Here is a 60948-nt window from a genome sequence, read left to right on the forward strand (position 1 = left end):
GAGAGAGAGAGAGAGAGAGAGAGAGAGAGAGAGAGAGAGAGAGAGAGAGAGAGAGAGAGAGAGAGAGAGAGCGAGCATGGAGCAGGTAGAGAGAGAGAGAGAGCGAGCATGGAGCAGGTAGAGAGAGAGGGGGGGGGCAGAGAGGGCATGGGGCAGGTAGAGAGACAGAGAGAGGGCATGGAGCAGGTAGAGAGACAGACAGACAGAGCATGGAACAGGTAGAGAGACACAGACAGACACTGTGGGAGTGAAATTGTGGAGACAGGGACACAGCTCCCCTTAGTGGACACATGTAGAACTGCCTATACAAATACAGTAGCACTATAATGATCAAACCAGTGATTTTCAATCTCCACCTGTGGGCCAGCGCTCACTTTTCTTTGTCATGAATGTTCTTTTCTTTTTTTCTTTTTTTTTTTGTATGCGCATGCATAAAGTGAGTGGCAAAGTGTGTTTAGCGTCGTTTAATGCAATCAGACCAGACTTTTCTGTAACTTTGAATGTATGGGCTGTCAAGGCCAGAAAGTAGTTTGACACTTTTGCCCAAACCAAACAAGATAAACAAATAACCAAACAATAGCAGGTATTACCTACGCAAACACACAGTCAATACAGTAAACACAAACGATACGAGAGGGGGGAAAGGAGGGAGGCTATGCTACACATGCAATAGAACCACCTGTGAACAAGCAAGATATACAGTACAGTATACTAGTGATGCACAATTGGTAGAGAGACAGACATCTCTCCATCACTAGCACTTTGATGTTGTCTGTTTAAAGCCACAGTACTTGGTACCACATTTTGAATGTATAGTAATGTTCAGCAAGTAAGTATAAACTAATAAAGACAATAAATATTTCCATGGGGGAAAAAATGAGAATCGTGATCTCAATTCTTGTGGAGGAAATCGAGATTCACATTTGGGCGAGAATCGTGCAGCACCAGTGTTGTTTTTCATTTTTTGTCGACTTAGGGCCGATTCATACTCCTATTTTACCGCTGTTTCGGCGCTGTAGTGCCGAAATGATTTCGGCTCGTCAGACATTTTCAGTAGCACCGAAGAGCCGACTTTAGAACGGTACCCGCCCGCCCGAACCTCAAATGACGTCAAATTGTAGGCTTTACAGCGCCGAACCGACTTTTATTCGGCTCTAAAATAGGAGTATGAATCGGCCCTAAATTAAGACGAACATTTTTTGTCGACTACCTACGAAAACTAAATGGAAACTACATGAAAACTAAGCTATGATGTCTAAGACTAAATATACTGACAATTTTGTCAACAAATAAAAACAAGACTAAAATGTTAGGAAGGGACTAGTGGACAAGAGATCCAGTATAAGTCATTTTACAATTGGTTGCATGCTGAAAATAGCAGATCTACAAGCCCACAATGTGTCGCAGCGCAATGCATTGTGAGCTTGTAGATCGGCTATTTTCAGCAAGTGAAAAAAACAGTCATTACGACGGCATCAAGGCCCGCCAAAATACATTTTATTCGACTAAATCAACTGGAGATTTAGTCTACTAAAATCTTATATTTAGTCGACTAAAACTAGACTAACACCAACACATGGTGCAGGTGAAGAAAATGATTAATTCTTGTACAAGCAAGCCAAGCCAGTAGTCTGTCATTACAAGCCATTCATATAGTGAAGAAATTATATATATCATTCCCTTCATATAGAGAAGGATACACGTTCATATAATGCTGTCCTAATAAGTAAGTTATGCCAATCTATGATTGATGGCATGTACATCTGCTGACTTAGACAGTTGGACTAGCAGTCTCCTACACAGAATTATAATGCTGTTTGGACCCAATCCACTTAATGTAGAAACTTAAGACTAAGAGTTATATCTTTCAGAATGGAGGGATCTCCCAATATGAATAAGCAGATATCAAAAGGATAAAATAAATGTTACACAACTCAGCATCTAATAAGAGCTTGATCTCAATGTCCAATCTATAGATATATAAGTTGTGCTGTGTGTGTCCACAGGCTGTCTGCTTGCGTGCTCGTTGTAACAGACAGTAAAAACAAACTAACAAAGTAACAGAAAGCTTGATTTACTTTACCATTTATGTATTAATATTTGATCCTCGTATAGGGCTGGTACTGTTCAGTATTGTTTGTCTTTCAATGGTCTGTATACAGTACATACGGTGTATTGCATTGCAACAGAACTGCTGATTGGATTACAGTGAATGAAAAATAAAAAACAGAGCTTTGGTTTGCGTAGCGCGTGGCCCCTGAGATGCCTTTATTTAGTCTGGAAAATAACTGGTTTTTATTACATTATACCCATTCTGTTTTATATTCTTTGTTTTGCTTTCCTCCTTCATATGGTCTTAACCCTCTAAGACCCAGCGTTACTTTTTAGCAACAATTTTATTTAATTTAATTACTAAAAAGAGAGAGAGAGAGAGAGAGAGAGAGAGAGGCAGAGAGAGAGAGAGGCAGAGAGAGAGAGAGGCAGAGAGGGCATGGATTTTTTTTTTCTGTTCTTTTTTCACCTAAACGTCATCAGTGATGTTCATTGCAATGCCATTTCAATGCCATTGGTCATGATATTTGCATATAAATACCCCCCACAGAGGCTGAAATTCACACAAATAAAAAATGTCTGGTTGAAATCAATTTTTTGCAAGTAGAAATTAATGCGGGTGTTAGAGGGTCTCCTACGCTACATACTAGGCCTACATTAAAAGTATATTATATAGACCTATCCAACATACATGGTGTTTTGGGTATCAGTCTTTCAAAGAAAACGCTATAAAGGATATTATAGATAATTATTTTTGACAGATTTGGCACTTACAGCTTTGTGCCACATTGCTGCTATGGGTGTAAAAAGCACTGTATCGGAAATGTATCCGCCTAAAAGGCCAAGTTATGAAATTTGCTATATCTATTTGAAACATTTAAACGAATTAATGGCTGCCTGCCACTGACCCAGCTCGCTTCCCCTTATTACTTGCGCAAGCAGAGCGCGCAAGTAATGTTTTCGCCCGGTCTCTTCCGCCGTGACAGTTGTCCCGCCATTCGATGTTTATGCAGAAAAACATCAAATCTGTGCCTGTTTTGCTGGGACCAAATGACCACAAATGACCATATTTCTTACGTCATCATTTAGAGCTAGTCATACGTATACTATATACATAATCAGTAAAAAATAAAATAGCAAATTGTGCCTGATCTGCTGGGACCAGAGTACGTGGTGTGTATATGTATGACTAGCTCTTAATGATGACGTAAGAAATATGGTCATTTGTGGTCATTTGGTCCCAGCAAACCAGGCACAGATTTGCTGTTTTCTTGCATAAACATCAAATGGCGGGACAGCTGTCACGGGTTTTTGGCACAAAGTAACCACAGTATACCGCTAATCAACTTACAACTACACACTTTATACAGTATAGAGTATAGAGTATATATGTATACGTATATAGTATATGCCTATATAATATATATATACAATATATATTTCTTACGTCATCATTTAGAGCTACGTGTAGTCATACGTATACTATATACATAATCAGTAAAAATTAAATAGCAAATTGTGCCTGATCTGCTGGGACCAGAGTACGTGGTGTGTATATGTATGACTAGCTCTTAATGATGACGTAAGAAAGATTGGTCATTTGTGGTCGTTTGGTCCCAGCAAACCAGGCACAGATTTGCTGTTTTCTTGCATAAACATCAAATGGCGGGACAGCTGTCACAGTTTTTGGCGCAAAGTAACCACAGTATACCACTAATCAACTTACAACTACACACTCTATATAGTATATATGTATACGTATATAGTATATGCCTATATACTATATATAGTATATGCCTATATAGTATATGCCTGCTTTGCTGGGACCAAACGACCACAAATGACCATATCTCTTACGTCATCATTTAGAGCTAGTCATACGTATACTACTGTATATACATAATCAGTAAAAAATAAAATAGCAAGTTGTGCCTGATCTGCTGGGACCAGAGTACGTGGTGTGTATATGTATGACTAGCTCTTCACCCAAACTTATATAGATAGAAACTTGAATCATACTTAATAATACTAGGTGTTTATATGCATAAAGTAGGTAGGTAGCAAATAGTTACATCTAAAAATTATACATTTCAAACGTTCCTTCACAGAGATACTGAGATTTGACAGTTTACAGCGGTCGAAAGGACTTGCGCGCTCTGCTTGCGCACTAGTTGGCCATTTATGGCCTACTAGTGTGCAACAAGCAAGTATGCACTCGACAGAGTGCAGTTCTAGTTTTAAATATATTTAATGATAGAAAAAAACATAATACACTTGATATGGTGGGATTTGTTTTGGATGATCAGTCATGATGAGTAATATTTCACTTTCAAAAAAAGTTGCTTGATTCAGTAGATATTTGATATTCATTCTAGCTGCACCGCAGCTACCCCCCCAGACAGTTTATATATAAACTAACTGTCTGGGGTGTTCACAAAAGCCTGAGTAGACGATAAAATGACCAAAAGTCAGTGCTTAACCCGTCCCATGTGTAATTTGGCTACCGTGTATTGTGTGATGTCTGCGTATAGTTCAGTCATTAAAGCACCACCAGTTCCTAGGTTCAGTTCAGGGCACGTGCCAACTCAGCCTAGCATAATACCTTGTTCTCTGATCTACTTGAATGATTGAAACCAGCTCAGTGGCCGTGTGTGTTTAGAGTGGTTACCCTGAGACTGGCCGAGCCTCACAAACGACTATAAAATGGCACCCAATTCCTCCCTACTTGGCACTCATCACCAAGGGTTGGATTGGGGCTTGAAAGAAATTCTCAAATTAGTGTACACAGAAACTACAGGGCTCAACATGCTCTGGTGAAGAAAAGGCCAGGGCTCTGCCCATCACAGCAAGCTATGCTGTAGACACAGACTGAGTGAAGATGGTACCATCGCTGACTGTTAACAGTGAGGACGACGGACACACAAAGGCTCCACATCAACCAGTTTCTGATCAGTCAAATTTAGAACCCACAGACCATGCCAAAGACTTACCAGAGGAACTATAGCCGAAGCCTCAGATATACTGTATGCTTTCCACCACAACATTGAGCCACTGCAAATGCATCATGTGAAATATTCCACTTCAGAGCCCAGCATTTGGATGCAGAAAAGACAACCATGGTCGATGATGAGTGACCAGCAGCACTTCAGCTGGAGATGGTCGATCTAGTCTGTCCTTGGCTTACACAGACATGATGATGTATGTCAAAAGATCATTGAGCATAAACCTCCAGAAAAATCATCAAATAAAAAGGCAATGCATTGCTCAAAAAAAGGGGGGAAAAAGGATTTACCTCACCCAACCTTCAAGTGCAGGAGGCCACAGCAGTTGCCCGTTGTCCAGATTAAGAGCTAATACTGTAGCTAAACCCCTCAGAAATGTTCCCTGACCAAACTTTGCTTCTTTCAGATCTCAAAGGTTTTCCGGCCCCACTACTCTGTGGTTTATCTATGTCTGATTCTGGTTTATTATTGGCCTTAAAAGAGTCTCTTTGACAAACCACCACCTCTTCTTGATACCTAAAATGCATCACGTCCTGTACTTTTATAGCTGTTCCTGTTACCTCACTTCCTGGAACTGGAATTGCTAACATGCTTTTCCACACAGCTCCCCCTATGAGCAAACCTTGTCAACAGAAAGTGAATGACCATATATATACAACTACACAAAACAACATATTTTCCGTATACTACATTTCAGGTTTAAATATTCAACCAAATATATTCCATTTATATCACCCAGTATGTTAAAAAAATCACACCTGTGTGAAGTGAGTGGTGCAACTCCGTGTGGGGGTCCCCGGAACATCCAGACCACCAATAATTATGATTTGGTGACAGACAGACAGACAGACAGACAGTTTTCCTCTCTCTTATCTTGATTTTGCTACTTCAACTCAACAATTTGCTCAAAATACATGTATTTTAAGCATAATTATATGTTTTGCATAATTATTGCTCATTACACTTAAATCACATGCTTTGTAAACAAATCAGAATCAGAATCAAAATCATTTTATTTGTCATTTTCCTATGTACTTGCATACAAAAGAACATGAAATATCGTTTCCCCTCAGTTATTGGCAGTGCAACATAAAACATAGAGCCTATTTAAAAACACAAGCTAAAAACTAAAACCAAACATGGACAAACATTTAAAAAGAGCCCCAGTATGTATGATGACGTGCAATTCATATGGACAAGTTAAAAGTTACCAACACCACGCACAACTATAAATAAATAAAGTGGCATGGTGCTATCCTTAAAAACGAAACGTTACCAGCACTGTTTTTTTTGTATGGAACTGTGGTATGGTGTTTCCAGCTATCAATTTGTATTTATTTGTTTGTATGAATTAGCACATATTATGATAGCACAATCTCTGATGACTATAAAATCGATCTAAAATTATATATAGCAGTGCAACCAATTTACTTCAGACTTGGCATGTGTATCGATAAGGACAAGGGAGTGATGAAGCCGATCTATAAATCCTGTCTGTCTGTCTGTGTGGTACTATGTCATAGTACGTACTGACATCATAGAAGTGTAAAGGACACTGCACTATAAGCACACTGACAAGGAGTAATAGGTTCTCCGACAACGGGTACAACAGGTATAACCGGAGGGGGCCGAGGGGCATGCATTCGCAACAGGTTACAGTTATAGTTGATATATACAATTATTGGATTATAATATTTGTCTTAAAATATTTCTTCTATGACAGATTTGACAATAGAATCCTAACGGAGCACCTGAGTGGCCATGGTATCTCGTCCGACCCTTATAATTACATCCTCATACATTTGCACTTAAACCCTCTACTTACTTATAAAGGAACGTGGTTAGAAATAAACTCATAGTGATGATTCATAAACACATGATCCTATTCCTCACACTGCTGTGGAAGACTGCATGTTTAATATCAGCGAAGGCATGACATGAAAATAAATCAATGCAATTTATTTAGCTGATGATCGATTACCAACACATTTTGAGTGCTATTGACTTAATGCAAATAAGAATTGCCTGTGGTGAAACTGTAGCAAATTATCCTGATTTTATGTTGCCAACACCATTTTGTAAGTGTGCCTCCTGTTGACTCTTTCATCACTTAAGCCCTAATTTAGCTTTTAAATTATTATACGGGTACTTAAAATAAATGTGCGATCGGTGAGGGGTTGATCCACACCAGTGGTTTTCAACCCTTTTCAATTAAAGTCCATGATCCTGCATTTGAGCCACGGACCACCATTTGATGAGATTTAGCCTCTCAAACCCAAAACTTCTAATATATTATTGTCGTTGGATAAGATTTTGTCTACAATTTCATTCCATGCTGTATTGATGTTGGTACCAGTAGGAGACGTAACAGGCAAACGTGATCAAAATGACAATTCTTCTCACATCTCCACAAGCAAATGCTTTGGCATTTGCATCCCTATTAGCCCGTAGAAATATAATTTGTAGTTATTTGTACATGACTATTGATGTTTGTCTGCAACACTATTGAAAGCAAATTATTGCATTGTGTGTTTGAGCTGACAGGCTCTTTTTGATGTCAATCAAGTCACCTTAATTCAAGTTGCAGATGGCAAAAAATAAATAAATAAATAAAATAACTTTATATATGGTCTACCTGCAAAGCCTTTGTGATCTACTGGTAGATCGCGATCTACCTTCTGGGCACCCCTGCCGTAGACTAATCCTCCTTAATTGGAAGTCGGATAAGGCACCTTCCTTTCAACAATGGCTAAAATAAGTTCTATCATTCCTGCCTCTTGAAAAACTCAGGTATAGAGTGGACAGAGCCCAAAAAAACCTTTGTCCTGGCTTGGAGTGCCTTTGTGGAGTTTGTTGAGGACTTTTCATTTCAGTGAACTGTAATCCGGACTGTGTCCGACTATGTCCCTGTCTTGACTCTCTTTTTGATCTATGATTGTCCGCTGCTTTGTCCCACCACTTAGTTTTTTTTGTTTTGTTTTTAGTTTTAGCCTAGGTGTGTTTTCTTGCGTACATGTAGTGTCATGTGAAGAAATGTAAAACAAAAAAAGAAAAGAAAAGACGATTCTTCTACATTCTCTATTTTTGTAAATAATTTACAATAAAGTTGCTTAATTATTAAACAATGCACTGAATACAGATGTTTAACAACAAATCTTTACTCTTGAGAGCGTCAAATGGACCCATACGGGTCCATTTGGTTTCATTTCACGCTCTCAAGAGTTCAAGATCTATAAAAGGTCAATTTGGTTATACCAACTTTCATTTAGCTGAGGACCACCTGGAACCTCCTCAATTAAGGACCACTGGTGGTCCCCAGACCACTGGTTGAAAACCACTGATCTACATTGTAGCGTCCAACCTTACAGACACCACGGCTGTACAGTATGCCCATTTTTTACCCTGGGGAAATGCTGCAGTCATATCGGAGTATGTATGGCCTTGTGTTTTCACCTCGTTCCAATGATCGACACACACCGGAGTGATGTTGGCAGAAATGAACTCTGTCATGTGTGAGGCATTGTCCTTTGCAACACCTATCATCATTGAATGAGGAGGGCGCCCGATGTAACAGTAGTTTATCATCACTGTCGTTATTGCTACACCAAACTGGAGACCAGAAGGACGTCGGTGGTCTCCTAGCCTAGTCGGTAGTACCCAGGCTTTTGTTTTCGTTCGCATCGGCTCAAAAAAATGAAAGCCTGGGGGGAACAAGATTCATTTCCTGGTCTAGGAGTTGGAGTGGACTATACAGTGCAGAGGAGGCATCGCTCAAAATAATGGCGACGTCAGTTTTCTCTGCTGTTTTCTACCAGGCAGGGGAGGGGCGGAGGCGGGCAGGGGCAGGCGATCGTTGAACCAATATTCTCCAGCGCTTGGTCCATGTGCGCCCACACCCCTCTAGACCAGAAAGCAAACTGGCTGGGCCAGGCTAATTGGTCTCCTAATAGAGCGTATGCGCATGCATAAAGTGAGTGGCAATAAATCGAGTGACAAAGTGAGGTTAATGTCGTTTAACGTCGTTTAATGTAATCAGAGAGGAGTTTTCTGCTTGGATGTATGGGCTATCAATGCCAGAAAGTAGTGTTTTGCGAGTTAGTAGGCGTCCCCAGTCCCACATATACTAAAGGGTATGATGATGATGATGATGTCACACGCATACCCTCTTAGCTATGTCTTTTTATCACTATACATTTTGAAAACCTGATAAACTTGAAAGCTAAAAAACTGAAAGCTTTTCCCATGCTCCGCAAATGCATGATTCCCATGCCCCATTCCAGTGGGTCAGGGGTAGCCACTTGGCAAGTGCATGAAACCTGAATAATGTGCAAGTCTGTGCACATCACGTCAAAGTCCTCAAACATACAAAGTCTTTGGCAATTCCGATAATGTCACTGATAAAACAAATGCATCTGCAGCAGCGTCTCACAGGTTTGGATTGCTGGGGGGACCAAGGGGCCGTGAGCAATAAGGAAAATATTAAGGGTCTCGCTTAGTCGCATCACTGCCAAAAAAGGAATGGCCACGCAGATTAGACACACCAACGGACCGACTAAGTAAGAAAGTAGCCTTGCCGAGCCATGAGGCCCATAGGCCAGGAGCCTATCTCCTGTTTCTGTAGCGCCGTGAGGCAGCTTGATGTACAAGTACACCCCCTGGATATGACGCTAGTATGTCGCAGGGACTTACCCCCAATCCAACCGTTGATGCTGAGTGTCAAGCAGGGAGGCGCTGGGTCCCATTTTTAGAGTCTTTGGTATGACCCGGCCGGGGATTGAACCCCGACCTCCCAGTCTCAGGTCAGACACTTTAACCACAAGTAAGACGCGCAAACACGGGAAGCGAATGCAGCTCGTAAATTGCAATAACAACAATTATAATAAATTACGTACTTTTTTTTTCTTTTTAGTCAGTAATTCTTTTTAAGTTTTCTACTGTGTGTGTGTGTGTGTGTGTGTGTGTGTGTGTGTGTGTGTGTGTGCTACAGCTGCGCCCTCTGGTGGCGGGCGGGTGGTGTCACAGCGGGACAGACACACACACAGACAGACATGATCTGCAGGGTCTCATAGTTAGTGCTCACTGCGTTCGCAACAAGGCCACTAAGCCTGTACGTACCCCCAAAAAATGTAAGTTGCTTTCTTTCTTCCTTGCTATCTTGCTATGTAATCAGACACTGATGTGCAGATGTGAGGCAGCTCTCTCATGGTAGACTTGGCTGTCGGCTGAAAAGCAGCAGCTAGGCCCGCGAGGACGGCACACCAGTTAGTGATGAATGCCGCTCGGAGCTCGTATAATCTGACAGGTTTTTGTTTTGGAAAATCACACTCCACAGCCTCTCCGGCTTGGGGTCATTACAAATGCAAATCCCAGACGCAGCGGTGTTTTACGACACCTGTTCTTGTTTTCCAGGCCGCTCCCCGGCGGGTGCCCCCGTCGAGGGCTCACAAATCAGGCGTAAAGCGAGAGAGGGGTGGACAGGTAGACCCACTCAGCCGTCAACGCGGTCCCCCTCCCCCCCCCCCCGTCGCCTCCCTCTCCCCTCCTGCCTCCATCACAGCTCCGCCATTTGTTCTGTCATCAGTCATTTTCATAGCGCCATCCCTCTCTCTCTCCCATCTCCATCTATCACTTCCTTATTCTTCACTCCCTGTTTCCATACGCCCCCTCCGTCTCCTTATCTCTTCATCTCTCTCTCTCTCTCTCTCTCTCTCTCTCTCTGTGAGATAAGGACACTCAATCCCGCCCCAATCTGTTAATTCCGTGTCTGCCTCCCTCTGTTTCTTGTCAATCCAAAGAGTGCGATTGGAGGAGTGGAGTGTGAATTGGGTCAAAGAGCTTCCCCATTAACGTCTCCAGGTTAATGCACAGGGAATAGAAAAACCTACAGTAAGTAGGCTATACAGTCATACAGTATTGCTGTCAGAACAGTGCAGAAATATAGGATTTTCATAATAAGTGTGTTCTTATCTAGTTTTTTTTTTTAATTATTATTACATTGTGTGTTTATTTTAATTAATATAGGCTACTGTAGGCAGCTAATTGGACCATTTAATGGAATGTGCCATCTAATGTTCTCTTTTTAAATTGAATATTTAAATAGTTGACAGAACTTTTGTACAAGGTTAATTATACAAGGTAAACTATTATGTTAGAGATTGTATGTCAATACACACATTTTAAAGAGCTCTTCCAGTGAGCTCTTCCACTGAAATGTGTGAGCTTGTCTGCCAACAGTCCATTTCCAAAGGTATGATTATCCTCACCACTCACAATGCCAACCAAAATGTACTTAACAGGAGATCATTGCAGAGCAGGGATACACACACACACAGCTGTGCCTGTTTCATTGCTTTTCTTTTGAATGCAATGATGAAGACTTAGAGATTTAGAGACTGCTTGTGGGCCAGCGATAGATAGGATCACATGGGGGTCATCATTCCAGACGTGGAAATCCAAGAATCGTATGCAAACAATGACTGAAACTTGTTGTTGTTGGTCTGTGTGTGTGTGTGTGTGTGTGTGTGTGTGTGTGTGTGTGTGTGTGTGTGTGTGTGTGTGTGCGTGTGTGCGTGTGTGTCTGTCTGTGTGCGTGCGTGCGTGCATGCGTGTGTTAAGTGCCAAATTATGCTATCTGCCAATAGAGGGTATACGCGTGACATCATCATCATACCCGGAAGTTATGCGGGAGTGTCAAAAAACTGCTTTCTGGCCTTGACAGCCCATACATCCAAACAGAAAAGTCCTATTTGATTGCATTAAACGAGATTAAACTCACTTTACCACTCGATCTGCCATGTGCATATACCCTCTATAGGCGAACTTAGGACCTCCACACTGAGATCACCCCCACATTATGTGGGGAAAAGAGTCGCGATGACTGCCATTATCGTTGTATGTCATTGATATAATGATACAGCCATCATCATCATCCTATAAGTGCATGTACCTTTTTATTGTCATTGTGCCTACAGCACAATGCCTCGCTACAAATCTGATCATGCAAGCAAAGCACAGAAAGTAAAACAAAAGGCTTGCATGGCAGAAACACGTCTCTCCGTATTGACGTCGACATTATCAATATGATGTCAGAGATCCACGGCGTTATTAGCCACAGTCTTATTATGATTATTACCAGTAAGACGCCTGAGGGCCCTAAAGGGCGAGGTCGCGTGCACACATCCGTCTGGGTGACAGCAGACTGCTGGGCGAGCGCTGGCGCTTTGGAATGGGGGTTCAGATCAACATATCTGCCTGGGTGACAGCAGACTGCTGGGCGAGCGCTGGCGCTTTGGAATGGGGGGTAAGATCTTAATTTCCGGGCATGTTAAGAAGTATAGTCTAGAGTTTAAATGGACAGGTCAAAAGTGAGACATCGAAGAGGAAGGATGGACGGGGATTGGGGAAGGGTCAACATATGGAATGTCAGAACAGGTCAGCCCCCTGTTATATGGAGATCTAAGGGTTTGAGGTCAGATGTAGAGTTACTGGCCAACATGGATGACATCAGGGATCTCCATATATGGGCTATCCCTGTTGATGTCACGTGATGTCACGTGCTCCATCCCTGATGATGTCACTTGATGCCACAAGCTCTCTCAATATATGGTGCCCGACACACCAACTGACAGGAAATGCCCGATTCCATAGTTAATTTTAATTCCATTGCAATTATTATTATTATTACTACTACTTTGTAGATTTGGATTATTATTACAAATCAGCCCTCCATTTCGGCAATTAAAAAATAGCCGATCTACAAGCTCACAGTGCGTCACATCGTGACGCAAGATAGTATACACTCTTTCCACCACTGCACTTTGGAGACTGTCACTTAATTGTCCCACACAACAACACACTGAGAGAACACATCTCTGTCAACCGTGGGCTTCCTGCAGCACAGCCCAACGTGTGTGGGCTTGTACAGCCTCTAGGGTATGTCAGGTACAACATAAAAAGGGGAAGCCTTTTCAGGATATAATATGATCCAGCTAAGGGTGCCGTTGAACTGGTTTGTCACTGTTGAAGTCTAGCATTTGGGAATACAAGTCTTTTTTCTTTTTGGCAAAATAAAACCGATGTAAGTATCTCCTAAGTTACGTTCTTTTACATTTCTGTCTGAGACGTGTGATTATGTGTTGGACTTTTTTTTTTCATTTCCCAGGGCTTGTTCAACCAGAATGCATATGGATATATGTAAAAATATAAAATGCTTGTTTCTGGGACGATTCTCTTGCCTGTATAACTCTTGTTTCTGCATGGCTATCTGCAGTAGCGTCCTTGTTTGTATTGTAAATTGTTCCCTGTGTGTGTCTATGTTTTCTGCCCACTCGCTGTGTCTCTCCGTTGCCCTCTGTCCCACTCACCCACCCTTGAGAGCAAAAAGTCTGATGATGAGTTTGAGTTAGAATTGTTGGAGCTTCATTTATTCCTACTTTATATGCCGCGATACAAAAAGCACGTATGCAGGCACCAGCCCTTTGCTCTATTGAGTTGTATAACTTCTAATCGACTTTCTTCCTTTTTTTTTGTCATACCCCTTAAATGTAATAGTGCACTTAGTTATCAGAACTTTCTTAGAAGGTTTTAGTACAATCTTTTCACAGAGTTTCTTTTAATGAGCGTACTTTTCACTGCAGAAATGCAGTTGTGTTAGTGAGGAACTCTAGGCTACTATTAGGAGGAGCAATACATTTACGTTGTAAATCCCAATCTAATGTATCTTCGCTTAACATTGGCACCTTCAAGTAACAAAGCAACCAATGAGAGAGCACCCTCATGGTATCAGAATATGTGGAGAGAGAGTAACACACGGACAGATGTGATTTTTACATGCCCCTGAATTTACAGTAACACCATGCTGCATTTATAGTCACAGTACAGGAGTAGACCACCGACTAGACTGGTACTAAATATCAGCTTAATGTTGGTTCTTTTGCAGGACTTCCACTGATCAACTTGTGGCGTGGGGAGAGTCACTTGACAACCTTCTGGAGTGTGAAAGTAAGGCAATTGTTATAACGTTGGCGCTCCATTCTCTGTCTTCTTTCCTGGCCCTTTCAGTCAACGGTCGTCTCCATGCACTACAGCTACAGTCGGACTGCCTTCAGGCTGGTGTCAGAGCTATAGTTGGCATTACCAAGTTACTTTTAGTGAGCAGAGACAAAATAGCAGTTTCATGTGTTTGGTAATAACAACATTTGTTGAACGTTATTTATTTGCGCCGTTAAAGCTGCCTATGAGTATGTCCATATGTCATGTGATGCCTCTTAGTACTATAGCTTGTTAATTTGAGGCCCAATTGTTTCCTCCTGTTTCCTCCATGATGGAATGCAGAAAAACCTAACTTTATCTAGCGCAACTTGAGGCGTCCTTCTGTTATGAGCAAGTCTGCACCTTTGTATAAGTCAATAAAGTCAATGTACTATAGCACGGAAAAGTCACTGTTTACAAGCTCCATCACCTGGGCACTCTAGCAAGGTGATTAGTCGGCGTGTCTCTCTAGCCCCACTACACGGCTCGGGGCTGCAAGAGACAAATGTTTAGAGCACATATATCCTTCCCTCAAGTTTATCAATTCATTTCAGAGATAGGAGGACAAAGTACTGTTGATGTTGTTGTCTAAACTAAGCTGCCAGAGTTGATAGGATAACTTCAGACTTATTCCACCGTGCGAGAGTTATCATATAAACAGGCTGTAAACATAAGTCATGAAATCATAGATCTGGCATATTTTAATGATTGCCCGGGATACTTATCCCAAAATGAATGGTCATGTGATATGCATATGAACAGCAAAGACATAGATGGAAGCAAATACGACCTGTTACATCACGAATCATATTCGATCATATCAGTCCGTTGTTCGGGGCGCCCCTGGAAGCTGGACAGAAGGCTCGTCTATCCTGGAGAATTCCGACGTCTCTCTACTTTTTCAGACACTATATAGAAATCTTTCTGTCTCTCTGACCTTGCTTGAGCACAGCTAGGGTGCACACTCTTATAAGTAATGGTAACTGCTTAAAAGGTCTACTTTATCCCAACACTACCCATAACAATTTATTTTTATTTTGAGTAGCAAAACCCCCATTTTTCTACCCAATTTAGTCGTTATGCCAATTAATTCCTCCCATCACACATTACATTGTTGTCACTGCCGTTGTATCCTACTGACTCACCTGCCAGTGAGGAGCCCCTACCGTGAGGATGTTGTCCTACAACCTCCCGCCCAACACTCCCTGTTGACAGGTGCCGCCACCCGGCAGTATGTGCAGTATTAATTATCGCCCTCCCCGTCCGTCTTTCTTCCCCCGGACACGGGCCAATTGTGTATGCCTGACAAAGCCAGATGCACAACGTGGATTCGAACCCACAACCTCCATGCTGGTGGGCAGGGACTTTACCACTGCACCACCCGAATGCATGTGCTAACTAACACTTTCTAATGACTTCCATCTAAAAATAGATGGGGCGGCAGTGGCTCAGGGGTAGAGTGGCCAGTTCCATCCCAGGCTCCCCCTCAGTTATAGAGGGTATGCGCGTGTCATCATCATCATACCTGGAAGTTTTGCAGGAACGCCTACTGAGTGGCAAAAAAACTACTTTTCTGGCCTTGAAAGGCCATACATGATACTTCCAAACAGAAAAGTCCTATCTGATTGCATTAAACGATGTTAAACAACATTAAACTCACTTTGCCAAGTCACTTTGCTCACTCAATTTCCCATTATTCACTTTATGCATGCGCATACCCTCTATTGTGTAAAGTGTCCTTGAGCAAGAAACTTCTGTACCCCGGCCCTAATTGCTCTAGCAGGTCGGTGCCTTGAATGCATGCATGGTTTCCTCCGCCATCGGTGTATGAATGTATGAATGTGTGTGAATGGGTGAATGTAATGCACAATCTCTGTAAAGAGCCTTGGATAAAAGGCGCTACTGTATATAAATGCACCATTTACCATTTTATCTAAACAGGTTCCACATACTGTACTCTACCTGAATCTCTCTCTCTCTCTCTCTCTCTCTCTCTCTCTCTCTCTCTCTCTCTCTCTCTCTCTCTCTCTCTCTCTCTCTCTCTCTCTCTCTCTCTCTCTCTCTCTCTCTCTCTCTCTCTCTCTCTCTCTCTCTCCCCCCCTCCCTCTCTCTCTCCCTCCCTCTCTCTATCTCTCTGCTCACTCATGCCTTTCATCTCATTACTTCATGGAAATGGGTTCAGCTGAGCAGTAATACTGCCCTTTGTCTCCCGTTCCTCACGAAGTCTCATGGAAGCTGAATATTGTTTTGCATTACATCCAGTATAACGTTTCCCATTACAGAAACATTACGTGTGACAAATAGCAAATGTATGGAGGTGAAAGAAAAACATACCGGTCGGTATACCTTCACATCTTTAGACTGCAGATATACACTATGCCAGTGGTTTTCAAGTGGTCCTTGAGGGGATTCCAGGTGGTCCTCAGCTAAATGATGAAGAGTCGGTAACCAAATGAACCCTTATAGATCCTTAACTCTCTAGAGCGTGAAATTAAAACAAATGGACCTGTACGGGTCCATTTGGTTTCATTCTACACTCTCAAGAGTTACATTATTGTTAAATACGTGCATTACTTAATTTACAAGAAGTCTACACAATCAGAGAATGTAGAATTATTGATATTTTGATCAACGTTTGCCAACAGCAATGAATTTTGAACAAAATCTTGGCCAACAATTACAAAATATTCTTCAGTTTTGGGTCTGCAAGGCTAAATCTCATCATGGTGGCCCATGGCTTAAATGCAGAATAAACTAGAAAAAGTTCCCTTCTGGGCACAGGTCTCACCAGGAGGATAGGAGTGTGTGTGATGTTTGGCAGACAAAGCTTTATGCAGATGCAGATGTAAAGATGTGACTTGAGGCTGATTTGAAAAATGTCAAGTGGCCTTGCTTCCTCGGCCTAGTGGGAATATGCGTGCAGTTTCACTGCACTCGTGCATTGCATTCATGATTTGCAGCATTTTGTACAAAACGGGCCACTCCTGAAAACTTTGGAAGGCAATCTTAGACAATCAGTGTAGAATCATGGGAAATCCAACAGACTTGTCTTGATCACATGACTACAGAGATCATGTGCACCGATTTGCGTGAGATTTGGATGAAATCTGTGCGACTAATATAAACAATGTGTTTCGCAGAAATCGGCCTCATGGTGGCGCTATAACCGGCAGATGTGGATGTCGTCCTCGGCCTAGTGTACAATTTCACGGAAATTGCACACTGTGTTTGTGATTTGTGGAATTTTGTTCGAAATGGACCAATCATGTGGCTCTGGAAGCCAATCTTAGCCAATCAGGATGGAATATGGGAAATGTGCAGATCACATGACCATGGAGATAGTGTATACCGAATTGTGTGATGTACAGTATGGATAAAATGTGTACGAGTAATCTACAGAAATGTGTTTTGCCAAAATCTGCCTCATGGTGGCGCTATAACAGATTGTTGTGGAATATTTGGGGCAGAGGTTCATCGTTGGCATCCAGGGAGTGTGTGTGCACAGTTTGACACACAAACACACACACACACACGGAGTGCAAAACATACCTTCGGCCTGGTGGAGACAATAACGGGCCTTGATATGAAAAAGGTTGAAAACCACTGCACCATACCATTGCTATCATGGGTTTTCATTCTCTAAACAGAATTGTGTAAGTGGTGGAGATACAGTCATGGGTCAACACTCATTTGGAGAAGAAAATGCTGCCAGTGGACACAATCTGTTTCCTGTCAATTACTGTCAGCTCAGCTGCTGTAATTTATTTAAAGCAATTTGTGTGAATAAAGCTGGACATTGCAATTACAGGAGAGCTGTTTGTATGTGCTCCCAAAAGACTTCCAGAGTATTTCACACCTGCGTAAGAATTACTGTTGCATGAATAGACTGGTAAATAGGCTGAGTTTGAGTGCAGATAGTTTACAGTGCATGTGTGTGTGTGTGTGTGTGTGTGTGTGTGTGTGTGTGTGTGTGTGTGTGTGTGTGTGTGTGTGTGTGTGTGTGTGTGTGTGTGTGTGTGTGTGCGCGTGTGCATGCGTGCGTGCATGTGTGTGAGGGGGGCAGAAGTGAAAGTTATTTTATGGGTGCGCTAGACTGCTAGAGCAATTCCAGCATGACTGATGAAGACCTTCTAGGTCGAAACGTTAGTCGTTTGTATACTAGCACCTAAATAAAAGGCTTAAAATGTCTGTGCAAACAATACCGTTTCAGTTAGTCTTTCATATTTTGTAAAGCCTTGTTTTCCTTTTTATTTCAGTTAACTAAAATGTTTTGTTCATCGTTTTTTTGTCACTGTTGCAAAGCCTAAAGTGGTCAGGAGGTGCACGCACATCAGTACAGTACAGTACAGTACAGTACAGTACAGTACAGTACAGTACAGTACAGTACAGTACAGTACAGTACAGTACAGTACAGTACAGTACAGTACAGTACAGTACAGTACAGTACAGTACTTCAAAGTGCCCTGTTCTCCATCCAGCAGGCAGGCTGGTGTTTGAAGACTTCTTGAGGACACAGTACAGTGAGGAAAACATTCTCTTTTGGCTGGCCTGTGAGGACTACAAGAAAATAGCCAGTGAACCAGAGAGGACGTCTGCTGCCAACAGAATCTATGCTGAGTTTGTCCAAGTCGATGCTCCCAGACAGGTATTTGGAAGAGCTGTATGTTCATATCAAGCTCGACCCGTGTTTATTTTACAGGGATTCGGCCGATTAGTGGCAAAAATGAATAATTGGTATATTCGGTTCGGTTGATTTTAGAGCCGAAACTGAATAGTCAAAGAACCGGGGTTACCTTTCGTAACTACTGTTTTGTTGCGTATTCATGTCTTTTGCCATTATCAGGTAGCTTAACAAAGGTACGGCCATGACAGCACAATGGTACAAAAACTGGTATAAAAAAGAAAGAAAAGGAAAATATATATAATAATAATAATCATATCCGGGTATTCGGTTTTCCGGGTAAACTGTTTCCTGTTATTCGGTATTTGGTTTTGGCCAAGAATTTCCCATTCGGTGCATGCCTATAGTTTATTTGTCTTTCCTATAACAGTAACTTTTCTCTTAATTTTCACTCGTTTTCTCATCCTAATTTCTTTATCAGTTCAGCAATTCTTGATCGTGGTCGTAAAAGTTATGAAACATCTAATTTCAATAATATTTATTGTTTTTTTCCCCCTCCAAATGCAGATTAACATCGACTGGGGTACCAGGGAAGACATCAGCGAGAACATCTCTCAGCCTAGCTTAAACTTCTTTGACAGAGCACAGAAACTAATATACGGTCTGATGGAAAATGACTGCTATCCTCGATTCTTAAAATCTGAAATCTACCAAGCTCTTCCAGGAATATCTGAACAGCAATAAAGTCATATGAGGTATAAAGTCCACCTAAATCCTTAAAGCAGTGCTTTTCACCCTTTTCATATCATGGTCCATAATTTATTGGGCATTTGAGCCACGGACCACCGTTTGATGAGATTTAGCCTCCCAGACCCAATACTTAGAATATTTTGTCCACAATCCTATGCTGTATTGTATGTTGTATCATAGGAGAGATAACAGGCAGACGATCAAAATAACAATTATTATATAGGGGAAAAAAAGAGAAAAAATAGGAACTAAACTGCAGGTGCTCATGCAATGGAGATAGCAAAATATGATAATGATGAAAAGGTGCTCACACGGATCAAGACATAGATAAAAAGAGAAGAATCCGGGCACACAAAGTAAAAACATGTGGAACGCCTTTATTAAATTAAAAAGGTAACTGCCAAGTCCTAATGTTTTGTACTTTCTGTGCCCGGATCCTTCTCTTTCTCTCTCTTTAACAATTATTATATATTCTTTCTTCTAATTGTGTAGACTTCTTGTAAATTAAGTAATGCAGATGTTTAACAACAATTTAACTCTTGAGAGCGTGAAATGAAACCAAATGGATCAAATGGGAGGGTCCATTTGGTTTAATTTTACGCTCTCAAGAGTTAAAGATTACAGTATAAGGGTCCATTTGGTTACCAACTCTCCATCATTTAGCTGGGGACCACCTGAAACCCCCTCAAGGACCACCACGGACCACTGGTTGAAAACCACTGCCTTAAATTATTATATATTATTGATTTGGCACATGCACACTCCTGCATGCAAGCTATCATGACTATCTCATGCCCATTTGTACGGGGACTGACCCCCATGGGGACCCCTGTACTCATATTTTCTACTTAAAAGTATGTCTATACCAATACTGCACTGTAGAAATACTCTGTTACAAGTAAAAGTCTGGGATTCAAAATGTACTCGTTTCAAGTTTTCAAATGTATAAAAAACATCTTTTGAAAACAGCACATCTACAAGCTCACAGTGCGCATTGTGAGCTTGTATTTTTAAATACGAAATACAGTATGTATACTAGGGTAATCAAAATCTACGTTCAAAGTAACTAAAGGTTTAAAATAATTGTAGTCAAGTTATAATATTTGGATCGAGATGTAGAGAAGTAAAAGTATTGGCAAGGAGTAAAGTAGGAATACCTAAAAATGTTACAGTACAGTACAATTAAGTATAGTGCTTAAGTAGGCTAAATGTACTTCAATAGTTACTTTCCACCACTGCTGTGCTGAGTAGCAACACCATGTGGGTATATAAGCAACACACATGCGTGGCCACTCCGATCCTTGATTTCCACGATCTTTCTTGGCATTTGAGTGTTTAGCCGCGATGTGGTTTGACAGCAGCATTGTCCAGTGACGTGCACACATGGGGGCTTCAGCCCCTGCCCTTTACCCGTTTGTAAAACAACTACCCACTCCAGACCACGAATGCAGCATTTATTACATGGTGAAAGAAATGCAAAATGCCACTCTTTTCCATGCCCTTAGTCTCCTGAACTTGAACGCAGCATTTTGCGTTAAACAACCTTTTGTTTTCCGAAATTCATGTCATAGGCCTATACACCGCATCTCCACTAGCTAAAGAGTGCTGGGTTGCGCCCCGGAAATAGCTGATCTACAAGCTCTCAACGTGTCGCAGTGCGACGCGTTGTGGGCCAGCCCCTGCCTCTCTGACACTCCCTGCACGTCCTTGGCATTGTTTGCTCAGCGTGTTGAGAAGGAGAGCTGTTCTACGGGGCTCCTCTCCGGATCGCTCTACATTCTGATAGTGATCATTGCAACAGAGTGTTTGTTCAGCAACGCCCGGGCTCTCCCTATCTATCCAGCTCTTTAGTAAACATAAAATGCATTTGGTTGGAGGACACATTATGTGATGGAGAAAACTCATACAGCATACAGGATGAATAACCTTCAACGATATAAAATATTATAGAAGTATGCTCTTTAGATTTATAAAACAAAAATGAAAGGTCGGTGGGCGATATGGTAAGCAAGCGGCACTAAGATGAAGAGAAGGGGCGCGGTAATGCGTAAAACCCTATGAATAAAAAGAAACTGAAATAACGAGAGTTGTATGTGGTCAAAGGTGAAGGAAGCAAACGAAAGCAGCGGCATGAGCCAAAATACGATATGGAAGTCATGACAATGGGTACAACCGTACAACGGCAACAGGTTAATCAGATCACAATATAGACCATATGCAGACGGCGGCCATCTTGCCATTAAGTTAGTGGCAAGGTGCACGGCAACAAGCCACAATTTGCCATTAACAGCTCATACATCCAAGCAGAAAAGTCCTTATCTGATTGTATTAAACTACGTCAAAGTCACCAACAAAAAAACGTATTATCTTGAATTATCAAAGTGTTTGTTTCATAAAAATCCACCGTAGATATGTCATGAGCTACTTCCTGTTGGAGTTTGGAAGCGCTCGCTTTCAGTAAAGCAACCTCCTGCTGTCAAAACAGGTGGAGTGATATCCAACGAGCACTTCCAAACTCCAACAATTTCAGGAAATGTAAATGTAAAGTGCCATTTGTATAGAAAGTAGCCAGAAGAACCAACACCCACTGTTGGAAATCCCTTATATTCAGTTTCAAATTTCTGTAGACATTAAGAGCTGCTCTGCATGTTTACAGTTAAGTGAGGGTTAAAGCTGTGAACTCAGCTTCCTCTCGTTCGGCGTCACTGAAACTACCTATGCTCAATTCACAGGCAATTTATTTCCTGGTTTCGTTCATGTCAAATAAATCACATTACATCTCTCTTTGTATTGTACATGAAAGTCATCCACAAGGTGAATAATAATATATCTGCGACTCAGAGACCAGGCCAGGATCTACCTAGCAATGTTTTGAGGAATAGGATACATCCTACGACACCAACAGAAAGACTTGTATCAAACTGTGATATTTGCATAATACCCCCTGAGAGGGGTGGTGTAGAGATTAAGACTTCTACAGCAATTTCCCCTTACGAAACATCTATTAATACATTGCTCTTTCCAGGTGGAGATAATGCAAATGTGCCTCCCCCCCCCCCCCCCACCCACCCCGCAAAGAAAATAAAAAAGCAAACACTTTTCCATATAGTCTCCTGGGAACAGAGTCCCCTGCTCTGAGAGAAAAGGGGGATTATGTTGCAAAGCAGGAAAGATACAGAGAAGGAAAACTTGGTCTTGTACAAAAGTTCTGAAGAATCCACAAACAGAAGTCACTTTATAAGAAACATTTCCCAAGTATACTACATTACGCTCGTGTGTGTGTGTGTGTGTGTGTGTGTGTGTGTGTGTGTGTGTGTGTGTGTGTGTGTGTGTGTGCGCGCGTGCGTGAGGTGGGGGGGCTTGACATCTGTGTAGGCTACATCTGTGTAGGCTATTCACATTTATGATTTTGTGTAATTTATGTTTGTGTACATTTGTTTTACTGTCATAATGTGGGTGGGGTAGTGTGTGAATGCTTTGAAGGGCGTAAAAGTGTTGCTCCCTGGAAGGAAAGAAACATGCGCAATAGGCTATATGCAGCCAACACTTCTGTGTTCAGCTTCCTTGGTCTCATTTGCGCATGTTTCTTTACCTCCAGGGAGCAACATGGAGTCCATCGTATGGTCTTCTGCATATGGTTCCTGGTTGTTGTTATGTGATGTTTGCTCCCACGGTGGCACCACCACCCCAGCACCACCGGTGGGCTCTGTTATTTCTGTTCCCCACAGGGGGTTGTTATTGTATATCCATCTCCCTGCTCTTAATGTTTAATGATGGTGTTTAATTGTGCCGAGCAGGGAGACAAATGTAGCAGAAGCCGAACACCAAGATAAAATATTGTATTCTCATTCTATAATAAATATTGGTTAAATCTATTTGTGAGTTATCTCACTGAACTGATATTATTTTTGTTCTCCTGGAGTAACCCTTAAACTCTGTATAGCATTGGTTCTCAAAGTGGGGTCCGGAATTGAAGCGGACTTGAAGCTCAGATGAGCTGATATGAGATGAAGCATGATTTTAGGACGTCAATAAAAGCAGATTAGCGTGTTTCATGCTAGTTTAGGACTGTTTAAACTAAAGCGACGGACCATGATGCGGCTAATACTTCCGGTTGAAGAGCCGCGTCAAAGGACCCGTGATTTGTAGTTGTTTTTTTGTAGTTTTGCCTGCCGCAGGTAAAAGGGTAGGGATGGCCCTATTTTCGACAAAGATTTTTTTTTTCCCTAAATTTCTTTGACTTTTTTGTTTTACTATTTTGAAAAGATTATAGGAAGGTGGAACAGCCAGGATCATGGGAATGGCTGTATAGTTTTCAGAGACGGAGTGAACAGACACAGGAAGCAGAAGGTAAATGTGATGGACGGACATCGAGGCCTGCAGGCCAGTCTGGATGGAGGAGGAGAGTGATAGAGATAGACGGAGGAAGGCCGGGAGGTTGGAAGGGAGGAAGAAGGGACTTAGGCAGAATACTAAAAGGAGAGAAAGGTAGAATGGATGGATAGAGAATGCAGGAGAGGCGGGGAGAGAGGGAGGGATGAGAGTTTGGTGTATTTTCGACAGGCCTACTGTGAGCAGCGGAGGCAGAGATAATGGCCCAGGACTTTGAGTCTGGAGTCCCACCAATAGGCAGTGCTCACAGCGGGTGTGAGATAAGGTAGCCTGGTGTAGACTCTGCTGACTGCCACAAACTATTCTGTCTCTGTCCCCGCGGGGCGAGGTGGAAAGTTTACTCTGTCTGATGCACGACCCAGGGAATATTTAACTCCCACAGGAAGACTTCTGTTGCTGTAATTCCCGGCTTTAACCCATTTAGACCTGCAGAGACGGGGGAAAAAGGCTTCTAAATCGGACAGTTTTCTGGAAAAAACAATGTTTCTATGTCAGTGGTGCTCAAACTATTCCATGTCAAGGACCCCAAAAACGATATGTATTTGGCCGCCGACATCTGACAATATGTTGTCCCAGGCCAGGGACACCCCCAGAAGCAAAGATTTGAGTTAAAAACGTTCGCTCTGAAAGAATATATATTAAAAGATTTGCGACACATTTTCATGATTTTTCAAAAATAAGGTTGTAGATCTGCTATCTTTCAATAGCTAAAGTATAACAAAATTCTTAAAACACCAAAAGGGGTTCCCACCCTGAATGCGTTAAAGATTTAGGATACTTTTCCTCTATGTCGACAACTGTTTCTGTGTGAAACGTACTACCCAAGCCTCACTCAGTATGCTGTGTGTGTCCGCACGTGTGGATGTATCCCGGTGTGAGGCTCTGGGCAAGCGGAACAAAGGGAAAGGGATATAAAGTGAGGCATGAGAGCCAACGCTTTTTCTGACAAATTGGCCCGAAATCAAATGGCAAGTGATTATCATTAAAATGACGACCACGGTGAATCAGCTGTGGCACTGATTCATATTGTATGTCAGAACACATCATGAGAACATTTAAATGAATGTGACGAGGCTAACATTATTTGTTCTTAATGTTTCCGTCGCTACAGCAAACCACACTGCCTCACCCACTACAGTAGGCTACCTTACGCTCACACAAGAATACACACATTATATATACATAACCTGTTTTTCTAGGCATTTCTCTATGCATAATTATATATATTTTCCCCATGTTGTATGTCTCTTATGTTATACCTTTATGTTCAATGGACGTCTGTCTAAAATAAAGTTATATAGGCCTTTTTTTCTAGCATGGTAGAAGTAAATCTTACACACACACACATACATGAATACTGTACTATCTTCAACGTATCAAATCTAAGCCAAGCCTAATTATGGCCACTAGGTGGAGGCAAATGTCTGTTTTTATTATGCTGCATAGTCTACCATACATTGGAAGACAATTATATCAATTATAATGATATGAGGAAACATCATCTGCAAGGACACATCATTCGAGTAATTATAGAGACATGTATGACTCGTTTAAAAATGAAGATGTAAAGTCTATACGGGGGCTATGACCTTTCTTAACGCCTTTATAGAAAACTAATATTCAGTCAAGCTGAGTGAAGTAAAGTAAAACTCATTGATTGATTGATTGATTGAAATATTTATTAACAGTTTGCACAATTACAGTACATTTTAAGCACAAACTCAATACAAAGACTGTTAACTGTGAGTGGACGACCCAATTAAGCATTACACTTGTTTACAAGAGGGTCCACCTTGTTCAATTCATCAAAACATTTAGAGACGTACAAATAGACACTTCTATATAGTCAAAGAACAGAACGGAAATTCATCATATTAAAGGGAGGTAAAAAGGGAAAAGAAACATATACAGTGAGGGGGAAAAGGGGTGTGCAGTGGGGGGGATTCAGATTTTACGGAGGCCAGTTTCGAATTGCAGTTTCGAGTTTCATAATGGAGGGTATGCGCGTGACATCACCATCAAACCAAGGAAGCTCTGAGAAGGAAGTGAAGTGGTCACATGACTGGGCTGCGCCATGACACTTTCATGGACACTTTCATGGGAGCCAAACTCACACAGGAAGTGCAATGAATACATGGCAGTGAATGGAGCCGGCTGGACCAGCTCATAACAAACATTATTCATGAACAATTGAGACTTTTTTGTAAAGTAATCACTTCTGGAAAATAACAGAAGACATATCACAGGTTGTTTTCTAATCACTTACTTTTCGATGTGCACCTAGTGCACAGTATTTAATTTTATCTGAGGATCTAAACAGCAGCAGGTATCGTTTCTGGCTCCGAAGTATCGCAATATTTGGCTGCCAGACAGGAAACGGTGGGAAGTCTCGCGATACTTGGTGCGTTCAGAAATGTACTTTGTACCAGAGGTGGGGACTTGGACTCGAGACTCGACTTGGACTCGAGTCCCGATTTTGATGACTTTAGACTTGCTTGATCAAATCAAAAATAGACTTGGACTTGCTTGGGACTTGAAGAAATGGGGAGAGAGATGGGGGAGTGACCCCCCATCTCTCTCCCCATTTCCTGTCAGCCTATACTGTCTATCTCCTCCATAAAGAATATAAAATAAAGGTGAAAGCCGCAACAAAACATAAAAAAAAACAGAATAAAGAGAAGAAAAAAAGTCACCGCAACCGCGAGTTGAATTCTCCGTTGTATTCGATCAATGCCCAGAAACGCAATTAACACTCTTAATGTGTGTATTATGGGCCGGCATGTCATAAGCTGACTGGCTCACATTCACACATTCAGTTGAATGAAACAAAATTGGATTTTTGGAGGTGTGAATAAGTTTTCCTTATGTTTTTGAGACCACTGCTACCGTAGTTAAGTTTGAAGAAAAAAAGGACGAAGAAAGGCGCAACAGTTTTCTCAGTGCTGGAGGTGTGAATAATGAATATTTTGTCAAAGTGAAAGAGCTATACAAACCCGGTTTGTATATCTTGGTAATTGGTTGTTTCTAGGTGAGGGGCGCAGCAATTTTATTTTCGTGTGCATGAGACTGGACCATGGTCTTGTTCAAAAAATATTTGTGGACCTTCAGCATTTCTAGTTGAGGACCCCTGCCTTACAGCAAGACCAAATAATATTAAAATGTTTAAAAAGTGTAACGTTCTGGAGAAAAAAAATGCTTGTTTTTGTCTCCATTGACGGTAACACAACAACAACGAGACAGGAGGACAGCACATAAATCGCCTTGTAATTCGTATTGATTCCCCGACATTAAAGTATCAGTATCAGTTCAAAACAGGACACATCTTTTAATTTCTGTTAATTTAAACTGGTAACCTTAATCATGTAGTATCGTGTACTAGTTGTGTTCCACGTGTTGCACAAACAAACACATACCGGCTTCACTCCTGCCGTCGTTGCTGTTTTGGAACAGTGAATTAGAGCATCAGTTTAATGTTTGATTGTATTAGAGTCTTCCTTATTTTTGTGCACAGTTTAAGTTTCTTATTATTTAAGTTTATCTGATTATCTTTTGTATGACATGTAAAATGGTTTGGTATTGGTATATAATGTAACATTCCTCTTCTACCCTGGATTTGAACACGGTTTCAGTGCAAGTAATGACATTTTACCATTGTAATAATAATAGCCTGCTTGCTCAGGGGAAACATTGAATTTGTGTCAGATCCTGTGTCTCGGTGAGACATGACCTTTGACATGATCTAAATGGCTCAATAGAAGAGCAGAGAGACAAACTACAACCACCCCATTGTACAGAGTGGTGCTTTAAACCCTGTCCTCACGGAGGAAATTTAAAAGTACAGTATCTGCATTTTGTTGGTGGACTCCAGAACCCTTGTTTAATAATTTATGTAAATCTTTACATATCATTAATTAGTATTATGTCTTGGTGGGACTTGTTTGGGACTCGAAACAAAAAGTAAGGACTTGGTTGGTACTTGAAACAAAATGCTTAGGACTTGGTTGGGACTTGAAACAAAATGCTTAGGACTTGGTTGGGACTTGAAACAAAATGCTTAGGACTTGGTTGGGATTCGAAACAAAAAGTCCAGGACTTGGACTTGACTTGGGACTTGCCTGTGTTGACTTGGACTTGACTCGGGACTTGAGAGCAAAGACTTGAGACTCGACTTGGACTTGCAACATAGGGACTTTGTCCCACCTCTGCCTTGTACTTTATGGTATCTCTATTTTTATAGAGATACCATACCTCTATAAAAAATTACACAGTGTACACATCGAATAACAACACAGCAGACAATAGTCTGTTAAATGTCTTCTGTTATTTTCTAGAAGTGATTACTTTACAAAAGGTCTCAATTGTTCATAAATAATGTTTGTTCATGAGCTGGTCACTGAGCTCTCATTGACTCCAATGCATTCTGCCAAACTTCCGGGTAATTTGGCTCCCATGAAAGTGTCCATGAAAGTGTCATGGCGCAGCCCAGTCACGTGACCACTTCACTTCCTTCTCAGAGCTTCCTTGCATCAAACCAGGAAGTTATGTGGGAACGCAACTGAGTGTCAAAAAATGACTTCCTGGCAGTGACAGCCCATACATCCAAACAGAAATGTCTTAATATCTGATTGCATTAAACAACATTAAACAATGTTAAACTCACTTTGCCACTCGATTCGTCATTCACCCTCTATTGAGCGGTGTTGCCTAAAGCTTGGGTTTCTTTCTTTGGGGCATTGTAGATCATACATGGGCAACATGGTGGCCCGGGGACCACCTGTGGCCCCCACCATCACTCAATGCGACCTGCAGGTTATCAGAATACTGATATATTATTGATTGCAGCTGTTACAAACATGACCCGCCTTAATTACTTCAGTCTATATATATATATATATTTAGTTCATAAAGCTAACATAACTATAACTAAATGCATTTTAAATTAAATAAAAAGGTTAATTGCTTTTCAGGATTTCAATTCAAAAATAGCAAAAGAAATATTCAGGATTTCAATTCAAATATAGCAAAAATAGCTGATCTATAGGCTCAAAACGAGTGTGGAACTATAGTGGCCCTCTGGAATGAGTGTGGAACTATATTGGCCCTCTGGAGTGAGTGTGTAACTATATTGGCCCTCTGTAGTGAGTGTGGAACTATAGTGGCCCTCTGGAGTGAGTGTGTAACTATATTGGCCCTCTGTAGTGAGTGTGGAACTATAGGCCCTCTGGAGTGAGTGTGGAACTATAGTGGCCCTCTGGAGTGAGTGTGGAACTATAGTGGCCCTCTGGAGTGAGTGTGGAACTATAGTGGCCCTCTGTAGTGAGTGTGGAACTATAGGCCCTCTGGAGTGAGTGTGGAACTATAGTGGCCCTCTGGAGTGAGTGTGGAACTATAGTGGCCCTCTGGAGTGAGTGTGGAACTATAGTGGCCCTCTGGAGTGAGTGTGGAACTATAGTGGCCCTGAGTGGAACTATAGTGGCCCGCCTCGCCATCGCCAAAGTTGCCCACCCCTGTTGTCGATGACACAATGGAACCTGTCAGTCTGCCTCTGCATCTGGCTCTCTCCATGGCTTCCTAAAGCTGTTTCACTTCTCTACTTCACAATTTGCGACACATACTGTACTGTATACCAACCCTGCACCCTGCAGATATTGGTGACTGAAACGCGCACGCACGCACGCGCGCACGCACGCACGCACACACAAAATGTAAGTGACTCTTGTTTTCAATGCTACTGTGACGCTCCTGGCAGCCAACAATACTGTCTGACATTATGGTTTGGCTTTCCTAATTATCACCTTGCCACCTTGTGTTATTATGTGTTAAGAAACAAGCCACAGGGCTTGTTTCTTTACTTTCAATGAAAGAAAAAAAACAACAACCCTTTGTCCCATTTATTTATTTTAAACGGCTACATGTCATAATCACATCTTTCTTTATGCTAAATGAGCGATCGATGTTATGGCTAGATCAATATCAAATCAAGAATATGAATATAAAAAACCATACGCTGGTCTATGAGAAAGTATGCATGCCGATCAATGGACTTAACTTGTTAGCCCTAGAACTTACATACATTTCATGAATTCCAAATACACATCCATAGACCACGTCCGATCCACGCATGGTTAGCAGACTGACCTCGTCTGCACTGTGCAAACACACGATAATTAATTCCTAAGACTTGGAGACTAGTTTCATATCCATTTAAAGGTTCTGGCCGAAAACTCTCTCCGACGAGGGGCCCGGAATGAGAGCAGGAATGAACATATCAAAACTGTATGGGGCACACGGGTGTTATGATCGCCACACCAAAAATCATGCTGTTCCCAAAGGAAGTTTTCATATTTTCAGTCAGCTTTCCTCGTGGAAAAGTGGCGCTATTTTACTGAACACACATTTTCTGCCAGAACTTTAAAATTGATATGAAACTTTAGAGGACAATTATTGGGTGAGTACAAACGCAATGCTACAAGTTTAAATGCAGACAAGGTCTTCTCCACTTTCTCCTCCCTCCTTAAACCCCCTCCCCCCACTCAACCTTCATCCCTCACTGCTGATGTTTTTGTCAACTACTTTGAGAAGAAGGTTGATGACATCAGCAGCTCCTTTCCTCCCCTCCCACATAAAGTGGCATCTGACTCAACCAACACTAACCCCATCATACCATGCATGTCCTCCTTCTCTCCTCTTTCCCCAGACGAGGTTCTACTACAACTAGTAACATCCTCTAGACCTACCACTTGTCCTCTTGACCCTGTCCCGTCTCCAATCTTCCAGACCATCGCACCTGATCTGCTCCCCTTCATCACCTCCATCATCAACACCTCAGTAACCTCAGGCTGCGTCCCATCTGCCCTCAAGTCAGCCAGAGTAACACCACTCCTCAAGAAACCAACCCTTGACCGCTCAGATGTCAAGAACTACAGACCGGTATCACTCCTTTCATTTATTTCTAAAACCATTGAACGTGTTGTCTACAACCAGCTCTCTCTCCATCTCTCACAGAACAATCTGCTGGATCCCAACCAGTCCGGATTCAAGAAGGCCCACTCCACAGAAACTGCCCTGCTGGCAGTCACAGAAGCACTGCATGCATGCTGCCCAAGCTGCTTCCCACTCTGCAGTACTGATTCTCCTAGACCTATCAGCAGCATTTGACACAGTGAACCACCAGCTGCTCCTAGACACCCTAGCGGACCTAGGCATCGGTGGAACGGCACTAAAGTGGTTCTCCTCCTACCTCACCGACCGGACCTACCAGGTTTCCTGGAAAGGTCTGTTATCATCCCCCCGAACCCTCCAAACTGGGGTCCCACAGGGATCTGTACTTGGTCCTCTCCTTTTCTCACTGTACACTAAATCCCTTGGCACTATCATCTCTGCTCACAATATATCTTATCACTGCTACGCCGATGACACACAACTGTTTCTATCCTTCCCCCCCTCTGCCACTCAGGTGGAAGAGCGCATCACTGCATGCCTGGCTGACATCTCACAGTGGATGTCCTCCAATCACCTCAAGCTGAACCCAGACAAGACTGAGCTTCTCTTCTTCCCAGCTAAGTCCTGCCCTATGCGGGAGCTAACTATCTCCGTAGACAACGCCCTGGTAACGTCTGTCCAAACTCGACTATTGTAACTCCCTCCTTACTGGCCTACCAGCATGTGCACTTAAGCCTCTCCAGCTGATCCAAAATGCCGCAGCTTGCTTGGTCTTCAACCAGCCAAAATTCTCACATGTCTCCCCCCTGCTCCGCTCCCTCCACTGGCTCCCGGTCGCTGCCCGCACAGAATACAAAACTCTGATGCTGGCATTCAAGGCAACCAAAGGTATGGCTCCCCCATATCTTGCAAGTATGATTGAACCCTACAAACCCTCCCGCGCACTCAGATCAGCCAACGCAGGGAAGCTGGAAGTACCCTCACTAAAAACGCCGGGACAACGCTCCACACGTCCCAAACTCTTCTCCCTTCTGGCTCCAAAACTGTGGAATGCACTTGCCATTGCAGTCAGAACTGCAGCATCACTCCCAATCTTCCGCCGTAGTCTGAAAACCCACCTTTTTAGACTCCATCATGGCCCATAGCACTTACCCTACCCCCTTAGATAGCATTTCTGTAGACTTAGATAGCATCTGATACAGACTTATAGCATGTTATGTAGACGGCACTATAATTGCATTGTATATAGTCATAGCACGCCATAGTACATATGTATAGCATAGTAGTATATATATATAGTTTATATGTATAGTCTCATAATATAGATATTCCACTGTTACTTTCTTAGCTTACGCATGTTTTATGATAAATGCTTTTGTGATGTATTCCCATGCTTTTGTTCTTGATTATTGTAAGTCGCTCTGGATTAAGAGCGTCTGCTAAATGCCTAAATTGTAAATTGTAAATTGTCAGTCTGTTAAATGCGAGGTCAGTCTGCTAACAGATAGGACCGACTTATGGCTGTGTATTTGGAATACATTACATTTATGGAAGATCACAGACATTCTAGGGCTATTAACTTGTAAACTGAACATCTAATATTCAAACATGTGATCACTATTCACCAAATCCAACTTACAGTTGATTGATTTAAAATGTATTTGTGTTTGCTCCGGACAAGTGACTTTTGTGCCCGGACATACATTTTTATTTTTTTAAGATTTGTTTTTTGCTTTTCTGCCTTAATTGATAGTATCAAGTGAAGACTGACAGGAAAGAGAGAGAGAAGCAAAGGTCGTCATGAACGGGACTCGAACACGCAATGCGCTCTCAGGCCAGAGCTATGTGGCATGCGCCTGGACCACTAGGCCAGCGGGTGCCCCTCATTCATTAATTTCTAACAAGAAATCCATGCTACTAAGCAGTGGAATGCATCACATAGACTACTTCAGTTTGTTCAGTCAGTCCATCAATCAATCAACATGTGCGTGCGTGCTGCAATATTTCCAGCTATAGGCCTACTATAAATTGTCTATCTCTATACTGTATGGCTGTCTGTCACTGGCCTCTATCTTCTCTGCCTCTGCCGTTTCCCAATCTCTTCCCTTCTCTCCTCTAGCTGTCAGTCTGTCTGCGCCGCACGTCTGTCTTTCCATCTCCCCCCCACCAAATTAGAATTATAATTGCTCTCCCATAAAGAGCATTATTCTCCTGGTATTAGCCCTTTGTGTAACCTGGGCTTCAGCAGCACAGACTAATCAGATGACATGTAGAGAAACTCTGGGCGTGAGATAATTGGATTCTACAGAATTTGCCATGCTCGGCCTTATGGCCAGGGTCCGGTGCAGTGTCAGTCTATGGCAGGTCTATGGCAGGGGGTCCTCAGAGTTACTATGGGGGTCCTCAGAGTTACTACAGGGGGTCCTCAGTTACTACGGGGGGGGGGGGGGGGGGGCTGGGGGGTCCTCAGAGTTACTACAGGGGGTCCTCAGAGTTACTACAGGGGGGGTCCTCAGAGTTACTACAGGGGGGGGGGGTCCTCAGAGTTACTACAGGGGGGGGTCCTCAGAGTTACTACAGGGGGGGGGGGTCCTCAGAGTTACTACAGGGGGGGTCCTCAGAGTTACTACAGGGGGGGACCCCTATGGGGGTCCTCAGAGTTACTACAGGGGGGGGGACCCCTGGGGGGTCCTCAGAGTTACTACAGGGGGGGGGACCCCTGGGGGGTCCTCAGAGTTACTACAGGGGGGGACCCCTGGGGGGTCCTCAGAGTTACTACAGGGGGTCCTCAGAGGTTTGAGTGTTTGTGCAAACATTGCGTAAACACAAACATTGAAGACAAAGGTGAGGCCGCAAATGATGTACGATGACGTATATGATGATAAGAGTGTCCCTCACTTCACACAGGTGTGATTTATATATATGTTTTAACCACCGACTGAAACCTAGAATCCCTATTCCAAGGGGAACATTTTAGCAGAAAATAACAGATCTACAGTACAAGTACGTACAAGCTGAAGAGGTTTAGTGTAGGCCAGAGGGAAAAGGAGCAGACTAAGTACACGTTTTCTAAGTATTGAGGATTGATTTGGTTACTGTATATAAACCGTCTGAAAATGCATATTAGCATGAATCTAACACAATGCTACACAAGACTATGAAGCTATCTATGAAATATGTGGAAAAAAGTTTGATCTGCAACACAATTTATAGATAGATAGATCTCTCATCTCTCTCAGCTAAGGGGTCCCTGCTTCATCTCTCTCTCTCTCAGCTAAGGGGTACCTGCTTCATCTCTCTCTCAGCTAAGGGGTACCTGCTTCATCTCTCTCTCAGATAAGGGGTCCCTGCTTCATCTCTCTCTCTCAGGTCCCTGGCCTGATAAACATTGAAGACCCCTGGCCTATGGGATGCTGTGGAGCAGTACTTAGACTAGTAAATCCCAATATCTGATCTACAATAGCTGATCTACAAGCTACAAGCATGTGTGTGTGTGTGTGTGTGTGTGTGTGTGTGTGTGCGTGCGTGCGTGCGTGCGTGCGTGCGTGCGTGCGTGCGTGCGCACGCACATGCATGCTGCAATATTTACAGCTACAGTATACTGTATAGTCTATCTCTATACTGTATGGCTGTATGGCACACAAGGATGTGTGCATCATGTGTACATCAGGCTTAAGAGTAACTAGTAACGTAGTTAGTTAGTTAGTTTATTTATAACATGTCATGTTTAAACAATACAGTTGAACATTCAGAATGAGGGTTACAAAGTTACAGTTTGACTGAAAAGGTTTGGGCTGAAGCCGAAGCTTATTATGCCCATGCACCTTTTGTTAATGATTAAAATAATTATCCCTTAAGGATAAGGGAAAGAAAGAACAGAAAAAACAAACAAAAACAAGAACAAAAGCAATGGGAAAACTGATTTTCTGTATCACACTCTGGTATGAGTGCAGTTGCTGATTTTACACAAAAACACCAACCATCATGTGTCCAGATATAGGTGAGTATTGTGTGTAGGGGTGTGTGTGTGTGTGTGTGCGTGCGTGCGTGCGTGTGTGTGTGTGTGTGTGTCTGTGTGTGTGTCTGTGTGTGTGTGTGTCTGTGTGTGTGTACTGTGTGTACTGTGTGTATGTTTTTCGTTTCCGATATGACCCGACGATATGACCAAAAAGGGATGATACCGATACTGTATCGGGACATCTGTACTTTTCGCTGATGAACTCGTATGTATGTAAGTTCCACCTGTTTAGTTCCTGTAAGTGCCATACTGTGTAGGCACAACTGTGTCAGTATCTCTGGCATGACAGGAAATGTAGCCTGTTGTGAGATAGCCAAGCAACAGCCCTGCCTTTAATGTGGTGCTTTAAAAAAAAGCTAAATTGAATAATGAAACAAATAAAATAAAATCACACTCAGGTGAAGTGAGGGGCGCTCTTATCATCTCACACACACACATCATCATACATGACGTTCCGTGCTGCTCAGCCAATCAAATCATCACAAATGTGGTACACACAAACACACAAAGCTGGTCATAGGAAGGGTCTATAGCGCCCCTAAAAAATATATTTAAAAATAAATCTCCAGATGTTGATTCATATCAAAATGTAATCAATGCTGATCCTAATGATCTAAAAACGGCAACAGATTACTTGGTAAAATAATCCAAACTATGGAAATACAGTAGCCTACGGTTTCTGCAAATCATATCAGAGATCTGTATCTCATTGAGTTCATTGTTCAACAACTGTGTCAGTAGGAAGACATTTTCCAATCCCCCTGCGATGACATCAATGCTTTGTCTTCCTGCCAGCAGAGAACAGAGCCTGCCTGTCACCCGTACACGATACCATTCATAAATACAGTATGCAGTATAGAGCGCTGCCTCTCCTCTACAATCTCTCAATCTACAGTCGTCATTAACGCACATCCCTTTATGCGATGAGAAACAGGTGGAACTTACATACGAGTTCATCAGCAAAAAGTAGAGATGTCCCGATACAGTATCGGTATCGGCTCTTTTTGGTCATATCGGGTCATATCGGGAACGAAAAAAGTGTATCAGGACATCCCTATAGCTAAAAGTATGCAGCTGTAATTTTGTTTTATACAATTGTACATAATTCTTCAAATAGAGAGCATTTTGTTTCGTAATCTCCAACTACCATTCTTACATTTGCCTGATTTTATTTGTGACGGTGGGTAACAATAGTGTTTATCTAAATGTAAATAATAAAAGCTTGTTAGTATCAGTGGTTGCACTACAATCAGCATCTATTTTCCCACTGCTAAAAGATACAAATAACTCATCACTCACTTCTTCCTCAGATCCAATTCAACAAGACACACCTCTATTGAAGATACTCATCCTTAAGTTGGATGGAAACATTTACAAATTAAGTAATAATGAATTGCGTTAGGGTTAAGATTATTGCTTTTTGTACCTTTCTGTTTTGTATGCGTCTATGGAGTTAACATTACTCTAATCTAATAGACCCCCAGGTGTGGTTAGAATATTGAAATATGTCTTCCCTGTGTATTTTTGGTTTCTTCCTGAAAGCTGAGAGCCTTTGAGTCAAAAGGCCCAATCGAAATGACAGTGATAGTGACAATATCATCCCTTAAACCCTCCCCCTTTATCATACAACAAAACTTCAGTTCAGGTACATCACCACCACACCACCCACCAGGAAAACCAGGCATACTTAATGAACTGGTGGGCGTGTCATTTTAACACTTTATGTAAACTTTGTTTGAAAAATAATCTTTATTCTACCTGATGATCATGATTTAGGGGGGGGGGGGGTCACTAGCCTGGCTAATAAGTCAGACTCATATCACACTGCCAAGGCAGATTTGCACCTGGCTTATTATAGCCAGGCTAGGCGATCACAGCATTCCATCTTTAGACACCTAAATCCTATTGACTGGGGTTCGCCAGGGGTCTGTACTTGGCCCCCTCCTTCTTTCCCTATACACCTCTGCTATTTTTTGCAGAATGTCCGCCTACTTACTGTACTGTAGGGACACTAGGTGAGTTGAAGTCCACTGTAACTGAAGAGATCACAAATTGTATAGATAAAAAGAAATATGCTATAGGAATATTTATAGATTAAAAAAAAGCCTTTGACACTATTAATCATGATTTATTATTAGATAAATTGGAAAGGTATGGTATTAGAGGTGTGGGGTTGAAGTGGTTGAGAAGCTATTTAAAGGACAGGCAACAATTTGTAAAGTTGGGTGAGTACAAGTCAACACTTTTGGATGTAGCGTGTGGTGTCCCTCAGGGTTCAATTTTGGGTCCTAAACTATTCATTCTTTATATAAATGATATCTGCAAAGTATCACATATTTTAAAGTTTGTTTTATTTGCTGACGACACTAATATCTTCTGTTCGGGGGACAATCTGCAGCTGCTTTTGGAGGTGATCACATCAGAAATGAATAAATTGAAACGGTGGTTTGACAAAAACAAACTGTCATTCAATTTTAGTAAAACAAAGATCATGTTCTTTGGAAATCGTAAAATAGATACACAAGCAACTGTGACAATTGATAATGTAAATATAGAAAGAGTTTATCAAATAAAATTTCTTGGAGTGATATTAGACCACAAAATCAGCTGGAAACCCCATATTCCATATGTACGTGCCAAGATGGCAAGAAGTGTCTCTATACTGGGGAAATCAAAACTAATTCTAAATCAAGGGGCTCTGTACATTCTGTATTGTTCACTGGTTTTACCTTATCTTAATTATTGTGTGGAGATCTGGGGTAATACATATAAAAGCAACTTAAATCCATTGGTCATAATTCAAAAGAGAGCAATAAGGATTGTGAAAAATGTCGCATATCAGGAACACACAAACGCTCTTTTTTACAGTTAAAGGCATTGAAATTCATTGATATGGTCAACTTCAAAACAGCACAAGTCATGTTTAAAGCAAGAAATAGATTACTACCAGTGAACATACAGAACATGTTTTTTGACAGAGAGGGGGGTTATAATTTAAGAGGGGAGCTACATTTGAAGAAACTTCTTGTCCACACTACCATGAAAAGTCAATGTATAACAATCTGTGGGGTCAATTTGTGGAATGGTCTGGCTGTAGAACTCAAACAAAGCACCAACATTGTACAATTTAAGAGGATGTATAAAAATGACTTACTTAACTATTACAGAGTGGAGGATGAGGCACATTGATTGTCTCGGGCTATACTTGATTGCTTAATTACTATTCTTACATACACATGTACGTGTGTATATGTGTATGTATGTATGGATGCAGTAACACTTGGATTATATGTTTATTGTAATTACTTATTGGTGAATGTTTAAGATGGGGGTAGGAGTAAATACGTTTTTACTTCTTCCTACTCCTTTTTAAACTTCAGGTACAGGATCAATGATCACATTGTTGTCATTATAATTTTCTTATTTCATTCAAAAAAGAAATATACATGCATTGTGGTTATATATATATATTGTTTTTTATTATTATCTTTTTTTTTTTTTTTTTTTTTTTTTTTTTTTTGCGGCTTACGCCTTTTATTGATTTTTGAAGGGACAGACAGTAGGCTGACAGGAAACGGGAGAGAGATGGGGGGATGACATGCAGTAAAGGCCGTGTCGGGTCCGGGAGTCGAACCCGCGGCACACTGCGACTGGATTACCAGTCCGGTGCCCAGACCGTTACGCTACGGCCTGGGCCATTATTATCTTATTTGACTGTTTTACCTGAAGGTTTCAAAATAAAGATAATCAAAAAAAAAAAAAAAACAGCATCTAACATGCATGTGTCCTACAATTCTAGATGTCCCACCTCTGCCCATGCATCTGTCCTGTTCTCATAGCCTACTGTGCACAGTAAACTCTTCATTCGATTTTAATTTAACCACTTGAAACTTAGTTGTCTGCATGGGGTCCCTCAGACCTCCCTACTATATCTCTACTAATTCCCTCTACACCAAATACACCTTTGCTGAAAATATCCCATCAACAATTAAGCTCTCAACGAGTTGCAGCTGGGAGGTTGTAGATTGGCTAACGTTCAACCCCAGGAAATGTAGAAATGTACAATTGTCCAAGTTTATCACTGCAACGTGAATACACAGAGTGTACTGTAGATGGAAACCACTATCCAGCCATGGCCATTCAGTTTTAGCAGTGGAGTGCATTTCCAATTAGCACCTGCACAACAACAACAACAACAACAACAACACATGGATGCCAGCTTACAGGACATTAAGCACCTTTGCTATAAAGAAATTGATGCCGTGATACGATATAGTTTTGATGAGTGATAGTTAGGCGACAGTGACGGCCTGAGTGCGTAAATAAATCACAATGCATGTGATCCTGCTGTATATTACGGATGCCTTATGAATGTTTTGCGGCGCATTGACCAGTGGCGTATGCAGGAATTAATTATTACCTTGGCCTGGGAAAATTTGCCTGGGCACACAGAAATGTTGAATTAATTAATTAATTCCCCTCATTTTTTATTAATTAATACTCATGTTTGCCTTCAATTTCCTACAAATATTTAGTCAGGTGTCTTAGAGATTGACCCGTGTAATGTCAGGCTGCTACAAGACGAATGTAAACTAAAAATCGCACCTTCGTCTTCAATGTTTGTGTTTACACAATGTTTGTGTTTACACAAACATTCAAAGCTGGCCATCCATTGTCAATGGCATTCAATGTTTGTGTTAAGTTAACACAATGTTTGTGTTTACACAAACCCTCAAAGCTGGACATAGGAGCACTCCTCATTCCTCAACAACCATAAAACAACAACATGCACACTCTCCCAGGCAGCCTACTAGTATTGAAGTATTAGTGTTGAGTATTGAAGACTGCAGAGAGTGTAACAACAGCTAGTTTCTTACAACTCACTTCCAAATTACAAATTAGCAAGATAGCACCAGCACCCCATAGCAGCAGACAACATGGGCACCCATAGCATAGCAGCAGACAACATGGGCACCCATAGCATAGCAGCAGACAACATGGGCACCCATAGCATAGCAGCAGACAACATGGGCACCCATAGCATAGCAGCAGACAACATGGGCACAATCAATGAAAATCCATTCAGCAAAAATTACAATTCAATTCTGACCTTTGATGTCTTCAAACACGTAGTAATCCATAATCAAGGGCAGACGCTGTTGTAGAGTTGCCCAGTAAAGCTGAAGTCCTCAGGATACAACTGTTGTAGGCCTACAGTAGGCTAGCTACTCTAGGGACTGCATGCTGACTTCCTTTCTTTCCAAAAACTTTGCAATAGATGTTTGGCATTGTGAGGCTAACATTTAGGATACTCTCAGAGAGGCTTCTCATTGATATTTAATCATAAACAAAGACGCAAGTTTCTGGGGTGAAGAGTAGACAAACTAATCTGCCACATTCTAGAAACAAGCACATGATGACAGGCATCAGGCAGGCATGACCAATCAATCTATGCAGGTACAGATGGACAAACTAGGCAGTGCCAGTGGCTAGGATCCAAATAGGAAAATTAATAATAATAATAATAATACACCCACTGCCATATTTTGCTAAATTGAATGCAGAGATTGCATTCACATTATGTTATGCAATTAAGCTACTATTAAAAAGTAGGACCAGGTGTGGATATATATATATATATATACATATATATATATATATTAATTTCAAAGGAAATACGGAAAAAAAACAATAAGAAAAAAAAGATGAATTAAGAAGAAATATAGCAGAAATAGCAGATCTACACATTTTCACTAGTTTGCGTCCGGGGGGGAAAACGTCTAATCTCTCTTTTGGGTATCGACCTGAGAAGTATTTTGCTAATAAGTAATAAGTATTTAGCTAATAACTATACTTTCTGCAGTGCACGCATAGCATTCAGTGTGGAAAGTTTCACATAGACCCTCTGTTCAAGCGGTTGTTTTCTGCAGTCACCCCATACACAAACACGCCGCTATACTATACACAGCAGTGTAGCCCTGAGGTTATCTTCAGAGGTTCCACGAGCAGATAAACATTATCTTTTGCTTTTCATAAAATTTCCATTGCTATTTCACTCAGTCGATGTTTGGAGCTAGGTATGGCACCTCTGAAAAGATCCAAGTCAATTAAAAATAAGAGCATGTGTTGTTGGAGGTGTGTGCGTGTGCGTGTGCGTGTGTGTGTGTGTGTGTGTGTGTGTGTGTGTGTGTGTGTGTGTGTGTGTTTGTGCGTGTGTGTGTGTGTGTGTGTGTGTGTGTGTGCGCACGTGCTCGCGCCTGTGCACGCAAGTGTGTGTGTGAGAGCACGTGTGCACATCTTCAATTGTGATATATATACATCAATAGTTCTCAAAGTGGGGTCCGGGGGCACACTTTGTGAATATAGCCCCAAAATCAGTTTCACCACCTTAACCCTAAATATGAATCAGCTTTTGAACATATAGCTAATATTTACAAGCTCACAACGCGTCACGTGGCAACGTGTTGAGGACTTGTAGGTCTGCTATTATCAAACAAATAAGGAAAGATGTAAAACAATTTAATTAAAAATAAATAAATAAAAATAACTTGTATGTCCATGGCACAACATATTTTCAAATTATTGGGAGTCTGCGTCACATATTAATTTGGGGGTCCTTGACTTGAATTAAAACTTTGAGGACCCCTGCTATATCCAGACAGTATAGTTCTAAATAAAGCACAGATGTTCTGATAACAACAAACCGTCCTCCTAACGTACAGTAAACTCTCTAAACTTGTTTAGTAGGCGTAGCAACCTGAAAATGTGTTTATTTGTGGCTACTGTCAACATGGTCCTCCAACAGTACACAACATGAGTTCTTCCTGTGCGACACCAGATGACACTGTGACACCAGTGGACTCTCCGTGACACCAGGTGGAATGTTTTTTTTTTTACCTTGTGCCGTCTGCCTTTTTATTGCTGGATAAGGCGTTTTTTTTTTAAGTGAAACTCAAAGTCTGATAAAAAACTGACGCGCACGCACACATTTTAATGCTGTACTGGACACGAAGGCAAATGAGGGCAGTAAGTCGTGACGTGACACATTTTTCGGCCGGGAATCTGGTATTTCTGTCGAGTGACATGGTTGTTTGACGAATTATAATTAGCCATTAATTAATGTGTGACACCAGGTGGCATGTTATATGAATAGATGCAGAACTTCACGTGCTCCTGTCTCACTTAATGCCCTCATTTGGCTGCAGTTTCAATCCAACATTATGTGAAATTAGCTAATCTACACAATGCAATGTGTGCTGTCAGCTTTGTAGATCGTAGATTGGGAATATGGTCAAATAAATATTGTTCTTAAGCGGTGAAAGGGAAAGCAAATGAACAAATCGATATTTTATTGTCAAGTGAAGATGGACAGGAAAGAGGGAGAGAGAGAAGGGGAGAGACATGCAGCAAAGGTTGTCATGAACGGGACTCAAAAACGCCACACGCTGTCAGTCCATAGCCTATATGTGGCATGCACCTGGACCACTAGGCCCGCGGGCGCCCACAAATGTTTACATTTAATTTACATTCCAACAGTAAATTACCTGTACTTGTACCCACCTTTTAAATAAGGGTATCAGAAGGATATCACAGCATCATAAATATGGTATATGCCACAGTTTACCACAGTATAATTTACACACAGAGAGGGGGCCCTATCTTGGGTGCGCCTTACACTTTATCCCTAAACCTATTTGCCATATTTTACTATCTTGAAAAATATTATGAAATAGTTCAACTAGCCGATCGACATGTTGTGAGCTTGTAGATCGGCTATTTTAAAATGTTTTTCAAAATAGTAAAAGAAAATGACAAATAGGCCTACGTTTAAGGATAAGGGGGGGAGGGGTGGCGCAGGATATAGCTGAGAGAGCACTTCCCAATGATCCCTGGGTTGGCGGTTCGAATCCCGGCTCCTCCTGTCCACATGTGGAAGTGTCGTTGGGCAAGACACTGAACCCTACCCACATTGCCTCCAATGAGTCGGTCGGTGTGAGCTCGCCACCATTGGTGTGTGAATGTGGGATAGTGAGGACGCTGGCGTCGACTGTTCGCTGCTTCACCTCCCAATGAATGAATGAACCATTGTAAAGCGCTTTGAGCACTTGGAAAAGCACTATAAAAATGCAATTCATCAAAAATGCAATTCATATATGGGGACTAGGTTGGCGGAGGGTGTGTGTAGAGCCCAGGATCACATTAGATAATTGACACGGGTGAAAAATGGTTTACAAAATCGTGGGATAAAAATCATAGAAAAAAAATGCAATTCATTCACACAACAATAAATCAATGAAAGAAAAGCAATAAATATGATTCCCCGCAACCATATTGGCTGCGTGGCCATCAACAGAATGTCAAAGAAGAAGTTACTGTTGGAATTTTACTGTGAATGAGTCACTGCTTACAGCTGTGGTATTCCATCAACCTGCAGCGGCATGCAGGTCCTCGGCCGGCGTCACCAAGCACACCTTGCCTGCCAGCTCAGATGTACAAAAGGGCTCTGTTGCAATACGGTATTCAGAGACGCCCTATAGCTGTCAGTATAACTCTGTGGATGGCACCATAGCAGCGATGTCAAAATGCCCAAGCTTTTGTTTTCAAAAATTCGGATCTGTGCATTTAAGGATCTGATTAAGAATGGGAGACAGTCCATGGGTCTAAGGTGAGCCAACGTAGTATTATCTCGATAATGTATACCAATGATGACAATGGCAATAATGGTTATAATAATAACAAGTTAGCATTTTATGCATTTTTAAGATTTTTTTTTTTGCGGCTTACGCCTTTTATTGATTTTTTTAAGGGATAGAAAGTAGGCTGACAGGAAACGGGAGAGAGATGGGGGGATGACATGCGGTAAAGGCCGTATCGGGTCCGGGAGTCGAACCCGCGGCACACCGCGACTGGATCACCAGTCCGGTGCCCAGACCGTTACGCTACGGCCTGGGCCCATTTTATGCATTTTGTCTAGATCTATGTATTTGTTACAAAGGGTCAATAAACACTTTATTGTATAGGGTTATCTTTACAGTATAGGTTTGCCTTGTTTATCTCATTTGATAAAGTTGCAATGAATAAACTGTTGCGCCAGCTGTTAACTATGTATGTTACTTGCGTCTGTTCATGTATATGTCTGTATGTTATGAAGAGCCCTGATCTTGTCTTACAGGCTTGATATTGTTGTGAGCCGTAAAGCACAGAAGAGGGACATTCAGAGTATTTTGAACAATAAAACAAAGGATGACACATACCCCTCAAAGATCAGGTATTGTACACAGTATAAATTATGTGCATGGAATAAAGCAAAAATAAAATCTCATGACTCAACCATTTTGCTACGCTAAGTTCCAATCTGTGATTTGTGAAACAGGGTGTTTACTAAACACAGTATGTAAAATGATGCTCTTTAGATATTGTCATTCTAAACCACTGGTTTTCAACCAGTGGGCTGGGGACCACCAGTGGTAACCAAATGGACCCTTGTTATAGATCTTTAACTATTGAGAGTGTAAGGGTCCATTTGGTTTAATTTCCCGCCCTCAGGGGTGAAATTATTATTTAACATCTGCATTATTTAATGTACAAGATGTCTACACAATGTAGAAGAAGAATTGTTATTTTGATCAACGTTTGCCTGTTCTCTCTCCTAATGGTACCAACATCAATACAGCATGGAATTGTGGACAAAATCGACAACAACATATTCTTTAGTTTTGGGTCTGAGAGGCTAAATCTCATCAAATGGTGGTCCGTGGCTCAAATGCAGAATAACTAATGAGCCTTGATATGAAAAAGGTTGAAAACCACTGTTCTAAACCTAAGCTAGCACTGCTGCTCTACACACAGCCAATGCCAGTTAAAGAAATCACAGATTGATGCTTGTTTAACCATAGTCAATAAATGTTATTTCTGTCCTCATTACAGCTTTCGGGATAACACCAAACAACGCCCGAATCTGGAAAGATTATTAAGGGATAAAAGTAAGAGAAGCTATAGGCTACTTGTTGCACCACTACGCAATGCATGCCATATGGTCAAGTGTCTCAACCATGTTCAAAGAGGAGATTGTGTGCACGTCTTGTACCCGCATGTAGGCCAGGTGCTGGACATCAAGGCAGCAATCAGAAAAGTAAAAAGTTACATCTCAACCAGCCTTTAGATGACAGAAAAGTGCTTATTTGAAACTTTGGGATCTTAGCTCTAAAACTGTATTCTACTCTTTGTGTCGATTGTATGGTCATTAATCACGGCTTCTTCTGGTCGAAGGGTAGTTTTTTCCATGACACATTCAAAGCACTTAGCCTACTATTTTTTTTCTTTTTTACCTTACTTAACCTGCTCTACAAATTCCTGTACAGAGCAGGCCTGTAAGACCTAAATCGCCTTTAGAACATTTTGTGATTTGGCACTACAGTACACGAATAATAATATATAATATAATAATATAATATAATTCCTCATTCTAAATCCTCTCTCCATACAGAGTGTTTGTCAGCGTTCCGCTCCTTTCTGCAGTCAGAGTTCAGCGAAGAGAACGTTGAGTTCTGGCTAGCATGTGAAGACTTCAGAAGGTCCCCCTCAGCGGACAGGCTTTCCTCTAAAGCAGACCAGATCTACCAAGAGTTCCTCCACCCTAGCGCCCAACGAGAGGTCAGTTCCAGAACCACATTTCATGATTTGTGGACAAACTTACAGTGTATAATAACAAAAAAAAAAGCCTGCCGGCGGATAAGTGTGATTTGAGTCTGGCTTATCAGCAAGGCTAAGTACAACCACCCCTGAATCAGTGGGGAATGGGAAATAGTTGCTTTGGTTGGGGACAACATAGTGATGCTTTTCGTTCTTTGGGGTTTGAAACCAGAAAGGTTCTATTATACGCACAAGACCAGATAGTTATGCTTATTTCATAAGTGTTACACTGGCAGACGAATATAAGAATGTTTGCGACTGGCTAGTATGCTTCAAGTTCTGTGTCGTCGTCCGTCCGTCCGTCCGCCCCCTCCCCCACAGATCAATGTTGACCATTATATCCGAGAGAAGATTCAGAAGTCCTTGATGGAACCCAGCCTCTCCTGCTTTGACGATGCCCAGAGACACGTGTACCAGCTGATGGAGAGAGACTCCTGCAGCAGGTTCCTCCGCTCTGACGCCTATCTGAGTATGAGGCGCAGGAACAGGACCCTGTGGTACATTTAGCCATCCTCCTTTTCTATATATACCAGTGGTTTTCTGCCATTTTCATATCAAGGCCCATTATTTATTTTTGCATTTTAGCCACGGAACCACCGTTTGATGAGATTTAGCCCAAAACCAAAAGAATATTTAGTTGATTTTGTCCACAATTCCACACGTCTACTACATTCTCTAACTGTGTAGACTTCTTGTAAATTAATTACAATAATTTAAACTCTTGAGAGTGTAAAAGGAAACCAAATGGAACCGAATACATTTGATTTTACACTCTCAAGAGTTAAAGATGGGTCTATTTGGTTACCAACTCGCCATAATTTAGCTGGGGACCACCTGGAACCCCTTCAAGGACCACTGGTGGTCCCCGGACCACTGGTTGAAAACCACTGTTCTATACTATACCATTGACTTTTGTTTATTTATTTATTATTTACTTTCTTTTGGTATTTTCTTCATGATCACAGTACCTAGTTTCAGTCCTTTTGGTCCAACAGGGTGAAAACCTCTGAACATTGTGCCATTGCTACTGTGTCATAAAATGACTATTTCACGTCATGTTTTAAGTTTTATTCATGAAAGTTTGTCAAGCTAAATTAAAAGGATTTGAACTGTGGGTTGACTGAGCTGATAGCTGATAAGTTAAGTAATAGGATCTACAATGGACCAATAAGAATGTTGAAGAAGTGAAGACGTTATGAGAAGATGAAGATGTAGTATGTGAACAGGAATGTGGAGCAGATGGAGCAGTTTTTAATATCGTTATATCCCACACGACAAGTGTGATACACGATGCATGGATTAAAGTTCTCAGTCGCCACGACTGACTTCAGTCTTTTTGATTCCATAGAAGCCATCATCATCATCATCATCATGTCTTCTTTGGAGGCATGTTGCACAGCGAAAACAATGTTCTCAATGAGCATCTGACGTGGTCAAACAAGCAACATGTTCTGAAGAATCTTCCATAAATTCTGTAATAGTCTCGCTCGGATATCTTATCTATAAATGAAAGCAAGGGTTAAAGCCTCAATCTGTATATCTTTCATCGTGTTGACAGCGCGGATTACTAAAACATACTCATTTTGCACATTGTGTTGATTGTTTAGGAATCAGCGCTGAGTGTGTGGGCGGCTCCTTTCACACTGTCTCACAAACAAAATTAGGACTTGGTCATGCAAACATTTTCGTGAGATATTCGTGAGATTTTATTATTGCTTTAATCCATGCATGGATGGATGCAACTGATTTAAAAACATACTATGTACTATGAGGCGCAGTGTGCTTGAAATAGAAATGGCTACAGGAATGTAAAATGAAAGGACCTTGGAAATGTTCATTAAAAGTTAATCTGGGAAAAAAAGCGTTTTCACTACATTCTTCACAACATAAAAAAAAATAAGTATAACAATGTGCACCCTTTAGATATATAACTTTATGACTTAATCACATTCATTTTACACCTAATTGGATGGATGGATAAATCCTGTCAATTCAAAAACGTTTATTTGAATTCATATATTTATTTCAGAATGCCATGACGACCGTTTATATTTATCTCTATGACACTGACTAATGTTGGCAAGCAGAGGACTGGCATCATTCAGAGAAGGAGTTTCCATGGCTCGGCCAACAGCACAGTAACTGTTTTGGTCTCATATCTGCTTGTCTTCCACTAATTAGGTACTGAGATGATTCCCTAAGCCAGTGAGGGTGTCACTGAGTCGGAAAAAAATATACTGCCACCCTTGACCTCATTCTGTAAATGGCCTTATTCCTGCACGTTGTGCCTTAAAAGGCTTTCCAAGAATCTAAGAATAACACTAGAGTCTGACCTAGAAGAACACATGTCGGTGAATTGGAGTCATCATGCAGACAACCTGATGTGTGACAAATCAGCTCGAATGTGTTCCCTTCTTAGAAGAAGAATCTCATCACCCGCATACAATGCTGTAGAAAGTATCAAACTTAAACATAAAATAGAAGTCGAAAATAACCTAATAAGAACAGCATAAAAGATAAGATTAGTCAGTGTATCATCTACTGCCTTATTATTTTGCTGCATAGCTTAGTTTGTTCATCTTAACTTCAAAAGAAGCAAGAAATACAGTACAGTACGTACAGTACATCCATCAAGTAATGAAGATGAACAGAGAAGATGCAAAGACAGTATTTAAGTTTACATACTACTGTATAAGCATGAGCTCTCTGTTGAAATGAAATGGCTACTTCATATGTTCATTCGTTCACTAACTACACTAACTGGAAAACCCAACAGCAAAGCAACATGACCAAATGCACTGCATGTTGTATGGTTGAATTTCAACCTTGTAACACATAATAAAATTTTAACAACATGAATCCTATCGTCCTTATTTTGGGCATAATCATAAGGCAAACAACTGGCCCAAAAAAATAGCCAATCTGCAAGCTTGTGCAGAGAAGAGATTTGATGTAAAAAGGAAGGGACCAAATACAGAACCTTAGGGGACCCCAGTCAAGTATATGGGGTTTAAATGGTTAAAGTGATGTTGAATTGAATTGATGATGGATTGTGGAAGTTGTTAAGCAGCAGTATTTCATCAGTCAAATAAGTAAGGGATACTATCTGGCTAGGTGGACATTGTCAGGGGATAATTCACCGAAGATCGGCGAAGCCGAGGTGGTTAATCATCCTAAAGGTGAATTATCTCCCGACAATGACCAACTAGCGGCTATAAGCGGGATAATATCTGGCTAGGTCCTAGCCAGATATTATCCCGCTTATTACATGGCTACCTAACATAAATGGATAAATTGAACAACAACAAAAAGTATTCATTTAGTTTCGCGCTGGCTGCATCTGCCCAGCTGCAGGGCTGGAGCACTGTCGGAAAACAAGAAAGTGAGTTGATCAAATATAATCCATTTTCAGGTACTGCTTCGTCCATTTCTCGCTCAAATGTTCTCAAAAACATTTTTGAGAGCAATGTTAAGCTGCAAATGACACTGTGTGTGCGTTTACATGGCTGTCATGTTGGAAACAGCAGTAAATCAGCGGGCGCAGCCACGCAGATGGTGCTCCGAGGGTTTGATCGGTCATTATCCAGAAATAACAGACTGCTGAACTCAGCGATTGACCAATCAGAATAAAGCATTCAACCAAGCCATGTAATAAAGTATTGTATTACACGGGGCGTCAGGGGCTTACGGGTAGAGTGGCCAGAGGGGAACCACAAGGTTCCCAGTTCCATCGGGCTCCCCCAGAGTTAGTGTCGAAGTGTCCTTGAGCAAGATGCTAAATCCTAATTTGCTCCCGATGTGCAGGTTGGTACCTTGCATGGTTTCCTCTGTCATCGGTGTGTGAATGGGTGAATGTAATGTTTTTCACAGTATGAGAAGTTCCGTTGTATCTAAGCATCACTAGGGGTGTGACTGACCCCACACTGATATGGTTTGACTTGATTTTGATTGGATTACAATTCATGAATCATAATCGAATTGATTTGGAGATTTCACTGAAATGACTGATTCAATGGAATTGGATCATGTTGCAACCGTCACTCCATTCCTGGCACAGCAGTATCTGATCTCACATATGTGAAACCCTTATAAGGAACGTACATTGGGACATGATGAACACAGGTCACAGCCCGTACGTGTCACATGGTGCAATACACGTCACTCACAGTCTGTCACTGTTTTTCCATAACCAGAAGAAGTTACCATGGCAGCAAAGAGGAAGTGAGTAATATGGTGCATTTCTGCTTTGTACAGTATCTGTCTATCTGCGCCATGGCTCTGGCATCACCTTTTGAAAGCTGATACACTGTGGCCTGAACCGCGAGGAACAATATATGGTGGTCTAAAAAAAAGTAACTGTAACTGTACCATATCTGTATCATATACAGATATGTATCATATAGGGTATCATATACTGTATTATATAGGGTAGCGCCTTTCTCCAAAGTGCTTTACAATGTATAGGCTATTTTAACCCATTCACACAATCCAATTCAATTCAAAGGGCTTTATTGGCATTACAAAAACATACGTTTACATTGCCAAAGCAAAAAGTGGAACAAATCTCCAAGATCACTCGATGCAGATAGTGAAGGAATACACACAATGATTAGTCTTTAGGGTGGTTGTGTTCCATTTGACATCCTTCTCCTATCACAGCAGCTCACAAATCTTGCTTCTGTTTTTGCAAATGATTGTACTTCACCCAGCAGGTGTGGGAGGTTTTTGTCATTAGTCATGTTTTCAAAATCTCTGTGGGTGATTGTAATCTATGTGTCTCATTCACACGCTGATAGTGACAGTGGAGTTTACAACTTTCACTCTTTCAAATAGAAATACTTTACTTTTGACTCCACTACATTTCTAGGCAGGGACTCTTGGGACGCAAACTTACAAAAATGTGAATTATTAAACCACTTCAAATATAGTGAACATATTGCAACGCATTGTAAATCTGCACCTTTTTTTTTAACTTATTTAATGTTCAAAATTGTAGTTCAGCAAAGTATTAATATTAAAAGCATAATATATTTTGTATGGTAATTTGTACTTTTGAATACTTGGGTATTTAGTAGAGTATATACTTTGTCCATCACTGGTAATGAGAGACGTGAGGCTGCAGTGAGAACACTTTGTAATTTGTGACGTAAATGCAAATATTGTCAATCGTGTTGTGTTGCTTCACTGAAGCACGGTAAGGGACCGGAAGTAGCGATTCCATTGACCCTTTACTTACTGTATGTTGAAACAGGTTTCAAAATAGACACATGAAAGAACATAGCATTTGTTTATCTGCTAAAAGTGTACTAATTTTGATTAAACAGAAATTGCCATGCCATGAAAATGAATGTAATTGCTACTACCACATCTAGTGTTGTACTACCCGGGTCCGGTTTCAAGTCCACATTTTCATTTCAATCTCGCCCAGAATTTGACGCGGCCTTCACTCGGTACTCTTCCCCCACTGAGTCCGCTCGAGTCACGAGTCACTGCAATGCAATGAAATAAATGTATTATACCCAGATTATGAAGAGCCAATTCACATTAACATAATACGAGAGCTGTCTGGCGCTTATAGACATCTTATCTTGTTAAGTACCGTAATTTCCGGACTATAAGCCGCGGCGTTTTACCCATGATTTGAACCCTGCGGCTTATACAACGCTGCGGCTAATCTATGGATTTTTACAGCTAACGCAGAGCCATCTCAGGCTCTGAGCTAACGTAGCTGCGGCTTATAGTCCGGTGCGGCTTGTATATGGGATTTTCCCTAAATTTGGCTGGTGCGGCTTATATTCAGGTGCGGTTTATAGTCCGGAAATTACAGTAACTGAGCGCAGCTGACGCTCCTGCCTGTTTTCCCAGGGTTTTATGGACCAATCAAATGAGAAATAATAATCTGGTCCGGACTCTGACTCGCCCCGCCTCGTACTTGGCCTTGACTGGCTTTAGGTGGACTCGACTACAACACGAACCACATCCTCCATCAGTCACAGAGTGCAGATTGAGGCATCAGATAACAATTATTCACAATATTTAGACTTGCCACATCAGACTCTGCTATTGGGCAGAAACCAGCTATGTCCAAAACCAGCTATGTCCAAAATCCTATTCTATACAAGGTTCCCCCTCTGGCCCGCTCCCTTTATCCCACTGCACTAAATCTCCAAGGAAAATAGCCGATCAACAAGCTCACAACTCCCCTGGGTAGGGACGGTAGCAGTGTTGTTTTTGGCAGCAAATTTTGATTTTAGTTTTAGTCATAGTCTCTTCAATAGTTTTCAATTCGTTTCAGTCACATTTTAGTCAGCCAGAATGTTTTGGTGTAATATCATAAGATTTTAGTCGACTAAATCTACAGTTGATTTAGTCGCCAAAAATGTAGTTTGGTGGGCGTTGATGCCATCGTCGTAATGACTGTTTTTACACTTGCTGAAAATAGCTGATCTACAAGCTCACAACGCGTCGCTCACAACGCGTAGCTTGTAGATCGGCTATTTTCAGCATGCAACCAAGTGTAAAATGACTTATACTGGATCTCTTGTCCACTAGTCCCCTTCGTAGCATTTTAGTCTAGTTTTTATTTATTGATGGCTTAGTTTTTATGTAGTTTTTGTCAGTGAAAAAAGGTAGTCGAGGAACATATTTCGTCATAGTATTATAGTCGACGAAAACAACACTGGCCGGTAGGGTTCATGGGGTTGAGTTCACGCTGTGTGTGACTGACTGGTGGTGACTCTCGAAAAAAAAAAAAACGCTTCACTGCTCATCTCCGTCTTTGGTCAAAGCGTGGAGAGCTACATGAATGGAGCCAATCCCATGGCTGTGTGGGTGACGGGCCAGCTCATGGGCCTCAGCATGAGCTCATGGTTGCTTAGAACTGTGGTCCTCAAAGTGGGGTCCGGGGAACCCCAGGGGTCCCTTAGAGAGGTTCCCAGGGGGTCCCCAGCTAAATTAATTAACATATAGCATCAGTTTAACCACAAAAAATATGACAAATTTGGAATAACAGTTTAACACAAATCTTGTTGACACAAATATATCCTAATACAAATATTAATTTGGGGGTCCTTGACATGAAAAATGTATAACCAAAGAAAAACCGGAAGATAGTATTGATATGATTGCTCTTCAGGGGCACTAAGGGAGGTTAAAGTACCAGAAAATAGTTGCTGACTGATCTCATGTCTCATATTCCTCAAACCTAAGCTTGATTCAGTCTGGAAACTATGCAAAACAGATCACAGGTCAGCTTCCGGGGGAGGAAGCGTGAATATTAGTGCTCATTTGATACAACTTCTATGGGTTATCACACGCCGACAAGTTTCCTTGACAATTATTGTCTGTTCGGTTACTTAAGACATGCCACTATAGGAACACAATCAATGTTTGGGCAGGAGCCCAATGGGGCCCATGGGGCAGGAGCACGCACGCGCACGCACGCGCGCGCACGCACGCACACGCACACGCACACACACACACACACACACACACACACACACACACACACACACACACACACACACACACACACACACACACACACACACACACACAGTATATGTGGGTGTCATTGGGCAATAAAGTAATGGCTGAAACAAGAATGGTCACGATGTTATATCCTGGCAATCTTAGCTAAGTTCCTGCAGCCGCAATGAAGTGTTGCAATTGTTGTTTCCCTTTTTCTCATAGAGCGAGAATTCAAAGGAATCGTGGAGGGACACAGTGTACAGTAAGAGTGCTCTTTGTGAGCCTGCAACATCTCAATAATGTCCGAGAGGCCAACCCACAAGTCACAGAAAATGTCACAATTTGCGTTATCACAGTCAACGTTACTGGCATTTGCATCCGCGCTCCCAAATTGAACATAATTTGAATACAGCATGAATCTGCCAAACGTAACTTACCAGCACTGTGTGTTTGGCTCGTCCAGTTGACATGAGGGAGGGCAGGGAAGGAATGAGGGAAGCAGGGCAAGAGAGGGATCTAGAGACATAATAGGGAGTGAAAGAGCAGGGGGGGAGAGAGAGAGAGGGGGGGGGGGGGTTATACTGTGTATGAGTTGTTGTTTCTTAACAGGAAAGCAGGAGGGAGAGGAAAAGTACAAGGAGGAGGTTTAGGAAGGGGGGCTTCCTCCCTCTCTAAACTGCAGCACTCTGTTTGGGCTGGGCTGGGCTGCGCTGGTGATGTATGCACTGGCCTCTCTTAGCAACACGAGGACCGGGTATAAAAAGCCCTGTCACAGGGGGAACCCTCCCCAGTGTCTCTCAGCTGCAGCATGATCAGGACCAGGAGCCTGAGAGTGTGGACTTAATAAAACAATGCACAGCCTAATCGCCGCGCCACTCAGCAGCAACACACAGCACTTCATCATGGATAGAGATGACAGGAACAGAAACAAGAACATGTGAGTGAAAGTTTAAACATTTAAACACAAGAGACGTATATGCCAGCGACGGCACAGATAAAACGATGCGTCGCTGAACTCGTGGTTCTTTGCGACGCCGTGTTGTGTTCTAGTTAACTGTCTCTTTGCATGCTGTTGAAAACGTTCAGGCTCAATTGGTTCATCCGATGTCCTTAAGAAACAAGCCCATGCAAACACATGATCTGACACATACAGACATGCGCAAAAGTCAATTCATCATTCATTACCATGCATGTCCTATACTCCTATAAAGTGACTGGCTATGGATGCTTCACATTAATATCCTCTGAAAAGAGCATGAACGCAATTGGAATCTAACTTTTATTCTGCCGCATAATCATTTTTTCTAATTGCTAGAGTCCTGACATACTTTTGACATCTTCACTTGACACTGAATACACTCATATCAAAATACTCATATACTGTAATTCTTATCTCTACACAGTGGGAAGAACTTTATGTGCCGACTGCAGTGCATGTTCTCGCACTCTTCAGGCTCTGAGAGGTAAGGAGACTTATTGAGTGTTTTGCATACATTTCAGTGTTAAAATAGCCTGCGCCTATCATTTCCATCTATGGCATTTTGAGAGGATTCAAAAGAACTAGGGACACCATGTTTGCTTTGGCACCGAGCATGCACTTGCAGACCATACCCAAAGACTTGACTTTTTTCTTTTTAAGGAATTTGATAAGTACATCCATAATAGTTAGGCAGTTTCTGCATCCTGGCATCATATAGATTGTTGGTTTTATTCTACCCAAATTTGATTCTGGTTAAGTAATTACTTTTGCATTCTCTCCCAGCAGGCTAAGTTTAGAAGATATGCAACAATGGTCACAGTCACTGGAAAGGCTTCTCGAGTCTAAATGTAGGTTGCTTTTCCCAGGGAATGGAAACACTCAAAATTAACGAGGATAATTGTTTTCAAATATGCGTTCTCTAATATAAGAAATGTCAATGTGCCTTGTAATATAATGTGACTTGTTATACAATTCTAACAGTTTTTCCCCCACAATAACTTCAGATGGACTGGCCACTTTCCGCACCTTCCTGAAATCGGAATTCAGTGATGAGAATATTGAATTCTGGCTCACCTGTGAAGAATACAAGAAAATCAAGTCTTCATACAGAATGTCTTCAAGGGCCAAGAAGATATATGAGCAATTCGTCAAGCCAGAATCTCCAAGAGAGGTAACATTGATATTACCGCATCTCATCGTGATAAAATCACAGATCACAAATATGCAGGGCACTGCTTTTGCCCCCTCTCTCACACATACGTGCTTTTTTATTACTTATTGTTCTGCGACGTACTGTACCATATACTAATTGCGTGATTGCAAATTTAAGTTGATGATTAATTGTCACAAAATAAGTGTGATTAACAATTCTATTGTGTTTTTTTCATTGAACATTGGAACGTTACAATTTGTATTTTTGTTTGCCTTATAGGCTTCGGAAATGACAAATTGCACAGATAAAGAAATCACTGACACATTTAATCATTTTTATCTTCCAAAAAAATTACAAAATATCGGAAATAGTTGATCTACAAGCTTACAATATGTGACGTGTAAGCTTGTAGATGTGCTATTTCTGCTATTGTTTGAAATGTTTGAAAACATATGGAAAATTTTCAACTTGGACACGATTGACGATTATGCAAAAATAACTGCGACTATTTCACATAAAATATTATGATTAGGCGATAATGTAATGAAGAGTGTTCTGTACTGTTCAAGCACATGTTGGTGTGGTAGCCGTATATACAATCTTAAAATGTTTTGCAACTTTACTTCCTCTCTGTCAATCTCGTCTCAGATCAACATTGACCATCCAACCCGAGAGGAGATCGCGAGGAGCATCAAGACTCCCACGCTACATTGTTTTGACGATGCGCAGAAGATCGTTTACGGGCTGATGGAGAGGGACTCGTATCCGCGCTTTCTCCGGTCAGACATTTATAGAACCCTCATGGAAAACATGGCGGCCGAAGCCAACAACAAGGGATGAAAAAAACGCAACGGAGCGTCGAGGAAACAGAGCATGGATAAAACCTAACTGGAATGTTTGGGGTCCTTCAGGAGAGAGAGGAGGGCACATGCCCCCCTCCCACCCCCTGACAATAACAACAAAACATAAAGTGGTAAATGGAAAATTATCCAAGGCGCTTCACATTTGTTTGATTGTGCATTACCTCCACCCATTCACACACACATTCATATACACCGATGGCGGGGGAAACCATGCAAGGCACCAACCTGCACATCGGGAGCAATTAGGGGTTCGGAGTCTTGCTCAAGGACACTTTGACACTAACTCTGGGGGAGCCTGGGATCGAACTGGGAACCTCACGTTCCCAATCCAGCTGTTCTACCGGACACTCTACCCCTGGGTAGCCAACTCACACGGCACAGGGATAGACATCACCACCGACACGGGATACAGGACATGGCACTGACCACTATAGGGCACTTGACTGTCAGCCGAGAGAAGATGACAAGCAACAAAAAAAAAAAGACAAAAAAGACTGACAATAATTTACAAAGATTATATAGTGTGCATGTGTTGTGTTTGCACCAGATGATAAGTTTGTGTACATAGTTGAGCTGAAATCTATTAGACAATGAATGAATCACTGGGTGACCGACTGATGTCTCCTCGATCTGACCATTGAGCTGCGTCAGCAAAGTGCACAGCAGACCTCCCTCCCTCCCCTCTCTGCATGCGGAGGTGTTTCCTGTTGTGCAGATAGCGATGGAGGATGTTAGATGGGTGGCATGGTTGTGCGTGCGTGTGCGTGTGTGTGTGTGTGTGTGTGTGTGTGTGTGTGTGTGTGTGTGTGTGTGTGTGGCAGAATTGTTTCTAATTTGGATCCTTCAACTGCCACCGGAAGTATCACCACTGGGAGCAATTAGGATTGGGGACTCAATAATATGGACGTGACCTCTTTAGCGCTGGAGTGCAAAAGGTCACTTTAGTTCTACAGTGAGCGTTCGCTCTTCTGAGACACTCAAAAAAGAGATTGCAAGCTTTTGTACTGAAGATTTTCAGTGATAAATTATTTGACTTATTTAAAGAGTCCATTTTTTGGATCCTGAAAATGTATTTTTATTGCTTCCAAAGCATAATGGTTCTAATGTATTATTAGATTAATACTTAAGTTAACTTAAGAGTCAAACAATGTATTATTTATTTTGCGGTTTGAGTACAAAGTTTGTTGTAGACTTTTACAGTGCTTGTAAATATATATTATTAAATAGGATGCCATTGAATTATCAAAATACGTGGAACAACATAGTATTTTCTCTAGATTCCCACGACGAATTAAGATAAAAATAGGTATTTCACTAAGCATGTGGTTGTAAATGCAATCTGACTTAATAGAGAATTACATTTAGCGTGAAGTAGCACAAAATATAGTCTTAAATAAGCTATTGAGATAACAGTGTACTGTATTAGTGTCAGTTGCTATAGTTCACCATCATGCAAAGGTTGTGGTGAGCTGCCGTCTGATTTAAACTTATTTTCAGATTTTGTGAAATATAAGTTATATAATAGAGGGTATGCGCGTGACATCATCATCATCATACCAGGAAGTTATGCGGGAAAGCCTACCGAGTGGCAAAAAAACTACTTTCTGGCCTTGACAGCCCATATACATCCAAACAGAAAAGTCCTATTTGATTGCATGAAATTACTTTAAACAACATTAAATTCACTTTGTCACTCACTTTGCCACTCGATCTGCCATTCACTTTATGTATGCGCATACCCTCTATTAGCGACCAGGCAACCGCCATTATGAATACTGTGCAGTCTGCACCGACCGATCCCATGGCCAGAGAGAGAACCTGGGCCAATGATAGCATTCTGAATGAAATCAGCAATATTTATTTACAAGTTATCCATTTGGTCGACAGAGCATGCTCTGACACTCAAAAGTGCTATTTGTGTGTATATCATATATACGCCGAGTTTTAAAAGGACCATCAACTGTTACGCGTGCATCACGGACCAGTCAATCTGCCTAAGGAACACATTCCCTGGCCACGTCTCCTCTAGGTCAGAGTGCTTTTATTCTGACCTGGGATCAGATTCTAAAAATGTCCATTATATCCCGACAGTTTCATTATTAACCCATTCTGACCTGAGATCAGATTCTAAAAGTGTCTTCGATTTTTCAAAAATAGCAGACCTACAAGCTCGTAGCTTGTAGATCTGCTATTTTTAAATAGCTAAAGCACAACATAATGCTAACACCAAAACGGGTTCCCGCCCAAAATGGGTTAATGAGAAAGTGTCTCCTCAATTAGTAACTAATATAATCAATTTGATGAGTCCCATGCAGTTTCTAGCTTATAGAATGATCTTATTATTATGAATACAATTAGATTGTGTGCACAAGGACAATTTTTAAAACCATGTTTGATTATCTTTTAAGTTGATGCCCATTTTATAGTAGCACTTCTGTGAGGATAATTGCTACTGTGACCCAACGACACACTGTTTTGTTGTGCACTTAAGCCAATAAAGTTGAGTTGTTTTTATTTATTTATTCATGTGTCAGTCATGATTACTGGTCAATGTCCCTTGGGATACATCACTGAGGATACGTCCCAGGTGCATCCATGCGATGTATTTTTGTTTCATGTATTTTATAGTGACTCATAGGAATAGACTACGTGACAACCAGGAATAGTCTGGTGACCACCGGAGTGGCAGCCGGAATGTAGACGGCACCCCGGGAGCAGTATGGGTTGGCGCCCCAGCCTGTGTCTTCCGTGAGGAAGAAGCCCAACAAACCCACGGTGAGGCCTTTAGGAGGGCCATTCAAGCCGCGGCACCACCATGGGCCAGGTGGAACCTGCAGAACCATTGCGGCTTGAGAATCCACCACTCTTGAATGAAGTGCCTGGTGCTGGGAGTCTGGTGCAACACACAGGTGCTGGACCTGGTGAGAGCAGGAGTGGACCTGGTGAGATGTAGGAGGGTCCCGGACAGGAGTCAACCCACAGAGCCTAGTCCTTCCATGCGCCAGATTGATATCCTCCCGCATACCCAGTCCCGGCAGAGTAGTTCAGGAGGAACGGATTGTGTGGCCCTGGTCTTTATGTAATGGGACTGATCGAGGGTAGCTACTGGGACGTAAGTCGGGACTTGATCACTCCGGCCGGCGGCTGGGTCACCTGAGTGAGGGGTATGATGTTGGGAGACCCGAAACCCTGATGACCTTGGGATACATCACTGAGGATACGTCCCAGGTGCATCCATGCGATGTATTTTTGTTTTAGTCAATGTCTCTCAGTCCACTTGGTGAAACTAATGCTGTTACGCATATACACAGTACTGTAAATGGCAGCAAATACGCATCTGATAAACACAGCGGTGGAAAAAGTATCAATACTGCAATGCAGGCCCAGGCCGTAGTGTAACGGTCTGGGCACCAGAACTGGTAATCCAGTCGCAGTGTGCCGCGGGTTCGACTCCCGGACCCGACACGGCCTTTACTGCATGTCATCCCCCCATCTCTCTCCCGTTTCCTGTCAGCCTACTGTCTGTCCCTTCAAAAATAAATAAAAGGCGTAAGCCGCAAAAAAATATCTTAAAAAAAAAAAAAAAATACTGCAATGCAGAAATACTCTGTTACAAGTAAAGCTCCGGAATTCAAAATGTACTTAAAAGTACAGAAGTATTGGTGTCAAAATTGACTACAAAAGTAAAAGTACTCATTGTGCAGAATGACCCATTTCACAAGTTTAAAATGTAGAAAACAATCGTTTGAAAATAGCCGATCTACAAGATGCTGGTTTCAAATGGCCAAAAAAAAACAATATATAGGGCTGAAATCTACAAAGTAACTAAAGTTTCCAAATTGTAAATTGAGTAAAAGTACAATATTTGCCTCTGAGATGTAGTAGAGTATAAAGTAAAAGTATTGGAATTTGGAAATAATAATAATAATAATAATAATAATAATAATAATACCGGTACTCAAGTACAGTAGTTGAGTACTTAATTAATGTACTTAATAATAGTACCCATTTAAAAAAAAGGTTTATATGAACAGATCTTTTGATTCTACAAATAAGCCCCCTTATAATAGTGAATCATCCACAAGGTGGATTATACAGGCTTACAAGCGCTCAGGTCAGCTGTTCCCAAACAGAAGTATGTGAACTCATGTCTTAAGAGATTTAGTTAGTTGACCTTATAAGCTTGATACTTTTTATGGGCAACTGCCTCAAAATAAAACCTGGCCTTCATGTGCACATCTGACAAAATAGATTGGGTTATCCTGGCATTTCAATAGCAAAAGACATCTTACGGCAATTTACGTACATTGTATGTGACGTATTGCACAAACAGGAAGACCTGGAAGTTCCATTTGTTTGTGAAATTAGCCATTGTGAAAAGTAGTGCTTTGGCAGAGAAATTCAGAGCAGAACAAAATATACAATGATTATGATGAAGCAGTGATTTGTGTGTGAAATGTATCAAATATAACATAACTCAATTCCAGTAATTGTCTTCGCCAGACCGAAGACAATTTATATCATGTGGACAGGGGCGGCCTTAAGGATCGGGAGGCCCCGTTCATGACGTCATAATTTTAATAATTAATAATTATAAAAAAGAAAAACGTTTTTATCTTTTTTTTTCAGTGTGTATTATCAGACTTCAAAGCATGAACAGCATACACAGCCAAGTAGAAAATACACAAAAGCAGCTTGCTTGATTAAACAATTTTTTACTTTAAGGTATAACTGGAAGGCAGCATAGGCTATATACAATGATGCAATCGCAACTCTCAGGCTGCTAGTGCAGTGAGCGCACACACTGGGCACAAGTGGGAACAATTACAACCAAACAACACAGGTCAACGTGACATGACAGGTCAAGTACCTGCAGTGATTATTAGCTGCTGCCAACTAGTGGTAAGTGGACGTACAGGATGAGGCTGAATAATTGACTAGGCTGATTGGAAGGCTGCGATGCAATGCAATATTACTACTACTA

General features: G+C 41.5%; 2 protein-coding genes across 2 annotated transcripts; both read left to right on the plus strand.

The window, feature by feature from the left end:
* The first annotated feature begins 43317 nt into the window (after nt 1-43317).
* On the plus strand, nt 43318-46013 carry LOC310860240 (regulator of G-protein signaling 21). Its single transcript, XM_083767048.1, has 5 exons — nt 43318-43472; nt 43980-44075; nt 44735-44790; nt 45294-45460; nt 45821-46013. The coding sequence occupies exons 1-5, from the start codon at nt 43390-43392 to the stop codon at nt 46004-46006; spliced, it is 588 nt and encodes a 195-aa protein (XP_083623174.1). The 5' UTR covers nt 43318-43389; the 3' UTR covers nt 46007-46013.
* A 7720-nt stretch (nt 46014-53733) lies between these two features.
* Nucleotides 53734-58486, plus strand: LOC310860488 (regulator of G-protein signaling 13-like). Its single transcript, XM_083767436.1, has 5 exons — nt 53734-53906; nt 54373-54432; nt 54732-54796; nt 54953-55119; nt 55750-58486. The coding sequence occupies exons 1-5, from the start codon at nt 53821-53823 to the stop codon at nt 55939-55941; spliced, it is 570 nt and encodes a 189-aa protein (XP_083623562.1). The 5' UTR covers nt 53734-53820; the 3' UTR covers nt 55942-58486.
* The last annotated feature ends 2462 nt before the right edge of the window (nt 58487-60948 follow it).

Source organism: Protomyctophum parallelum, assembly GCF_964188405.1.
Source record: "Protomyctophum parallelum genome assembly, chromosome: 6".
Classification (NCBI taxonomy): Eukaryota; Metazoa; Chordata; class Actinopteri; order Myctophiformes; family Myctophidae; genus Protomyctophum; species Protomyctophum parallelum.

What these genes read in the sequence shown, in the direction of transcription:
- LOC310860488 (XM_083767436.1), top strand. Translation starts at nt 53,821, where the DNA reads ATGCACAGCCTAATCGCCGCGCCACTCAGCAGCAACACACAGCACTTC. An exon ending in AGGAACAGAAACAAGAACAT is followed by an intron (nt 53,907 to 54,372) that starts GTGAGTGAAAGT and finishes ATCTCTACACAG; the next exon opens with TGGGAAGAACTTTATGTGCC. An exon ending in AGCCAGAATCTCCAAGAGAG is followed by an intron (nt 55,120 to 55,749) that starts GTAACATTGATA and finishes ATCTCGTCTCAG; the next exon opens with ATCAACATTGACCATCCAAC.
- LOC310860240 (XM_083767048.1), top strand. Translation starts at nt 43,390, where the DNA reads ATGCCCAAGCTTTTGTTTTCAAAAATTCGGATCTGTGCATTTAAGGAT. An exon ending in ACATACCCCTCAAAGATCAG is followed by an intron (nt 44,076 to 44,734) that starts GTATTGTACACA and finishes TCCTCATTACAG; the next exon opens with CTTTCGGGATAACACCAAAC. An exon ending in AAGATTATTAAGGGATAAAA is followed by an intron (nt 44,791 to 45,293) that starts GTAAGAGAAGCT and finishes CTCTCCATACAG; the next exon opens with AGTGTTTGTCAGCGTTCCGC.